Raw genomic sequence first — 72,089 nt, 5'->3', positions numbered from 1 at the left:
GGGCCCGGGACTGCCAAAATAGACAAGGGACACCCCCCCCCCCCCAATAAAAACAAAAGATTCTGCCATACTGCTCCACCCCTATGTGATGTCACACATCATGACGTTACGTATAGGTTGAGAAGTGCGGACCTGCAGGAATGATTCACAGAGCTGATGTTTTAAGTACTCCCTGTGCATCAGCCCACTGTTGTAGCATTGTCTGTGCAGCTCTCCAGGTATTGGTAGTATTGGCAGTCTTTCTCTAAGGGCCCTGGACTCCAGTCCCCACAGTCCCCCCCTGATGGCTGCCCTGATTATGAACCCACCAGATTGGTTGCCGTTTTTGGCCTCATACTTTTGGCCAAAGTATATGCTAAGTACCTCAATTTTACTCTAAGTTATATAGCAGAGTTTATTATAATTATTTTGATTAGCAGTGTTTAATACTTGGAATGTGCACCTGCATTTTCTCTTTTTTTTCTGTGTGGAACTACAAGTCTCAGCATGGTAGCACCTCTCATTATGTCTAGAATTAGGTTGAGCAGTCAAAGGTACCCCCCACCCATAGTTAATAAGGACTAATTCCCACCTGCTGTAAATGGTTTGCAGTCTGGATGTTGACAGCAGTTTAAAACATCAACATCATTACCGTCGACACCTGCATAATGTTGACACTTTCATGATGCTTAGTGTTAGGGTTAGCGTTAGGGTTTCCATCACGGTAAGAGTTAGCATTAGGATAAGCGTTAGGGTTAATGAGAGCAAATCAGGAAACAAAGTATGTTGACAGTGTAACAATGCCGACATAACTTCCACGTCCACGCGCCGAATGTCAGTATGTTCAATATCAACATTATATTTATGTTGACATTCTTGTATTGACCTAAGGAATCTCGCCATAGTGAATGTCTAACAAATATGCCAAACCCATGTAAATGATCACATAGATTATATCTTGGATTTGTGTATCCTGCATAAGTGAGCTTGTTTCTGCAGCCTTGTGGCTTTATACAGCCATGAAACGGCTTGTGACTTCAAATATCCATATCATTTATGGTAGTGGGGGCCTTACTAAAGTGTGCGGTTGAGGGTGAAGTGCAGGGGAGGTGTGTACATTACCTTTCACTCTATGAATAAGTCTTAGGCTAATTATTATAGCGAGCATTATACACCCAAGAAAAGCATACAGTACAAACTGCAATCTTCTGCATGAAGGGGGCTATTCAGGCCTGATAGCAGTTGACCAAAAATCACAAACGGGCGAGTTTCGGTCAACTGCGCATGCGCTGCGGCCGCAACGCGTGTGCGCGACCCTTCACTATGCAATCGCATCACGGAAGATAGAGATTGACAGGCGACAGGCGTCCAGGGATGGCAATGCAGCATTTGGGCAGGAAATGCAGATGTGTCATGGGACTTTTTCGAGGCAGCCCGATGACGTCGCCTGTGTTTCCTGCATGTGGCAGCGGTGCCCGTGAATTGCATAGGCAGGGTCGACCTCTATTTGAGGTTTTTGCAATGTGATCTCAATTGAATCGCGATTGCATTGCAGGGCAGCGGCACCCATGCGGGGTGACCGTGCTCTAGTTGAGGTTTCTGCAATGTGATTTTAATTGAATCGCGATTGCATTGCTGGGCAGCGGCACACACACGGGGTGACCTTGCCCTGTACTGGGCATCCCCTAGTATGTGATTTTAGTGGTCGCAGATTTTGCTAAGATTGAAAAATCTGCGGCCAACTCTCCAATAACAACTTCACGCTTATGGGTTACATTAAGAATCTTCAGGTCAGTGTAACCCTTTGCTAAAAAAGGGGTCTATTTACTAAGCCTTAGTTGGAGATAAAGTGTACGGAGATAAAGTACCAGCCAATCAGCTCCTAACTGCCATGTCACACGCTGTTTGAAAAATGACAGTTAGAAGCGGGTTGGCTTGTACTTTGGGGGTCATTCCGAGTTGTTCGCTCGCAAGCTGCTTTTAGCAGCATTACACACGCTAAGCCGCCGCCTACTGGGAGTGAATCTTAGCTTCTTAAAATTGCGAACGAAAGATTCGCAATATTGCGATAAGACTTCTCTGTGCAGTTTCTGAGTAACTCGAGACTTACTCGGCATCTGCGATCAGTTCAGTGCTTGTCGTTCCTGGTTTGACGTCACAAATACACCCAGCGTTCGCCCAGACACTCCTCCGTTTCTCCAGCCACTCCCGCGTTTTTCCCAGAAACGGTGGCGTTTTTTCACACACACCCATAAAACGGCCAGTTTCCGCCCAGAAACACCCACTTCCTGTCAATCACAGTACGATCACCAGAACGAAGAAAAAAACGTGAGTAAAATTCCTAACTGCATAGCAAATTTACTTGGCGCAGTCGCAGTGCGGACATTGCGCATGCGCACTAAGCGGAAAATCGCTGCGATGCGAAGAAATTTACCGAGCGAACAACTCGGAATGACCCCCTTTATCTCTATCCACTTTATCTCAATCCGAGGCTTAGTAAATAGATCCCAAAGTCAGTTATCGCTACTATTTCCAGAGCACAAATTCAGCATAGACGGAAGTCTCCTCCCAGTTACTATACTATACCCAGCAAAGCCACATAAAAAAAGTTTGCAAAATAATTATTAAATATATTGAATTTATTATGTCTCGTTAGCATCTTCAGTTTATTGTTTTATTTATAATTTTTTTATTATTATTTTTTGCTTTTATCACAACAGAGAAGTTTTGGCATATGTCTGAAGTTTTCCACGTACAATGCACTATAGCAGCTGACATAGGCCCTTCTTCATACCTGTCTCAGTGTACAGTTACAGATCACATCATGAACAATACTTCCATACATTACTACATTCCCTGTGGCAAAAACATCATTGAATGGAGCCTCTCACGAAATCCAGAGGTGCTATAAATTATTGCATATGTTGTTTTCTTTTAATTTTCCTTTTCATACCTGTGTTGTCTTTGGCATACTCTATAGCCTTGAAGTCACAACTACAAAAGGCTTAATCCCCTCTAGTGTTACTGGGTACATTGATCCACCCAGCGACAAATATGCATTTTATTAGAAGTCACATCCTTGCTCCTGTAAGACGTCCCGGCCTGGAATCTGATCCCAGACTGGCTGCGCTCGTCAAAGAGCTCAGCATTACAGACTAATTCAAGAGGGCTCTCTGACACAGTCACAACTGCTCAATAACGTGGCAACAAAGCTCTGCGTCTGGGGTCCTCATCACAAATTGAAGTTGACAGCTCCAAAGTGTTCACATAGATTTCATGTTTCTCCTTTAAGCTGTACATCTTGCTAAATCGGGTGATGTCTCAAGGCCATGTAGAACATGACATTCCAGTCTGGAGAAATCTGCCTGTCTGCCGAGATCTGAAGGGGCAGAGAGAGAGAAAGCAGCATTACAATGAGAGAACATTAATACTGAGCTATAGAGAAATAGCATGAATAAAAACTCCCTTGCCCACAACTAGTGCATCTGCCGAGGTCTGGTTCCCAATAACACTTCGCTTTGGCAGCTACTATCCCCTGTCGGCTGTGTTGACAGTCTGTTCTTGTGGCATAAGAGCCTGGAGAGGGCACAGTTGGCAGTGAACAGTTGGCATGAGCTGCTTCTCCTTCTGACCGACCAACACTAAGATGCCACCAACCTGCTAGCACCAGCAGTTATACCTTTAAGTTGCAATCCATCGTTCTGGTCTCCGCCACACCCTTGGCACTCTACCTTGACCCACTTTCTGGGAATTATTGTACTCTCCTGCTGGCTTCTTCCTGTTTAAAATAACTCTCTCTGCCTACAGCTCTTTATTTTACTTCCTGTATGCACTTCATGTTGCCACCCAGTTTACCTACTAAATATATTCCATCTGCTGTGACATCTCCTCTCTGCAGACCCCACTCCTCCCAAAGACTACTGACCTTGTCTAGCTCTCCCGCCTGTCTCTGGGGTTGGCGTCCATGCCCCTCTTTTCTCCCTCCAAAAACCCTTCTCAGCCCTACCCCTTCCTCCCTCTTCCTTCAACCATAACCTTGTAGACCCCGTTCTCAACAAAGCCTCCATTGACCTTTTAGCTACCTCTACCTACCGCCCCATTTTTCTCCTCCCATATGCCTTAAAACTCCTAGAGTGGGTTATCTACATCCAACTCAGCTCCTTTGTCTACTCCCATTCCCTCCTAGACCACTCCAGTCTGGCTTTTACTCTCTACATTTCACCAAAAATGACATATCAAAGTCACTGCCAACTTTATGTCTGCCAAATCAAAGAGTTTTCTAATAATTACCCCACAGAGCAATTCTTGTCTCCACACCTGTCTCAACCTCATCTCCCACTCCCCCTTCCAGTCAGTACCCCCCCCCTTCCCTATTTTCCTGGTCCCTTTGTCTCCTCCCTCTGCACCTCTTCCCTCTGTGAGTTTATCACCCTCAGCCTCCAGTATCACCAGTTTGCTGATTACACTCCAATTCATCTCTCTTCCCTTGACCTCTGCCCTTCTGTCCTCTCCTGTTTCATCAGCTGCCTGTCAACAGACTATTCTTGGATGACCCAGTGCTTCTTTAAACTCAACATCTCGAAAAGAGGAAGAATTGTAATTCCTCCTGCCAAGGCTCCCACTCCTTCCCCATTTACCACTCTGTTGACAATACCATTCTCTCCTCTTTTCCCCAAGTCCACATTCTGGATGTCATCCTTGATTCCGACCTTTTATGCTTCCCCCATATTCAGTTAATCTCTTTGTATTATCTCCAGACTAAGGTCATTTTCTCCCTGGAAGACACTAATACGGTCATCCATGTTCTTATCATCTCCTGTTTCGATTACAGTAATCTACTTCTTACTACCACCGAAACTCCCACCTTGTCCCTCTACAATCTAGAGTATCCTGAATCTACCCTAATTTTCCTCTCTCAGCACTCCACCTCTGCTGCTTCTCACTGACGGTCACTCCACTGGCTCTCTTTCCCTTACTGAATCAAGTTAAAAACCTCTTACTCACCTGCAAACCTATCAAACTCCTCTTCTCCCCCTACATCACTGACCTCATATACAAATACACCCCCTTCCACCCTGCCAACTACTACCTCACCTCCTCGCTGACCACCTCTACCCTTGCCCACTTCCAGGTCAAATCCCACACTGCTTTCTACCTCTGTAATGCATTTCTGTTCCCAATAAGACATTCATCCAACCTGAAAGCCTACCTCCTCTTCTTCTCTGCACCATGATCCCAGTGATCGTTCTACTGCGCAGGTCTTCAGAAAAATGTAGCAGCAACATTTCCCAGTAATTTCTATGGTGCCGATGAACAGGTAAGTATTGTCTATGGGTGCCAGGTGTGCATGGACCAAGGGGTTCCATGTGCATCGCACACCCTGCACCCGTTCTAGATAAGGCCATGGGCATCATGTAATGTGTATAATATTGTTGCCACTTCCAGGGCAGAAACTGCCAAAGGCCACAAGATCCATCTGCAAAATCAGCCCCTAAAAGCTCATGTCTGATTGGTTTGTATGATTTACCATAAATGTGCCCCTAAATAAAATGTAAGAATATTTAATTTCCATCACTTTTCCATATTCCTTTAATTTGTGTGACATCTCTTACTATTGTATCAGTTACATGGCCTATGTTATGCTTTTATGTAGATAATCTAAACCATTATTAGCACTTGCTTTGTGCCTTTATGTCTTGGACACCCTGGCTGTGATATATGGCATGTTCTAATACATTACAACATAATTGTAATGCATTGGAAAATACAGGAAAGCCACTGGGACAGTTTTAAAATATGCATTGCTCCACTTACATTATTTAACGTGGTTAATTCATGTTTTCTTTATGTGTAAATAACTATATGTACATACACATTAACAGTATTAATAATACAGCAAGTGCCTTCTATATACAGACTAATTGCAAGCAACAGGAACTTAAGATGTTGGAACAGCGTCTACTATGTCTACTAAGTCTTGTGTTCTAACAGCATTGGTGTGGCCTTAATGGGAGGTTTGCTGTTATCATTGTGACGGTTGTTGTTGTTGTTATTATTATTTTTTTTATTACTGTCATTTGTTTTATTATTATTATTACTACTACTGCCGGTTTTATTATTATTATTATTACTGTCATTTTTTATTATTATTATTATTATTATTATTATTATTATTATTATTATATTAATAATAATAATTTATTTTATTAGTATAATAATAATAATAATAATAATAATAATAATAATAATTATTATTATTATTATTATTACTGCCGTTTTTCTTCTTCTTCTTCTTCTTCTTATTTATTGTTATTATTATTATTATTGTTATTATTATTATTATTATTACTTAATTGCTATCATTACTTTATTTAACCACCCCCGAATTACATACTGTATGCAACATTGTAAAGAGAATTTTTGTCATACACTAGATCATAGGTTTAGAGCCTAATGGGCACTAAGGGGCCCAAATTACCTTAATCTGTTTTTATTTATTATTATTTTTAAAGATGGGGAAAGGGCCAATACTAGCATGTTGTCTAGTGCTCCATAGAGTCTAAATCCAGTTTTGCTCTAGAGTCTATTTTAGAAGCCAATGATCCTGTCACTACAGTAAGATTTTGGAGTGTGAGGTAATAGCACTCAATAAACTTCTCCCTATAATGTACAGTATCTAGCACAGTCTATACATTGCTGTTAAAAAAAGCGTTTGTGTTGGTGCACAATAAAAGTATAATTGTACTTTCAGTACGCTCTCACTGTTGCTGCCTGTTTTAAGGGTAACCATTATGTGGCCTGTTTGGTACCTCCAAGTGGTCCCGCCAGCGATGAGTGGTACTTATGGGCCATAACTAAACCCGGCAGCTTTGGCTAACCCAGTTCTTTGAGGAAATCATCTCTGTGATATAATACATGTATTATATTATACCCAGAACAAGTTATAATCATTTTAGTCTATTGTTCCTTAAGTTTTCAGTTCATATAATACAGTATGTGCGCCGTGAAATGCAACGTAGTACTAAAGCATACTTTCCGCTATGACGTCATACTTCTGCATTATTGCGCCAGGCACAGCAAGACCTGGCCTTTTCTTGCTGTTTCTGTAAGTACCAACAAACTTAATGACAAATGTGCTGTTTGGGTTTCATTTTTGCTTACACCAAAAACGGATTATTAGGAGGCCTTGTAAAAAGACAAGCTGGCATTTGATGTAACTGTTTTAAAATTATAATTACATTGATTTCATGGCACTAAACAAATGTTTTCTGTAATGCATTTTAAATCATTCTTTTGTTGCCTAAATAGAGTGGGGAGAATATATTTTGAGTTACAGTAAATGTCAATTTTAAATCTATTTTTTAATGGAATAGTGCTAATCGTTTTAAAGTAGAAGGTGGCTATTTTAATGCAACAAAGACAAGTGCATTAATGTCATTACTTTTGTCACCATTCACAATCGGTGATTGTCACAACATTAACACTATACCTTCTGGAGGACTCTTTTGTTACAGACGTATCTCTAATTAAATAGTCACCTTGGCCTGTCGGAGCTGAGGCCACGGAACAAGTGTAATCTCAGGGGGCAGCTGGTGGAAAGTATTTATTAATATGCAATTATGGGGCATGTTTATCAAAATGTGGCAAAAGACTGATTAATCGATGGTAAGTACATTTATTTTTCAGCATACTGCGCAGGCACCACAGAAAGACATTGGCGACTGCGCATGTGCGCCAGGTCTGGTGTATTGTATGCTCGGACAGAGGTCGCTAGTGCAAATGGACAAACCCATATGTGATGCACCGCCAACGCGTTTCGTAATTAAGATCTATTGATGTGTACATCTGGAACCCACAATGAGGAACTATTTAAATCCCCAACAAGGTTTTGGAACATATGGGCCTATGTATCAACAGTTTTTTGCGTTAAAAAATTTGATACTTTTCGTATTTTTTAAAATATCGGGGGTCATTCCGAGTTGTTCGCTCGCAAGCTGCTTTTAGCAGCTTTGCACACGCTAAGCCGCCGCCTACTGGGAGTGAATCTTAGCTTCTTAAAATTGAGAACGAAAGATTCACAATATTGCGATAAGACATCTCTGTGCAGTTTCTGAGTAACTCGAAACTTACTCGGCATCTGCGATCAGTTCAGTGCTTGTCGTTCCTGGTTTGACGTCACAAACACACCCAGCGTTTGGCCAGACACTCCTCCGTTTCTCCAGCCACTCCCGCATTTTTCCCAGAAACGGAAGCGTTTTTTCACACACACCCATAAAACGTCCAGTTTCCGCCCAGAAACACCCACTTCCTGTCAATCACATTACGATGACCAGAACGAGGAAAAAACCGTGAGTAAAATTCCTAACTGCATAGCAAATTTACTTGGCGCAGTCGCAGTGCGGACATTGCGCATGCGCACTAAGCGGAAAATCGCTGCGATGCGAAGAAATTTACCGAGCGAACAACTCGGAATGACCCCCATCGTCTGTGTGTATGTAAGTTTTTTGATTTTACTTATCGTGTTTTTCTCGCAAAATCTACTTTTCACATATTTTTTTCAAACTTTTCCAACCTCTATTGAAAATGAGTGGGAACCTTATGTATCATTGCATTATCGTGAAAATTGTCTGAAACTTTTACTGGCGAGTTTAGCAATAGGCCATGATTTTTTTTGTATTTCCATCTCTTAATTTACTTTTTTTACAAAAAGAATATGCTAAAAAATATCTCCATTTATCTAAATTATACTTATATATATTGAACTAGTCAAAAAATGTACTAATATCTTCTATATGTTGTTTGATTGAGATTTAGATTATATACATATAAAAATTCTCTCATATACATATATATACTGTGTATATATATACAGGTTGAGTATCCCTTATCCAAAATTCTTGGGACCAGAAGTATTTTGGATATCGGATTTTTCCGTATTTTGGAATAATTGCATACCATAATGAGATATCATGGTGATGGGACCTAAGTCTAAGCACAGAATGTATTTATGTTTCATATACACCTTATACACACAGCCTGAAGGTAATTTAATACAATATTTTGAATTACTTTGTGTATTAAACAAAGTTTGTGTACATTGAGCCATCAGAAAACAAAGGATTCACTATCCAGGGGCGTAGGGAGGGCGGTTCTGGTGGTGCGCAAGCTCCAGGCGCCGGAAACTTCAGAGGGTGCCTGGCAGCGCTACGGGCAGGCCCAGCGCTACCCACCAAGCACAGTCTGCAAAGTAGGGAGACGCAGTGACGGGCGCTCTCCCTGCTCTGCTGCCGCTACGCCTGTCATACTGCATGACAAGCAGCGGCGCCATCAGCAGAGGGATGAGAGGGGGAATTAGAGCTTATATGACTCACTGTGAGAGAGCAGCAGCGGGGGAGGTCCCTCCTACTCACTGCGGTGCCGAGCCTCAGTCTCCTCCTCCCTGATCTCAACAATGGGGTCAGAAGATCATGTGCCAAGCTGTGATTGGAGGAGCTCGGCACATGCTGATTAGAAGAGCCCCCGATTGGAGGAGCTGTCACATGCTCCTCTGACCCCTGCTGGAACACGGAGGACCTCACAGCAAGGTAGATGCTAGATCCAAGGGGCCTAAGGGACCTTTTCCGTCAGGGGGAGGAGCTAGGCCAGCGGGATAGTTGCTCTACTATCCACGCCACCAACTATTACCTTTAGTAATCAGGTGGTGAGCGAAGCGAGCCACCGAGCCCGAAGCGTGGCGAGCGAAGCGAGCCCGCGAGGGTACTTTTCGGGCACCCTGTTCGGCCGTAGCTCCTCCCCCTGATGACGTAGCTCCTCCCCTTGAAACGTCAGAAGGTCCCTTCTCCCACTCCGAAATAGAACCAACCCTCACAGCAAGGCCCCTGTCTGTGAGTATTTAGCCTGCCTCCTCTGTCTCCACAGTAACTGCTCCTGTCTCCATAGCTCCTGCCTAACTCTGCCACCTCTTTATGCAGCCTCTGTCTCTCTCACTGCTACTGTATATGCTTCATAGTGCACAGTATCTGCCCCCCCCCCCCCTCACTGCCCATCATCTGCCCCCTCTCTCCCCAACATCTGCTCCCCCTTGCTCTCTTTCCCCAGAATCCTTCCTCTCTCTGGCCAGCATCTGTCCCCCTCGCTCTGGCCAGCATCTGCCCCCCCCCCCCCCCACCTAGCATCTCTCTGCACATCATCTGCCCCTCTCTTCCCAGCATCTGCCCCCCTCTCTGCCAAGAATCTGCCTGCCTATTCTCTCTCCACAGCATCTGCCCCCTTCCTCTCTGCTTAGCATCACCCCCCTCCTCTCTCTGCCCAGCATCTGCCTCCCCTCTTCTCAGCATCTGCTCCACCTCTTTTTGCCCAGGGTGGGGGGGGGGGGGGTGCCGTGACGTGAGCTTGCTCTGGGAGCCATAGCTCCACGCTATGCCTCTGTCACTATCTCAGTCTCACTCAAAAAAATCCGTATTTTGGAATATTTGGATATGGGATACTCAACCTGTGTATATAGATATAGATATATCTATAGATATATATATGTGTATCTATCTATCTATCTATCTATCTATCTATCTATCTATCTATCTATCTCTCTCTCTCTGTATATATAGCTGTTTTGTTTGTGAGACTCTTAATAGTTCTGTTGGAAGTAAACATCACACACTACTAAAGGCCAGTGGAATTTCATCTTACCCCTTTCACATCGCACAAATAACCCGGTACCGACACGGCATATTGCCGTGTCGAACCGGGTCAGTGTGCGATGTGAAAGCACACTGGCCGATTTAGCGGGTCGCCTGACCCGGTAAATCAACCCGGTAAAAAAGAAGGGTTTTACCCGGTTTGATTACCGGGTCAGGTGCGGTGTGAATGGGAGCCGTGTCGATGCGACACGGTTCCCATTCACAAGATAGGGAGAGGCGGCGCTGGAGATGAGCTCATCTCCCGACGCCGCCTCCACCCCCGCCCCTGCTGCTGCTGCGCGCTCCGTTGTTATGGCAACCGACCCGGTATATTGCCGGGTCGGAAAGCCAGCAGCGGAGTGCAAATGCCGGATCCCACCCGGTAAGTACACGTTTGTCTTACCGGGTAGGATCCGGCATTTGCAGTCTGAATGCAGCATTAGTAACATGTTTATAACAGTCATTAGAATAACCAATCAAATTGTCTTTGTAAACGTTCCCTCCCCTTTCAGTTTTCTAATAGTAAACTAGCTACTGTATTCTTTCCTGCTGTAGGTCAGGTATGTACTGAGCGCCACCAAGGATCTCACTGTGCTTGTCCGGCTCTGAAACAGAGCATGTGCATGTCATTTCATTTTTTTTAATGCAATAAAACGACCGAAAAGTAGAGCGATAATGATCTCATTTTTAGCCTTTTATCGCAATCACATTTTTGATTAAAAAAAAATTATACATACTTCGAAGAAGTCACGAAAAACACATGATAAGTGACGAAAAAAAATGTCCAAACTTATCACATTTTTGATACATAGTTACGATCGCTGGTACTCCGACTCCTATTTCTGATCCATTCAGTAAAATTATATTCTTTGTTTCAGTTTTGAAAACATTGACATTTTTCTTCATCTCTCCCAAATGCAATTACACCGCTAAAAATATGACGACATACAGTACTTGTGACTTGCGCTGACTCAAATACAGTTGGAAAAATAATTCTCCACTGTCAAAACTTGTTACACTTGGCCTCCAAATAAAGCCATTATCCAGGGCTTTGGCCGTAGTTTAGTAAAGATGCATGCTTTGGATATTAGCAATCCAATTTTTTTTTCTAATATAGTGATCTGTTCTTCAAATGTAATTATTGGGGGGGTGGGGGTGGGGGGGGTGAAAGGTTGCCGGGCAGTGCTACAAGACAGTAGCCTACTAAAAATGTTTAAACACCATTACTTGTGCTGTCGGTTCATATCAATCCTCCCGCTAATGACAACCAATACCTTCATGTATGATTACCAACCAACTCCATCTCTTCATATACCGAGACTCCCTGGAATCACAGGTATTGATCTTCTTAATAGAAGCTTGGAAAAATGAAATTACGAGGGCGTCTTGTAGGGAAAAAACTATGATGAATGAAAACATACAAGTTGCAGAATTTTTTCAATGTTTTTTTCCTTTTTCCTAGAGACAACGATTTTAATCAGCAAAAATGATTGCTTTGGAAATATTTAGTGTCATTCCATTATGTGTCGGTATTATATTCAGTTATTATTACATATCTCTGGGAGTGCATAGCATTATCAAGATGCATTGTCTGATTAACAGATATATTAGTTTTCATTACGGCAGACTTGCAATAAGAACAAATTCTATTTAAAAAAAATAAAATAACTTGTATAAAATGCTGCTCAGTAATAGTTGGCCTGATTACGCGGTGGACGCAGTGCCGACGTTTGCGCAATTGAGACATTTTTTGCTACTTCAGGGAACCCCTATGGAGCATGCATTACACAGAATGTGTGGAGGTCACGGTAGAGTAAGGATTCAGTTTTAGTAGAGCTGGCAGCTCACAACTATGGTCGTTCCTGGGAGGTGGCCTGGAGTATCCACAAAAAATGGTGTCGATGGTACAATCAATGGTGCACCGCTGGTGGAGTGTTCAGAACCACTGACGCAGTTGCACTATCCATGGTGTCTCAGCACTTGTGCTCCCCATAGCACGCTGGTGCACAGGGCAAAGGCAGACATTTGTATTTGCAGGCCGGCCCAGTGTTCTCAACAGAGACATGTTGACTAAAGGGCCTATTTAGGATTGACTTGTAAGTTGTCATTGTCACAAGAGTCTGGTAAAATGAAACAACTTCTTATATAACATGCCGGAGATTCCACAGATAATTCCTGTATTTATTTTACTAAATTTTCACTCACTACCGCTGTCCCCATAGTTCTCTATGAGGATGGTGAAATTAGGCTGATTACAGTAAGTGTTTAAGTGTAGGTTTTTGGAGCTTGTCACATATCGGTACAGTTCATAGACCGAGCCAGAACATGGAACAAAGTGATATAGCTGTAGCTACCAATTTATTGTAGCCACGATGTATTATCTGTCGTTGCTGCAAATAATGGCTACAGAAGATAGTTAATGAACATTTTCTGAGAATAATTATTTAAACCAGGCTTTCTTCTGACAGCATGGCTGCAACTAGGGGGGGCCTAAGGGGGCAAGCGCCCTGGGCACTGGAATGAGGGGGACGCAAGAGAGCAGGGATGGCCTGACAATTGTGCTTGGAATGTGGGACTGCGCTGCCGCAGCCACTGCCGTCTCAGTCAGTCTGTGGCAGCCAGTGTGCTTCTGCCACTGCTGTCATCGCCAGTCCCCCGCCGCCAACCTACTTCTGCACCAGTCCCCGGCCGCCAGTCAGCTTCTGCTGCTGCCGTCACCGCCAGTACCCTGCCGCCGCCATTGAGCAGGTCACACGACAACAGAGTCTATTCAGCAAGTGACGGGAGCCTCCCAACTCCCCCTGCCCCCCTCCCCCACCGTGGGACACTGCGGGACAGTCCCAAAAACGGGACTGTCCTGCAAAAATCGGGACAGTTGGGAGGTATGATATACTAGAAATGCACTCATAAACTAACTTGTAGATCTTGTATTTGTGTTGAAACTTATTTTTTCTTTTCTTTTCCTTTTTTATATGTCTTTTTTTTTTTTCTTGAGGGGGGCGCTAAATTTCTGCTTTGCCCCGGGTGATACAAATCCTAATTTCGGCCCTGCTGACAGTCACTGAAGGTCATATATGAACTAGAAATAAAGGGCCCCGGCCATACAGCATATATTGGGGCCAATTCAGTTATTTACAAGCGGACACTGTAACTGCTTTCGGCAGCTTCGCGGGATGTGTATCTCCCTGATGTTCTGCTTGCAGCCCATGGGGACTTGAGCAGAAATCAGTTACGGTTACTGTGCTTTTGTGCGAGGCACAAGGTCCCAGCGGCAGCTCATATATAATGGGGAACCACAGGACAGTAGTCCTCATAGAATTCTATGGAGCTGCAATGTGCCCGTAAGCAGTAAGCTCTTCAAAGTGAAACTAACTTCCGCACGATAGTCAACCCCATCAATTTAGAGGCCAATGGGCTGATTTTCATAAGAAGCCCCCCGGAGAGGCATTCAAAGTATCCATCCCTATACCCCTAACAATTGGGCATGTGCAGGACGATTGCTGCGCATACAGTATGTGCGCAATAGGACTCCCAGGACACAAATGCGGAAGTTCTCTCATCACAAGGGACAGCTCTTATCAGGAGAACTGGCCAAGAAGGTAGACATTCATGCATTGGTGTGTGAGCCCCTAGCCAAGCAAGGTGTCAGTTATATAGCTAATTGAGGAGAAAAGTGACAGTTAAGTAGCAGCGTGAGCTACAGCACATAAGGAGGAGGAAAAGAACAGCACAGGGCTAGTCCGACCCGCATATCAGGCCCTGCCCCCCCCCCCCCGCACGGGTGCGAAAGGATCGCACTGCGGCGATGCTTTTGCAACCGCCAAGTAGGTCCCTACCTGCACAACCTAGCTGCGCTGGCAGGTGGCTACCCACCGCGTTCTGGGTTACAGTTGCTGCTTGTGATGTCATGCAGCCACCGCGGCCCGTCCCCATATACAATCCAGACACGCCTGCATTGTCCGGACCGCGCCCCACCAAAGGCGTTCTAATGCCGTTGGCAGGCCCCCTCCCACCCTGCAACCGCCTCTGCCTGTAAATCAGGCAGGGCGATCGCACCAGTGAGATGCTTTTACATCTTACTTGGTGCGTGAGCGCACTAGGCAAAGGGCTTCAGACTGCGATTGCTGCCGTTGCAGCGATCGGGTCTGAATTAGGTCCTTCGTTTTGTCTGGTGGCGCCAGATAGATAGCAGCGAATACAGCATTGTGATAAGAAGAATATCCAAGGAAACAGCACTCACATACACTAACTTGGATAAAATAGCCTGCTTATCCTTCTTGAACACTACAGCTAGTTCAAGGAGAAACAGTCCTCTTAAAATACTTGCCGCTACTCCACAGATTTAGGACAGATAGAGCAATACACAGGAACAGATTCTTACCCTAAAGTAACCGACTGATTGAAAGAGATAAAGCCTCCATTAGAATTGCTAAGAGGTAAATAGCCTTAACGAGCAAAAATACCAAGACTGTTATGTTGGAGGAAACTTAAAAAGCAAGCAGCAAAAGGGAGGTGCTAGTTGAACTCTGTAAAGTGAGGGCTATTGCTAAACAAAACGGTTCCATCATTTGAGAGACATAATTGCATAGAGCTCCGTTGCTACTTATTGACTCAATACTCGAAATCAGTAAGTTAGTCGCCATTAGTTGCTAGATTTTGCTTAAAACTTGGAAACAGCTGCATTCATTCAGCTAAGCTTTCACTACTTCTATGGGGGAAAATACTCCAGCGCTGTTATGAATTAATTAGGAAACAGTAGCTCTTACCATCTCAAACAGATCCAAGACTAGCTATACTATAGCCATCAGCCAATGAATGGCTCTGGAGACTCTACATATAAAGGAAACTGAGATGTGCACCAACGAGGTCATGACCATGGTAAATTCCATGAGAGATATATCGTTGTGATTTATGTTTCATCCTATAGTATAAAGTCTTGTTGGGATTACCAGGGAGTGCCCAAGTACACAGCAACAACACACATGTAGGAAGTTAAGGGAACTTGCTCCTCTGCCACAGGCTCGGATTGGCCCACAGGGGTACAGGGGAAACCACCGGTAGGCCCCACTGCCTGGGGGGCCCTCCTCCTCTAGGGATCAGGTTCTAGACTGTGCACTTGAATGATATATTATACATATGTTACCTTATACTGCACAGGATTATGATGTATTCTCTACAGTACATTGCTGTCATTAATCTGGCACATTATCATGCATGCACTAGCGTTAATTACTATATAAATTATCATGGAGTCCAGACCAGGTACTCTATAATGGTTAGCCAAACCTCTGTGGTGGCTTTGGAGGATGGCCACACCTCTAATCATGGGCCCCTACCACTGCATACCCCCGGTGGGCCCTTCATGCTCCAGTCCGACACTGCTCTGCCATACTGTACATAGAGGTTCGAGGAAGAGGTTAACTGGGAAGGTCAGATCTGTTACTTATCACCTCCAGGTTTAACCAACCTGAAAGTAACTGAATACTCTGTACAGTGGTGGTTTGCCACACTGACATCATTAAACCCCCGTATGCATGCGATAGTTGGAATATACAATGCGATACATAATACATCCCGTCCTGGACCTGTAAAATCGTTCAGTGGACCCTAATTAACAGGAAGTGAGATGCCCTCAGTGAAATGAAGACAGAGCAGGAGTCAGATTGGCTGGAAGGCATTTTGCGGCTGATTCCAAGTCTGACACATCTACGGACACTTTTGCTTTGGCCATGGCTGCCTTCTTACTAGGTTATGCTAATGCTAGTGGGTGTGGCATGGAAGGTAGATAGTAACTAGGTCGACGGTGTCTAGGTTGACCACTATTGGTCGACATGGTCTAGGTCGACAGGTCAAAAGGTCGACATGAGTTTTTTATGGGGGGGGGGTTGTGTCGTTTTCTTCATAGACTGACCGGTAACTCCAGTTAGTGCACCGTGTCCCCTCGCATGGCTCGAGGCTTCGGGCGGGCTACCGTTCCCAATTGTAGTCCATATGGATTGTTAAGTATGAAAAGGTTAATAAAAAAGAAAAAAATCGTGAAAAACTCATGTCGACATTTTGACCTGTCGACCTAGAGACCCTGTCGACCTAGAAACCCTGTCGACCAATAGTGGTCAACCTAGATGGTGTCGACCTAGTTACTGTCGACCTAGAGACCGGATCTCAATGCTAGTATCTGCTGGTCTATGCATGTATATGTGCGTATGTTTGTGTCGTGCTGCTCACTGATCTACTGCCGCAGCCACAGCTGTCGTTATTACTATGGGCAGCACTTGTACTCATATCTATCTGCAACAGCTGTCCCAGCATCTAACAAACGTTTAACAAGCACAGAAGTAGGCCTGCATGCCCGTGACAGTCCCTGAATCGCTGGTCCATGCATCTGTAATGTCGGAGCCCGGAGACTCCTATTTCATTTGAATATGTTTTTCATATTAGGCTTTATCCACTCAAGATGTGGATAGAGCTACTTTCTACTGTGGGTGCAAGGTGCAGCACATGCACAAACCGCATTCACAGTTTTCAACATACAGTATGCACAGACAGTCAGTACTTGGTCGCAAGTTGTGGCCTTTTCTGCGGAATCAGCCCCTTCGTATCTCCAGGCCAATGACATACATCGGGAAAGAGATTACTTGTTAATTCGTAACTGTCCAAAATAATACATTTTAATTGGACATATTTGGGGGCTGACATTCTCTTTGAATAAGCCATCAATAACTTTTATATTCTTTGGAATGATGTTATCCTTTATCAGGAAATATGTCTGCAAACAACCCATAGCTAGCGCTGTTCATCAGAAGCGGGAAAGTCTATATAGATGTAAGTCCCTGACCACAGTGTAACTTACAGTAGCCAATATGTCTTGTCGTTACACTGTCCTTGTGGTGTTTACATCAGAGGGATGGCCTGCATGTGTATCGTCTGCTAATCGCTGCTTGGTACCTTACGAAGACAACTCAATTATTTAAAAATATATATCTATATTTTATTTTTATATGGGATAATGTTTGGGGGTGTATTATTTATACGTTTGTATTGTGTAATAATGCAGATATAAGGATATTTACTGTTACAGATAAATTGTGTCACTAATATAAAATCATTCTATCTATCTGTCTGTCTGTCTATCTATCTATCTGTCTGTCTATCTATCTATCTACTGTATTTATCTATCTATCTATCTATCTATCTATCTATCTATCTGTCTGTCTGTCTGTCTGTCTGTCTGTCTGTCTGTCTGTCTGTCTGTCTGTCTGTCTACTGTATCTATCTATCTATCTATCTATCTATCTATCTATCTATCTATCTATCTATCTATCTATCTTTCTATCTATCTATCTATCTATCTATCTATCTATCTATCTATCTATCTGTCTGTCTACTGTATCTATCTATCTATCTATCTATCTATCTATCTATCTATCTATCTATCTATCTATCTATCTATCTATCTGTCTGTCTGTCTGTCTGTCTGTCTGTCTGTCTGTCTGTCTGTCTGTCTGTCTGTCTGTCTGTCCGTCTATCTACTGTGTCTGTCTATCTATCTATCTATCTATCTATCTATCTATCTATCTATCTATCTATCTATCTGTCTGTCTGTCTGTCTGTCTGTCTGTCTGTCTGTCTGTCTGTCTACTGTATCTATCTATCTATCTATCTATCTATCTATCTATCTATCTATCTATCTATCTATCTATCTATCTATCTATCTATCTGTCTGTCTGTCTGTCTGTCTGTCTGTCTGTCTGTCTGTCTGTCTACTGTATCTATCTATCTATCTATCTATCTATCTATCTATCTATCTATCTATCTATCTATCTGTCTGTCTGTCTGTCTGTCTGTCTGTCTGTCTGTCTGTCTGTCTGTCCGTCTATCTATCTACTGTGTCTGTCTATCTATCTATCTATCTATCTATCTATCTATCTATCTATCTATCTATCTATCTATCTATCTATCTGTCTGTCTGTCTGTCTGTCTGTCTGTCTGTCTGTCTGTCTGTCTGTCTGTCTGTCTACTCTATCTATCTATCTATCTATCTATCTATCTATCTATCTATCTATCTATCTATCTGTCTGTCTGTCTGTCTGTCTGTCTGTCTGTCTGTCTGTCTACTGTATTTATCTATCTATCTATCTATCTATCTATCTATCTATCTATCTGTCTGTCTGTCTGTCTGTCTGTCTGTATCTATCTATCTATCTATCTATCTGTCTGTCTGTCTGTCTGTCTGTCTATCTATCTATCTATCTGTCTGTCTGTCTGTCTGCCTGCCTGTCTGTCTGTCTGTCTACTGTATCTATCTATCTATCTATCTATCTATCTATCTATCTATCTATCTATCTATCTATCTATCTACATATCACCAAACTGTCCAGATTTTAATAGGACAGTCCCACTTTCTGGACACTGTCCTGCTGGCCCACTCGCTGGCTGCGGCGTCCCGTAGGGGGGAGGAAGGTTGGCGGGATACTCAGCCACCAGCGCTGCTCTGCATAGCACGGCATAGCACAGCAGCGGGTGAACTTAGTAGATACCATGTGAAAGCAGATGGCATTTATTCACAGCATAGGGAGAGCCTGGGGGCTGCCCAGTATCTCCGGAAGTGCTGAGCATGCCCTCAGAGTGATGAAATGGAGTTGTGCCATGAGGCCACGCCACCTTCTTCCTAAATCACTCCCTATTTGTGGCACATGAAGAGTTCCTACTTCTCGTTCATCATTGTTGGGAGCTATCTATCTTATACCTACATGCCTCCCAACATATGGCAGATGGGAAGAGGTTCATTGTGCGTGCGCAGAGGCATGGCCAGGCCTCGTGGCAAGGAGTCATGGCCTCATGTCCTATCCCAATATGTCTTTTCGGGCATTGTCCTGCTGGCCCAACCATGGACATCAGTGACCCCTGGGGGGGCGGCAGCAGTGGATGGTGAATAGAAGTGGGTGAATAAATGCCTTCACACATGCACACGGCATCTAAACAGTGTAGAGCAGAGCCTGGGGGCAGCACCTTGGGAAGCACTGAGATCCACCACAGAGTGATAAAAATGGGGATGGACATGAGGCCATGCCCCCTTACCACGAGGCCCGGCCATGCCTCTAGCACACGCACAGTGACCCTCTTCACAATGACCCTCGACCCTGGTGGCGGCACAGTGGTCATGACACATTGCCAAAAGGGGGTGTGGCCTTGTACAAATGGGTGTGGTCTTGCGGGAGTCCCCCACTGCCATCAGGGATAGGGCGTGATGACACCTGGGTGCTGCCCACACCCCTCCTTATGATGCCTGTGGGTTGGGAGGTATGTTTCTGACTATCTTATATCTTATATCTATCTGTTGTTAAGTTCGATTAACTTTCAGGGAAATGCAATACCTTATTACACTATGGTTCGGGCCGCTGCGGCCGCTGAATGCGAAAAAGTGACCCTGCGATGTGTATGCACATTGCGTATACACGCTGACACGCTATGCGCACGATATAGCAACACGTGTGGTTGAATACACCTCTTTACTCAAACAAGAATGTAATGCGACACCAGTAGTTATTTGTTATGTTGTGGTCCATCGCAGCAACAATATATTTACTCAAAAAGATATACACAGAAAATACAACAATATCACAGAGAAGAGCTACAACCAATACCTGTAGTACATACGTTTGTTCGCCAGCGCCTCCCGGATCCGGTCCTCAGTCAGTCTTAGCAAGATGACCTTCAGAGAATTAGACTGAGGCTGCCAGGAGGTCTTTCTTTTATACAATGGGTCCAAAACATAATACAAAAGAAACTGTAAGCTCTTCTTCCGTAGGTGAAGGGGCAGATCATTTCAGTACATGAGGGGTCATAGGTTGGTTTGAATAGGTGGGCGATGCTTGGTCCAGGTGTACTTGCAGAGGACCGCCACTGGGTTCCTGTTGAATATCACGAGTACAGTAATTACAGTAAGATATGAATATTGTATTCCTGCGCATATCTATGCGCAGGAGCATGCTATAATCTGCAAACTGCGATCGGAATGTAGCCCTAGAAATACTGTACATCTGGATACCAAACACTATGTCCTAACCTAGTTCTGTCCCCTCACATCCTGTAAAGCTGGATATCTCTGTTGTTCTATTTCCTAAGTAAATGTAACTCGCTGGTGTGGTGCATGTAGACTATGTGTAAATTATGCACTATGTGGATAAAATATTGAATATGTCTTTGTGGCTCTTCTATGCAAATGCGTATGCTACCGTATTTATTCATACCATGCGCTAATACGCAGGGCTTCACAAGCTAATGTACGCAGCGTGCGGTATGCGCACGCACGGCAGAGAACGTGCACGCACAGAGACCACTCTGTGAGGGGTTTGTACGTGTGTATGCGGTATGTAATATTTTTTACTTCGACACTGTTATAAAGGAGTTAGAAAAGAATCGATCAGAAACCATACAATCAAACAATAAAGCATTTTTTCTATGATATTCTGAGATGGAGATAACTGGCATCTGCAAATATCCCATGGAGTATATCAAATATCCGCTGCGTTACCCCCTTCTTACATGGCTCCTATACTCTAAAATGTGACAACTGCATTTTTGTATGTTATAAAGAGACCCCTAAGTGATGTTTTCTCTGCCCAGCACCAATATTTCCATACAAACTGACAAAACTACAGGACAATGCATTTGGGCCCCTATTTATCAAGCCTTGGAGAGTGCTGAATAGCACGGCGATAAAGTATCAACCAATCAGCTTCCAACTGTCATGTTATAGGCTGTGTTTGAAAACTGACAGGTAGGAGCTGATTGGTAGGTACTTTATCACCATGAAATATTTCACTCCACAATGCTTGATAAATATGGGCTTTACTTCTCAAACTGTAAAGGGACATGTTCCTTGTTAGGTATAAGATGCACAACTGCAAATGTGTGCAATGGGAAATATTATCAAGGTGGTAACTACACCAAATAAAATCAACTTCATATAAATAGTATATTTATTTTAAATGTGATGATTTAGAAGATGCTGTTATTTTTTATAACACGTGATAGATGTTTGGATTCTCACTTTCCTTGAAGTTACCAGTCTGGAGTAAAGAAAACTTAACAAATGTGAAAAAGGAAAGGTTGGCACCGAGTTGTTTTTCCTCATGAGATCTTAAAATAGCTGTAATAGTAAAGTGCTAACTTCCTCCCATGGCAGGTCCACCATTAATCACCTCCACAGCAGCTTATACTCCAGCCTCATATAAATCTAGCAGTGTAATCAGCCACTTTTGTGAGGAAATTGGTCAGATTTTAGCTGTTTGAAGTACCAGGATGAATCACTTCATTTCTCCTAAGACAAATCTCTTTTCAAGGGCCATTTTCGTAAAGCATTTTTTCATACACTAGTGAAGACAGCTTCATAGGAAACAATAATAGTTTAATTTCTCAAAAAAATTTCCTTCCTGAATCATAGCGGCCCTTTTTTTTTTTTAAGGCCGTTGGAGCGAGCCAAAGAAAATTAGCCATAGCCTTCGCCAAGAACAAGCTGTTATGTGGGATTTTTTTTAGCTCAATACCCTCATCACCTATTAAAGCAAGTCATATGAGACTGCTTATGTATCTTTATAGTGCTCGTAAAGTCTGTTTCCTGCTTTTGCTCTTCGTGTCCCTCCTGTAGGATGTCCTGTGAGAGATTCCTTGGCGGGACTAGTAGTCTGGTCCGGCCTCGCTGTGGATCCAGTAGGCCGCTTTCTAAGCCAGTATATGACAAGGAAGAATTAAAGGTTATTGTAATTCAGGTGAAGAAGCTCAGTGGATGGCTTGTAGACATTACATCACATCCTTTGTACAGTGGTGTCAGCCATTTTGTGAGCTGAGGTAAAAGTACAGGCCACCAATCACTAGGAATTATTGGTATCACCATGTGGGCAGGTCTCACTTGATATTTATCCTCGTGCTAAGTGACATCAATATGTGGACTGAACTGATATTTAGACTTGTGTCTTAGTGACGCAACTACTTCTTAGCGAATCGATAAGATGTATTATCTTCAGTAATGGTTCCTCACAAAATGGCTGCCTCCGCTTGATGTCAAATACAGTACAACGTGCAAACAGTCTTGTTCTGCATATGGCAAACAACATTCTACACTAATTTTTAGGGAATGAATGAAGACAAAGGCTAAATGCATTTCGGTTATATAAAAACATATTGGGGGTGTTTTGTCATGTGATGTAAAGTCAAAGTCCACCAAAGCTACAGTATGGTTGTCAACCCAACGCTTTGATAAGGGACACGTAAGACTTACAGAAGTTGGATGGCTCAACATCTCACCTGCTCCATTAGGCTAGCCACAGATCTTGTATAAATCATACAGTATATGTCCTTTAATAAAGGCACAATTACCAACCGTAACCTGAGTACACAGCTGACCAAAATGTTTTCTGTGTACAGGCTCAGATTTATTAAGCCTTGGAGAGTGATAAACTGCAAAGTGATAAAATACCAGCCAGTCAGCTCCCAACTGTCATGTTACAGGCTGCGTTTGAAAACATGACAATTAGGAGCTGATTGGTTGGTACTTTATCACTGTGCAATTTATCACTCTCCAAGGCTTGATAAATCTGGACCTAAGATAGCTATACTGTATATTGCTGTCTATAATGGTCAGTCTCTATAATGCACAGATTTGTCAGGTTATTCGCAGTTTGTACTACTCTTGTAATATCTCTGCTTAATGTGGAGTAAAATGACTCCCCTAAACTGTTGGTGGAAGTGAGTCTGTATTCTCCTTCATCTTCTCTATAAATCAACACTTGGTGGTAGATGTACTAAGAGATCATGGGGTCTATGTACTAAACTTCAGAGAGACATAAAGTGGACGGAGATAAAGTACCAGCCAATGAGATCCTAACTGTCATGTTACAGGCTTTACCAAAGCCATTGTGGCTGAGTTAATTACACTAGTCTCAGTTAAACTACTCTCAGAGGCTGGTCATAGAATTGGGTTGCTGCGGGAGCCTTTGGTCCTCAGTATCAAGTCCCAGTCCTGTTGGAACACTGCTTCTTCGTTATAGTTCAGAAAAATCCTTTGTTTGTCCCTGCAATCAGTCAATCGTTTATGTCCCTGATTTATATAAGGAGTCAGTCCCGTATCACCCTCAATCAGAGCACCAAGAGGAAGACAACCATATTTAGCACCCTGTCTACTGAGAAGTCATGTGAGCCGAAGCTGCTTGTCAACACACCATCCAATCACAGTAGTGGCGGGACTCCAGATGGTATTTGGATTTCATGGAAGCACCACCTTGAAAAAGACATCTTGGTCGAAACGCGTTGGTTTGGTGCCTTGCAGTATCATCCAGGAATTTCATTTGGGAACTTTCATCTCCTACACCTCTGGGTAAGACTATTTTTTCCCGGGACTTACTGTATAACATCAGCACCAGCGGTGCATGTAGAGATGAGGACATAACAACAGTGACTCCCTTAAATGAACTGGATGTCTGCCTTTTTATTGGAAAGTTTTATATTGGAATAAAAGTGTATATATTTTATCTACCTTGAATATTGAATATTATTGGACGAGGATCATATCAGGCGATAAAGATACCTTGATGTGTGGGAATTAAAGATAAAAGAAGTAAGCTTTCATGTGAGCACCCGATTTTTTAAAAAAGATACCTTTATATGTACCACCTCTTCTTTGTTCATGTAAGAAAAGTGAGAAGCCTCATTTGGATAGAATCACGCGTGGTGACCCTCTAAACCATTCCTCAGAAATCATCCCCCCATAAAGAATATTGATGCATGTTTAGGGAGTGGCAAATGTGTTTAGCTGCAAATCAGTAGAACGTTTTTACATTATATGTGATTTTTATCTCTTTGCATGTATTTCGTTGAGAAAATATCCCATGTTTGTGAGATGATTGCTTGAAGAACAGTATCATTTTCGCATATAACAAGAGTATCCGAACTCGTCTGAATAGGGGAGTATTATGATTTACAGATTGTGAATTAATTGTTTGTACCCTGCATTATATATCCATCTGTGGAGCGCAGATATATTATTCTTTTTACATACAGTCTCAGTACATGTTGGACTACATAAAGATGGCTGCTGCTTCTATAACTCAGTCAGTAATAGAGACACACTGTATAGTACAAGTGAACTGATGTACTGTACTTGCAAAATGTAATCCCCTCTCAGTAGAGCGAACAAAACTGTAGTCCTAGTGTGCCACAGACAGGTGCGTTACAGATTTTTGCATATTCAATGTTATTCTCAGAAACAATAGGGGGGTGGGGTGGGGCTCAACAAATCTTCCAGAAAGATAAAGTGGAGGTTTCCCATAGCGACCCCATCACTTTCTGCCATTTTACAGATGTTTTAGATAAATCATAGCTATAAGCTGATTGTTTAATATGGACCACTCCACCACTTAATCTCTATGCTGCGGCCTGGATATCACTAAATCCTGCACTGCTAGTAGTGGAGAATGCAGGATTTCTAAAGGGGGGGTTCCAAATGCGATCCACAATCTCCCATTCTGCGGAACATTGGAGCAAGTGCGGGAGTCTGGGGGAGCGGTGGAAGTACCTAGTAATTGTTGGTAGAGTATTGCGGTGCCTGGTGCAGGGACGTCAGTCCACACACTTAATGAGTTTAAACAGCAATGCAGGTTTATTCAGTAAACATACAGGTGACTTGGAAGTATTGTTATAATAGGCAATTGGCCCCTTATATCAGACAGAGTAACGTAGTGATGGTAGCGGTACTTATCGGTACGCTCATGTGGCTGCGGTATGTCAGCAGGGGATGCCTTCAGTGGTAAGGGATGGAGGACTGCGTGTCCGTGCAGTCTGACTCCCGCTGTGTAGGCAATGCACTGCCCAGCTCTATGATAGCTCCGGCAGCGCGGTACATGCAGGGACGCTGGAAGTCTCTCACTCTCCGTTCACACTGAGCTCCGCTCTCTGGTCTCAGCTCTCAGACTTAACATGCACTGTCACTAAGATGGAGGAACAGAACATGTGCTAGGCTCCGCCTCCCAAAGACACTGGCACTAGGGGATGAACACTAGAGGATGCGCCCATGAGATCCTATGTATGAGGAGACAGGCACAGAGTGCACCATTTACCAACAGTAATGAGCCTGGACATTAATATAAACATTGGTCTTTTTAATATTTAGCACTATAGACGATCTATAGTATAGCCTGCATCAAACATATACAAATAATATAAATAAGATAAGTAGTCAGGAAAAGGTGAAACATATCATAATAAATAAATACACAAACATAATCGAACCTGTACTGCACCTTCTAAGCATACATTCTCCCACCTCATGTTAAGGAACCTGTCTCTTCTTCCTGGTAGCTACTCTCTGGTCCATTGCACTGATTGAAGACTCAGATCAAGACAAACAGCAAACTTGGAAGAAGAAGTTGCTACCACTGGGCATGTGCAGCATTTCTGCTCTGTCCCTTAAACTGCATGGTGTGGCTGCAGCTCTAGTAATCATATTATATACCATTGCCATTGTTGTCATAATTTGAGCCACTTACCGGGCAACCGGAAACCCCCCTGCATTTGCCTGTAGCTAGTGTGCCTTGAGGAGCAGTGTTGGGAATACCTGATCTACAGTATACACTACAGTAAAACAATCATTCTTATAGGAAACATTTACAGGTCACAGACACATTATGGGCTCACACAGATTACTATACATTCCCATTTTTTCAGAATGATAAACCACTCCATGGTAACGCAGATCCAGTTTCCTGTCAGCCATTTTTTGAGCAGAGTAAACCTGCACACTTTCAGGACTGTTAGAAGTAAGAATGCGCTGAGCCTGCCAGTACAAATGCATTCTTGTGTGTATTGTATGTGTGGACAGAGACGGAGGAAATCTCATTTGTTCCATTCCTTGATCCAGGCTGCACAGACATAAACAATGTAAGTGAAATGTGAAGTGGGCACAATTGCCAGCTCATGTAGAAAGTAAGTAAGTTAGAGGCTTCCGAGTAACAGGCACGGAATGTACAGACGGGATTCTCACCTGCTTGATACAATGTTTCCTCTGCTATTGTGTTACACTACACATGAAAACTATGCTAAACCGCAATAAAACACATCTTGGCGGAGATCTGGGAAAAGTCTGGAAGTGAACAGCCTGCGTTGCGGATTGGACATGGCAGCTTTCCAATCTGCTGCTTTAACAACAGGTAATTGAACTGTAGCCTATGGGTGCTGATATCTTTTTGCACTGGTCATTTCAAAGAGCCATATAACACGGCAGTATGGGCTGGGCGGTATCCGTTCACATGGTCGACCATGTTATGGTCGACAGTCATTAGGTCGACCACTATTGGTCGACATTGACATGGACACATGGTCGACACATGAAAATGGTCGACGCATGAAAGGTCGACACATGAAAAGGTCGACATGTGTTTTTTTAACTTTTTTTTCTTTTGGGGAACTTTTCCATACTTTACGATCCAAGTGGACTACGATTGGAACGGTAATCTGTGCCGAGCGAAGCGAAGGCACCATGCCCGAAGCATGGCGAGCGAAGCGAGCCATGCGAGGGGACGCGGTGCACTAATTGGGGTTCCCAGTCACTTTACGCAAAAAACGACACCAAAAAAGTAAAAAAACTCATGTCGACCTTTTCATGTGTCGACCTTTCATGTGGCGACCATTTTCATGTGTCGACCATGTGTCCATGTCGACCATGTCAATGTCGACCAATAGTGGTCGACCTAATGACTGTCGACCATAACATGGTCGACCATTCATACCGGAACCGGGCTGGGCATAGACAGTGCACTGCATTAGGTGAGCTGAAGAGATTGATATTGGGTCTATGTGCTAAGAGATAAAGGGGTAAATGTATGAAGCAGTGATAAAAGTGGAGAAGTGAGCCAGTGAAGAAGCTGCCCACGGCAACCAATCAGCTGCTCTATATGCTTTTATAGTATGCAAATTATAAATGTTACATCACTGCTGATTGGTTGCCATGGGCAACTTCTACACTGGCTCACTTCTCCACTTTTATCACTGCTTAGTACATGTCCCCCAAAGTTCCAGCCAAACTGTCATTTTTCAAACACAGCCTGTGACATGGCAGTTAGGAGCTGATTGGCTAGTACTGGGGTTCCCAAACTTTTTTGAATCACGGCACCCTAGAATATCAGAATTTTTTTCAAGACACCCCTAGGGAAAAAGTTTCTCATTCAGAAATTTAGAAGAAAATATAGGTTCAAGCATGTGGTGAGGGACAAGATTTGCTTCTGTTTGTCCACATGTGGTTGGCAGCCACAAACACTGGTTTTGCCATACCTCCCAACTGTCCCGATTTTCACTGGACAGTCTCGTTTTTTGGGGACTGTCACACAGTCCCACCCATGGGTCACAGTGTCCCGCAGTGTGTGTGTGGGGGTGGGCTAGTTGGGAGGCTCCTGTCACTCGCTGCCCTACTCACAGATCGCTGGCCATGCCCCCATAGTGATGGAAATCGAGGGCGTGGCTGGCATCAGCGACATTCCCATGAAACCATGCGCTACGTGAAAGAGGGTCCCTCATTGTGATTAATAGAAGTTATGAGGTATGAATTTGTTTATTACATTAACAAGAAATAGTTTGAATTGGTCCTGGACCTCCAATCCAAGGTACCCCTGCAAGTGTCCCGCTGCACCCCTGCAAGTGTCACGCTGCACCCATGCAAGTGTCCCGCTGAACCCCTGCAAGTATCCTGCTGCACCCCTGCAAGTGTCCCGCAGCACCCCTGCAAGTGTCCCGCTGAACCCCTGCAAGTGTCCCGCTGCACCCCTGCAAGTGTCCCGCTGCACCCCTGCAAGTGTCCCGCTGCACCCCAGGGTGCCATGGCACATAGTTTAAGAACCACTGGGCTAGTACATTATTTCCGTCCACTTTATCTCATTACAAAGCTTAGTAAATAGACACCTAAGTGTCGCACACAAAGTGACCACAACAGTATTTTTTTTTTTCTGCATTGTACAGATTTGTTCACTGAGATGAACATACGACATGGATCTACGGGCTATAGGCAGTAGCTGGCTACTGAGCCACAGCCCCATTTGTGGTTAAATGGCTGTAACTGTGCGGCAATGGGGCATCTGCACATATTATAAGTGTGTTTTGCGTGTTGTAGATGCAATTTCATCTGATATGGCTGGTACATCTTTGTGTTGATAGCAGGCTTGGACTGGCCCACAGCAGTACAGGGGAAACCACCGGTAGGCCCCACTGCCTGGGGGGCCCTCCTCCTTTAGGGATCAGGTTCTAGACTGTGCACTTGAATTATATATTACACATATGTTACCTTATACTGCACAGGATTATGATGTATTCTCTACAGTACATTGCTGTCATTAATCTGGCACATTATCATGCACGCACTAGCATTAATAACTATATAAATTATCAAGGAGTCCACACCAGGTACTCTATAATGGTTAGCCAAACCTCTGTGGTGGCTGGCCACACCCCCATTGGAGGCTGACCACACCTCTAATCATGGGCCCCTACATCAGCATACCCCCTGGTGGGCCCTTCATGCTCCAGTCCGACACTGGCTGATAGTAATGACGCCTGTCTTCACCAGCAGATGTATAGATGTCCCCTTATTTAACTATCCCTCCAGACAGACATTTGCGTTGCTTTGGGTGATATGCTAGAGAAGCAGAGAACCTCATCACAACTTCTTACATATGTTTCAATGCCGCTCTGTGTAAGTATTGTCTGGCCTGAGGGATAGTGAAATGAAGATATATCTGTATAGGAGCGCTGTGACCTCGTAGACATGGTTGGCGAATATAATAATCTCTTTTCCAGGAGAAGCTCACTCAGGCGATGCTGGTGGGAGCCCATACGGATGAAGATGGTCTATTGGCTTCATTAGACCCCGCCCCCTTATGGTAAAAAGCCTGTAATAGCGACTCTGAAAAGGGGGTGTGGCCAAATGATACAATGATTATAGAATCACTTCATATTGGTGCTGCGCCCTCCCAGTATTATTCTCCACATCCTGCACCCTTCACTAGGGTGTGGCCATATTACATATATCAACCCCTTTGTTTCTCTTACGTCCTAGAGGATGCTGGGGACTCCATAAAGACCATGGTAACTGCGCGCCATTGCTCCCACACATACACACACAGCGGGCACTGTAAGGGTGCAGGGGGGGTGCCCTGGGCATCAATATTAACCTCAAGGGACACTGGCATATCGATTAGATACTGCGGAGGCGGTGTATTAAAAAAAAAACTGCCAGTATAAATAATTTGAGCGGGACCGAAGCCCGCCGCTGAGGGGGCGGAGCTTGATCCTCCAGCACTAACCAGCACCATTTTCTCCACAGCACACTGCAGAGAAGCTGGCTCTCCGGACTCTCCCCTGCTGAACACGGTTACAGAGGGCAAAACAAGGGGGGGGGGCACATTAATTGGCGCAGTGAGTGTATTTCTATATATTTATATAAAAGCGCTGTACTAACTGGGATTTTATTCCAGTGTCCGGTGGCGCTGGGTGTGTGCTGGCATACTCTCTCTCTGTCTCTCCAAAGGGCCTTATTGGGGGACTGTCTCCATACAGTGTGTGGGGGTGTCGGTACGTGTGTGTCGGCATGTCTGAAGCGGAAGGCTCATCTAAGGAGGAGGTGGAGCAGACGATTGTGGTGTCTCCGTCGGCAACGCCGACACCTGATTGGCTGGATATGTGGAATGTTTTAAATGCAAATGTGTCTTTATTACATAAGAGATTGGACACAGCAGAGTCCAGGGATCAAACAGGGAGTCAATCTATGGCTTTGACTGTCTCACAGGGCCCTTCAGGGTCTCAGAAACGTCCCCTGTCCCAAGTAGCAGACACTGATACGACACGGATTCTGATTCCAGTGTCGACTACGATGATGCGAGGTTACACCCAAGGGTGGCTAAAAGTATTCATTATATGATTATTGCAATAAAAGATGTTTTGCATATCACAGAGGACCCCTCTGTCCCTGACACGAGGGTATGCATGTTTAAGGAATAGAAACCTGAGGAAACCTTTCCCCCATCTCATGAGCTGAACCCGTTATTTGAAAAAGCTTGGGAAACTCCAGATAAAAAACTGCAGATTCCCAAGAGGATTCTTATGGCGTATCCTTTTCCTGCACGGGACAGGTTATGGTGGGAATCCTCACCCAGGGTGGACAAGGCTTTGACGCGCTTGTCCAAAAAGGTGGCGCTACTGTCTCCAGACACGGCCGCCCTCAAGGATCCTGCTGATCGCAGAGAGGAGACTACCTTAAAATCAATTTATGCACATACAGGAGCCTTGCTCAGACCGGCAATAGCGTCAGCTTGGGTTTGTAGCGCTGTTGCGGCTTGGACAGATACCTTGTCAGCTAACATTGATACCCTAGATAGGGATACCATTTTATTGACCTTAGGTCACATTAAAGACGCAGTCTTATATATGAGAGACGCTCAGAGAAGCGTTGGGCTGCTAGGTACGAGAGCCAACGCCAAGGCGATTTCTGCTAGGCGAGCCCTGTGGACCCGCCAATGGACGGGTGATGCCGACTCAAAGAGGCATATGGAAGTTTTGCCTTACAAGGGTGAGGTTTTATTTGGGGAAGGTCTCGCGGACCTGGTTTCCACAGCTACCGCGGGTAAATCTACTTTTTTACCTTATGTTCCCCCACAGCAAAAGAAAACACCACAATATCAGATGCAGTCCTTTCGGTCGCATAAGTCCTGAAGAGGTCGGGGCTCTTCCTTTCTCGCCAGAGGTAAGGGTAGAGGGAAAAGAATGCCTGCTACGGCTAGTTCCCAGGAGCAGAAGTCCTCACCGGCTTCTACTAAATCCACCGCATGACGCTGGGGCTCCACCGAGGGAGTCCGCGCCGGCAGAGCCGGCCCTAACCAATATGATGCCCTAGGCAAGATTTTGGATGGTGCCCCCTAGCACCGCCGCTAGTTCTGCAGGAGATGCCTGGCATGAGTCAGTGGCAGCTCTGCTAATGTCAGGCGCCTTTTGTTTATAAAAATGCATCTTATTTGCATTACTATGTGGCTAGGATGCACAAGCAGCTTCTGCTGATTAAAATGATATGCAGCATGCCTATATTCTGTGTGTGACTGCGTCTGTATCTGCATATGAAATGCTACATTACAGTGATTTCCAGGACTACACTGCAACATAGCATTTTGTATGCAGATACAGCCGCAGTCACACACAGAATATAGGCATGCCTCATATCATTTTAATCAGTAGAAGCTGCTGGTGCCCCTAAGCATACCAAATGCCCTAGGCAATTGCCTAGTTTGCCTATGCCTAAGGCCGGCTCTGCGCGCCGGTGGGGGCACGGCTTCGACTCTTCAGCCACGTCTGGGTTCAGTCAGACGTGGATCCTTGGGCAATGGAAATTGTATCCCAAGGCTACAAGCTGGAATTCGAAGACGTGCCTCAACGCCGGTTTTTCAAATCGGCTTTACCAGCTTCTTCCCCAGAGAGGGAGATAGTTTTAGCTGCAATTCAAAAACTGTGTCAACAACAAGTGGTTGTCGAGGTTCCCCTAGTTCAACAGGGGAAGGGGTACTATTCAACCCTATTTGTGGTCCCGAAACCGGATGGTTCGGTCAGACCCATTCTAAATTTAAAATCCCTAAACCTGTACTTGAAAAAGTTCAAACTCAAGATGGAATCGCTCAGGGCAGTTATCTCCAGCCTGGAAGGGGGGGGGGGGATTTTATGGTGTCACTAGACATAAAGGATGCATACCTTCATGTCCCCGTTTATCCCCCTCATCAGGCGTACCTGAGATTCGCTGTAAGGACTGTCATTACCAGTTTCAGACGTTGCCGTTTGGGCTTTCCACGGCCCCGAGGATTTTCACCAAAGTAATGGCGGAAATGATGGTGCTCCTGCGCAGACAGGGAGTCACAATTATCCCGTACTTGGACGATCTCGAGATCGAGAGACCAATTGCAGAAAAGCGTGTCGCTCTCCCTGAGAGTGCTGCAGCAGCATGGCTGGATTCTAAATCTACCACAGTCACAGTTGATTCCAATGACTCGGCTATCTTTCTTAGGCATGATTCTGGACACGGAACAAAAGAGGGTTTTTCTCCCCATAGAAAAAGCCCAGGAACTCCAGAACATTGTCAGAGACCTGTTAAAACCGAAAAAAGTGTCAGTCCATCAATGCACTCGAGTACTGGGTAAGATGGTGGTGACCTACGAGGCCATCCCCTTCGGCAGGTTCCATGCGAGGACTTTTCAGTGGGACCTGAAAGTGGTCGGGGTCCCATCTACACATTCATCAGAAAATAAGCCTGTCCCCCAGGGCCAGGGTGTCTCTCCTGTGGTGGCTGCAGAGTGCTCACCTTCTCGAGGGTCGCAGGTTCGGCATTCAAGACTGGGTTCTGGTGACTACGGACGAGAGCCTCCGAGGATGGGGAGCAGTCACACAAGGAAGAAATTTTCAGGGACTATGGTCAAGCCAGGAGGCTTGTCTACACATCAACGTACTGGAATTGAGGGCCATATACAACGGCCTACGACAAGCGGAGAATCTTCTTCGCGACCTACCGGTTCTGATTCAATCAGACAACGTCACGGCCGTGGCTCATGTAAACCGCCAAGGCGGGACAAGGAGCAGAGTGGCAATGGCGGAAGCCACCAGGATTCTTCGCTGGGCGGAAAATCATATAAGCGCTTTGTCAGCAGTCTTCATTCCGGGAGTGGACAACTGGGAAGCATACTTCCTCAGCAGTATGGTGGCCAATCCTGGGATCGGAATCGGCGGGATCCCGGGATTTAGGCCCAAAAATTGCCGGGATTCAATCCCGGGATTGGAAGCTCCAATCCCGGGGATTGAGGGATCAGCGTTGGGCGTCCACAGGACGCTCAAACGTTGCCCGGCTTCCTGCTTCCGGGTCCCCAGCGCAGCATGAGAGGTCACGCTGCGCTGTTAGCTGCTGCTGGGAGACACCAGCAGCATTCACACGATGTTTCCCACCCGCCCGCCCCCGGTATATGGTGATTTATATGTGCGGGGCGGGGTGGGGCGAGGGGGCAGCCACCTAGGTAAAAGCCAATCCCGGGTATCCCGGGAATCCCGGGATTGGCCATTTTTCAATCCCGATACCCAGGATTGAAAAAATGGCCCGGGATTGGCTTCCCTACTCAGCAGACACGATCTCCATCCAGGAGAGTGGGGACTTCATCAAGAAGTTTTTGAAAAGATAACAAGTCATTGGGGGCTTCCTCAAATAGACATGATGGCGTTACACCTCAACAAGAAGCTTCGGAGGTATTGTGCCAGGTCAAGGGACCCTCAGGCAGTGGCGGTGGATGCCCTGGTGACACCGTGGGTGTTTCAGTCGGTCTATGTGTTCCCTCCTCTTCCGCTCATCTCAAAGATATTGAGAATCATAAGACGAAAAAGAGTGCAGACAATACTCATTGTTCCAGATTGGCCTCGAAGGGCCTGGTATTCAGCTCTTCAGGAAATGCTCACAGAAGATCCGTGGCCTCTTCCTCTCAGGGAGGACCTGTTGCAGCAGGGGCCCTGCGTGTTCCAAGACTTACCGCGGTTACGTTTGACGGCATGGCGGTTGAACACCGAAACCTAGCTGGGAAAGGCATTCCGGAGGAAGTCATCCCTACTCTGATAAAGGCTAGGAAGGAGGTGACGGCGAAACATTATCACCGGACCTGGAGAAAGTATGTATCTTGGTGTGAAGCCAAGAATGCTCCTACGGAAGATTTCCATCTGGGCCGTTTTCTCCGCTTTCTACAGACAGGAGTGGATATGGGCCTACAATTAGGCTCCATTAAGGTACAGATTTCGGCCTTATCAATTTTCTTTCAGAAGGATTTGGCTTCTCTCCCAGAAGTCCAGACTTTTGTAAAGGGAGTGCTGCACATACAGCCTCCTTTTGTGCCCCCAGTGGCACCGTGGGACCTTAACGTGGTGTTACAGTTCCTAAAATCTCACCGGTTTGAACCTCTTCAAACGGTTGAATTAAAATTTCTCACTTGGAAGGTGGTCATGTTGTTGGCCTTGGCATCTGCAAGGCGAGTGTCCGAATTGGCGGCTTTGTCTCACAAAAGCCCCTATCTGATTTTCCATGTGGATAGAGCAGAATTGAGGACTCGTCCTCAATTTTTGCCTAAGGTGGTTTCATTGTTTCATATAAACCAACCTATTGTGGTGCCTGTGGCTACGGGTGACTTGGAGGATTCCAAGTCCCTTGATGTAGTCAGGGCCTTAAAAATTTATGTAGCCAGGACGGCTCGGGTTAGGAAAACAGGCACTGTTTGTCCTGTATGCAGCCAACAAGGTTGGCGCTCCTGCTTCTAAGCAGACTATTGCTCGCTGGATCTGTAACACGAGTCAGCAGGTACATTCTAAGGCTGGATTGCCGTTATCATATTCCGTAAAGGCCCATTCCACTAGGAAGGTGGGCTCTTCTTGGGCGGCTGCCCGAGGCGTCTCGGCATTCCAGCTTTCCCGAGCGGCGACTTTGTCGGGTTCAAACACTTTTGCAAAATTCTACAAGTTTGATACCCTGGCTTATGAGGACCTCTTGTTTGCTCAATCGGTGCTGCAGAGTCATCCGCACTCTCCTGCCCGGTCTGGAGCTTTGGTATAATCCCCATGGTCCTTACGGAGTCCCCAGCATCCTCTAGGACGTAAGAGAAAATAAGATTTTAAACCTACCGGTAAATCTTTTTCTCCTAGTCCGTAGAGGATGCTGGGCGCCCGTCCCAGTGCGGACGAAGTTCTGCAAGACTTGTATATAGTTATTGCTTACATAAGGGTTATGTTACAGTTTTGATCAGTCTCTGGCTGATGCTGTTTTCGTTTCATACTGTTAACTGGTTCGTAGGTTCCAAGTTGTATGGTGTGGATGGTGTGGGCTGGTATGTATCTTGCCCCTGGATTAACAAAAATCCTTTCCTCGTACTGTCCGTCTCCTCTGGGCACAGTTCTCTAACTGAGGTCTGGAGGAGGGGCATAGAGGGAGGAGCCAGTGCACACCCATTCTAAAGTCTTTAGAGTGCCCATGTCTCCTGCGGAGCCCGTCTATACCCCATGGTCCTTACGGAGTCCCCAGCATCCTCTACGGACTAGGAGAAAAAGATTTACCAGTAGGTTTAAAATCTTATTTTTTTATTTTATTTGCTGAGATATCTCACACACCAGCACCGAAGGGATCAGCAGGGCTGTTCTCTGGTCCTTCAAAAAGTTATTAGCAACCTGTGGAATTTTATCAGCGAGTTATCCCTCTGTTCTCTGCCTTAAAATTGTGGTACGTATGAACCTATTTCACCTATTGAAGGTGGAATGTTTGTTTTTTAGTATCACATCATCCATCATATTCATCACTACCCCCTTTTTTTTTCTTTTTTAAAGATTTTACCCCTGAAGAATTTCTGTGTAAGGAAGAAAACGCGTGGGATTTTGGTAATTTGGCCCTTCGACTAGCACTGGAACTACCCAACATAGAGCTCAGACCTGCTAGGGTGTTTTGTGTGGACCTATACCATCTGTTTCTGTTTAGCGGGGGTTCATGGTAACACCTTATGATGTAAGGAGTTATCATGTCTAGCCTTACGAGGAAAGGCTTGCAAGGCTAGGCATGTTTACACTGGAAAAGAGGAGACTGAGAGGGGACATGATCAACATCTACAAATATATAAGGGGACAATACACAGAGCTGGCGCGGGACCTGTTTTTGGTTAGATCAACACAGAAGACTCGGGAACACTTGCTTAGGTTAGAGGAGATTCCGCACATCATGGCGCAAAGGCTTTTTCACGGTAAGGACATTACGTGTTTGGAACTCACTGCCTGAGGTAGTTGTAATGGCGGACTCAGTCAACACCTTTAAGAATGGGTTAGATAAATTCCTAATGGGAAAGGATATCCAGGGTTATGGTGCATAGTCACGCACTATAGATACTACAAAAAGAGGGTACAATGCAACGGCTGACATCAGCATCAGTCAAAACTTTAGACCAAATAAAACTGCTCAGGACACCACAAATAGGTTGAACTCGATGGACAAAATGTCTTTTTTCATCCTCAGATACTATGTAACTATACTATGTAACTATCATGTTTATATGTTTTATTCTGATTAATTAAAATATCAGACAATTTATTAACAAGTGGCTATTGTGTTCTGTCTGGGTGTGTTCTCTGGTGTGAGGGTTTGTTTCAGATTACCCAGTTCACCAGTACTCGATCATCATTGGTGGCCTAAATTCCGTTGAAGTCCTTTCCCATTTGGATCTAAAATCAAGTTGGAAATTAACTGTTTACATTAATGGACACTGGATTTTAATCACCCAAATCTCGGACTTTGCAGTGGACAATATTTTCTAAAGGTCCCTCTGTTTTTTTGTTTTTTTTGTCTATTTGTTTAGTTACCGCTAACAGGGGTTCTACCGCGAGGTGCTACTCTCAAAACAACCATCGCGCAAGAAAGGTTTTTCTCTTGTGTTTACTGGTAAGTGTTTAAAATAATTGGAGATCAAAGACAAGACGACAAAACAAACAAACAACATTAAGGGCATAAATCTTCCATTGCCTGTAATGCTGTTTGTCTGTTTTGTCTTTGTCTTGTCTGTGATCTCCAATTATTTGAAACACTTACCATTAAATGTTAAGTTTTAAAAAAGTCACCAATTCAAAAACAGGGTAGGTGAGTGCCCCGCTAAGAGAGTACTATCTTCCTCATGCTTCAGTAACTCAGTAATTATCCCACCTGTTTCCACAGACAGAAATCCTGAAAACCTGACCTGCTGGTGCTGGGGATATTGAAGGTCTGGAGTTGAGAACCACTGATCTGTCACCGATTCAGGCCCTCATTCCGAGTTGTTCACTCGCTAGCTGCTTTTAGCAGCCGTGCAAACGCTCAGCCGCCACCCTCTGGGAGTGTATCTTAGCTTAGCAGAAGTGTGAATGGAAGGATCACAGCGCTGCTACAAAAAAAGATTGTGCAGTTTCTGAGCAGCTCCAGACCTACTCCTAGCCTGCGATCACTTCAGACTGTTTAGTTCCTGTTTTGACGTCACAAACATGCCCTACGCTCAGCCAGCCACGCCTGCATTTGTATCTGTCACGCCTGCGTTTTTGGGCACACTCCCTGAAAATGGTCACTTATCCCCCAGAAACACCCACTTCCTGTCAATCACTCTGCGGCCAGCAGTGCGACTGAAAAGCGTCGCTAGACCTTGTGTGAAATTGCATCGGCTGTTGTGAAAGTACGTTGCAGGTGCGCACTGCGCCGCATACGCATGTGCAGAAGGGCCGCTTTTTTACCTAATCGCTGCGCTGCGACCGAAAACAGCTAGCGATTAACTCGGAATGACCACCTCAGTGAGAAACATTTACTGGATATTTTATAAGGTTCTTCACTTTCAGAAAAACACACTCACGACAAAAAGTACAACTCCCAATTAGCAGTATCTCCATTGGAATCATAGCCATTGCTTTTAATGAGATTCTCGGGATACGGTTGTTAGGTCGACACAGCTTAGGTCGACAGTCATTAGGTCGACCGCTGAAGGTCAACATGGACAATAGGTCAACATGGTCATTAGGTCGACAGGCCAAAAGGTCGACATGAGTTTTTCACATTTTTTTTCTTTATTTTTTGGATTTTTTTCATACTTAATGATCCACGTGGACTACGTTTGGAATGGTAATCTGTGCTGAGCGAAGCACTAATTGGGGTTCCCCGTGACTTTACAAAGAAATCAACACCAAAAACGGTCCAAAACCTCATGTCGACCTTTTCACCTGTCGACCTAGAACATGTCGACCTATTGCTCATGCCAACCTAATAACTGTCGACCTAAGTTGGGTCGACCCAATGATCCATACCCAGATTCTATTAAATAAACTTTGTTGTAATTAACTTGGGAGAGGATTCAGATGAATAGGGCATTCTGTATATACTGTAGGACACACAATCATTGTGCAACTTCTCATTGGACAGTTACAAACCACTGTACAACTCTCCCATCCTCATATTACGCTCACTAGGGTTTCTATGTGCCCTTGCCATCCCTGCACAATCATAATGAAGATTGTTTCCCAGTATCATGATGTCCCTAAATTAACCCTGGCAAGATATTATATTACTTTATTTTGCACCTCTTAAAGACAACAGGTGACAGTGACAGATTGTGCGAACTTTGTGTAACATTCTGCAGAGGTCTTGTTTTTAGTCCTATTTTAAAACGAAAGTTCTCTATGCTTTACCTTTCATTAAGGACCAGTAACGTTACCAGTCATCATTGTACAAGTGCTTTATTTTATTTTACGCCAGATTACACGAAGCCGATGGTTTGCGTTGAGTGTCCGCATCGATATGTCAAATGAAAAAATTTAATGAATAAGAAGAAAAGACCAAATTCCTTTCTGTTCAGATTAAGCGTCCGAGCTCTTTACTCCATCTGCTGTATCTGCAGCATCTGTTGTTCTTCCCAGGCATTAACTAATAGAATGATAAATTCAACATGGCAGCTGGTGGCCTTCAAAGAGTCTTCAGTAGTTTGACAGGTACCTGACGTCTACACGGCCTTTACGTTACTGACATAATAAAACTATAAGTTATGTAGCCTGAGCATAGGAGACACCAGTATGCAATTATCCAAATACATTGACGTTCACTCAAAGACTATCTCCACAAATGTAAATATTCTGTTCCACCTAATATCCCCAGGTAGATCCAATAGAACAGGGCCAGTGATTCCTAAAATGTAACACTTCTACCGAACCTTGAAATACAGGTTGAGTCAACGTGAAACGAAATCTTGTAACATTTACAAACACGTATGTTTAAGTATCATACCAGGACATGAGATGTGTGACATTGTACCAATGAGCGAAAGTTAATTTATCATTCTCTATTAGAAATGGTTTCAGGCTTACTGCAGCGTCCTTCATCAGGTTACTGGTAGGCGAATTTCGCATTAGGCACATGAGGCACGTGCCTAGGGGCAGCACTTGTTGAGGGGAAGCACCTGGCTGCTTGTTTTAGTACAGTCAGGGCAGGATGTACTTAAGAAAAAAATGTGATAAAACCCCCGTTTTCAGGGGTTTTACCGCATTTTCAAATGTACTATCACCCGACCGCCGCGTTTTCGCCGATGAGGGTATTGCCATCTCTGGATGACGATACCCTATAGAATCCTATGGGCTTGTTTTCGCCGGACGCCGCAGACGCCGACGTCCCTCTTCCCCAGCATACCTTCCTCCAGGAAACCTGGAGCCGGAAGGTAATTGCCTTCTCCCCTAGCAACGCAGCTGGAGGTCCTTCCGGCTGCAGGGAGGGAGGAGGAGGCGCCGGGGACAGCCTGCTGCCTGCTTCCCAGCAGGGGAGCAGGTAAAGATCCCGGGGAGGTGACGGAGAGCCCCCGCACACCACCTCACAGGTAGCGCGGGGGGCCTCCGTCACCGCATTGCGATATTGATCGCTCACTGCGATGCGCGGCGAGGGGCGGCGATGTATCTTAATACATCCCCCCCTCAGACTGAAATTTGACAGTAACTGTAAAATATTTTCACGCTGCTGTTCTGTACCATACTATATGTTCAGTGGAGTGTACATGGGTAGGACTTGCACAGACTGCCCCTGTAAGTTGTCGTAATTAGTAAATATGCATACATAATTAAAAACTAGGTGCTTCATCGCGCCCTACGGGCGCTCTTCGCACCGTCGCAAGGGGCTACGCCCCCTTAACCCTTGCATGCCTTTCTGGGGTTCAATATTTGTGTTATATGGAGTATCACCTGCATTCCTTTGTTAGTGGTTAAATATTGCACAATGAAAGGGTGTGCGATGGTGAAGGAGGCGCAGCCCCTTGTGACGGCGTGAACAGCACCTGCAGGCCACAATGTACAGAATGTAGCGGGTGCGGGGGGTACTGCGGATGGTGTCTGTAGATGCTGCGGATGGAGGGGGGGCGGAAGTGGGGGTGGGGCCCGGATGGGGAAGGGTTGGGAGGTGCTGCGGGTGGGGGAGGGGTAGAGGAGTGGGGGATGCAGATGGGGGAGGTGTCCGGAGGCACTGCAGGTGGGGGAGGGGCAGGGGTGCCATGGGTGGGGGAGGGGCAGGTGTGGGGATGTTGCAGATGGGTGAAGGGTTCCAGAGGTGCTGTGGGATGGGAAGGGGCGGGAGTGCCACTGGTGGGGTAGGGGTCCGTAGGCGCCATGGGTAGGGGAGGGGCAGGTACGGGTGTTGCGGCAGATGGGGAAGGAGGTCCGGAGGTGCTGCAGGTGGTGGTGGGGCAGGTGCGGGGGTGCCATTGGTGGGGGAGGGGTGGGTGAGGGGGGGACCGCGGATGGAGGAGGGTGTCTGCAGATGCTGCGGGTGGAGGGGGGCAGGTGTGGGGGAGACATATAAGGGGGGTGAATGGTGGAGGGGGCCTGGAGATTGCTGGGGGTGGTGAAGGGGCGGAGGAGTGGGAGCCGCGGGTGGTGTAGGGGGTCTGGAGGTACAGCATGTGGGGGAGGGGTGGAGTGCCGCATGTGGTGGAGGGGAAGGTGCGGAGGTGTGGTGCATTGGGGAGAGGTCTGGAGGTGCTGCGGGTACTGTACCTGCCAAAAAGGTAGTTGGAGGGTATGCAGTAACAGGGCCAGGACAGGGGTGACAGGGTCAGAACAGGGTTGACTGGGCCAGGACAGGGGTGACAGGGTCAGAACAGGGGTGACAGGGTCAGAACAGGGGTGTCGGGGCCAGGACAGGGGTGACGGGGCCAGGACATGGGCGACGGGGCCAGAACAGAAATGACAGGGACAGGATAGGGGTGACAGGGTCAGTGTAGGGGCGGCAGGACCAGGACAGGGGTGACAGGGCCAGTATAGGGTTGACAGGGCAAGCACAGGGGTGACAGGGCCAGGATAGGGGTAGCAGGGCCAGCATAAGGGTGACAGGGCCAGGATAAGGGTGAAAGGGCCAGGATAAGGGTGAAAGGGCCAGGATAAGGGTGGCAGGTCAAGGCCAGGGGTGACAGGGACATGACAGAACACAGGGCACGGGAGAGATTGGTATTAGGGACAGAACAGTGGTGACAGACAGATGTGTCTTACCGGAGTCACTGCTGCTGGCTGCTGCTGTTCCACTCCAACCTGTTGGCATCTGCTGCTGGTGGAGACTTGGCATGGCTGACTCTCTTAGGCTGTATTCCTGCTTCCTCTGCCCGTCCGCATCACTCCCCCCCTCCTCAGTCACACACCGCAGACCTCGCGCAGCTGCCGGGCACTGTGGTAAGGGGAGACTGGGAGTGACTGGTTAGCCCCCAGGAGATGCTGCAGCTGGAGGGAGGAGGGGGTCATAGCATGCACGTGGCGTGGACCTCACGGCTGCTGGGCACTATGGTAAGGGGAGACTGGGAGTGACTGGTTAGCTCCCAGGAGACGCTGATGCTGGAGGGAGGAGGGGGTCAGAGCCTGCAAGCAGCGCGGACTTCTGCAGCGCTACCCGCCGGCTAAAGTGTGTGAAGGAGCTGGGCGCAACTCACTGCGGGTGGCAGCGCTGCAGCTAGCGGTGGGGTCGCAGGGGCTGGAGATAACAGAGGCAGTACGGAAAGTGCACAGCGGCTGGTGACCCACAAAACTACAGCTAAGAAGCGTGGAGTGTGCCAGAATGTGACGCTCCTCCCTGCCAGAGAGACCCTGCTGAGTATGCTGATGTGGGGTTCAAGTATGGCATACCCCCTCACACACCCCCATACCTCCCAAATGTCCCAATTTTTGCGGGACAGTCCCATTTTTGGGGGTCTGTCCCGCTGTCCCATCCGTAGGGGGTGGGGGGGAGCAGTTGGAAAGCTCCTGTACTCGCTGGTCTGCTTAGCAGAGCAGCGGAGAATAGTGGAGACAGAGGGAGAGGGGGCATCAGGGGGTACGGATTAAGGGGGGGTTCCAGCAGCAGAGCCGGATTAAGGGGGGGGGGGCAGGCGGTACGTACCGTTGGCCCCACAGTTTTAGGGGCCCCCCCGGCTCGAGTAGCTCTGTCCCAGCTCAGAAGCTCCCCCCGTCCTGCCAGCAACAGCGGCAGCATTGTGCTACAGTCAGCACACGCTGCTGCGTATTGGCAGGTCTGTGGTGTTGCAGGGAGGCAGCAGTCTCCCTGCTTTCTTCTGCCTGTGCGGGTGTGTAGGGGGGAGCGACCACCTCCTCTGGATTTACCTCTAGCTGAGGGGCCAAAATTCCATTTAAAAAAAAAAAATCCTGGAATTTGCATAATGGGGCGTGGCCTCGCGTCCCGCGATTAGGTCACGCCCCCAACCCACAGCAGGCACAGCAATGAGATAGGGCTCCCCTGTCTCAAGTACCCTGTGCCCCCCGGACTCATAATCAGCCCCTGGGGGCATGCCAGCAGCTCACAGAGCACTGGGCATGCCCCCTCACTGAAGAAAACGGGGCCCTCCCGTGAAGCCACGCCCCCTTTTCGCCGTGTGTGTGTGTCTGTGTGTGTGTGTGTGTGTGTGTGTATGTGAAAGCTGGGAGGTATGCTATGCACCCCTGCCTGTGCCATGTCCATACTATCTGCTTCTGCAGCTGCTCCTAGTGTCCTATAGATTTGGCCAGATCTGTGACTCATTTGACTAACTCCGCCCACTGTTGTGACTCCGCCCAGCGTTAGCAAATGAATCACAAGATCACAGATCTGGGCTATTATATAGGAGATAAAACAAAATGTCATAGGTCATGGCTTTTTTTATTATTAAATTAAATTGTCAATCGTCAAATGAGGGCAATGAAAATAATAAAATTAGGCAGAGGGGGGCAGCCATTACTGTTGAACCTAGGGGGCGCCATGACCCTTAAATCCGACCCCTGCCGGCAGGAGCGCCAGCCACACAGGATAGCAGTGTACGCAGGAAATCTGTTGTTGACGCAGCAATCACAATTTTTTTTTTTAGGCACATTTATTTCCATAAACTTGATTTTATTTGACAATATTACTAGTACATTGCCCTTTTAATAGCCACTGATGAAGTATGTTTAGCAGCCCCTTAATGCGGCTATCTTTATTCTGCTCCATTTGTCTCTGTACCAGTAAAATGCTTCTCTGCCACGACAGATTAAGTTGGTCATAGTCATTTCAGTGGCAAACGCAGGAATTCTAGAGGGGGGTTTCCAAATGCAATCTGCAAATATCCCACTCTGCGGAATATGGAATACAGTATAGATGATCTATAGTATAGGCTGAATCAAATATATTTCAATAAAATAAACAAGATAAGTGGTCAGAAAAAGGTTAAACATACTATAACAAATAAATGCACAAACATTATAGAACCAGTACTGCACTTTACTAAACACACATTCTCCCACATCACGGTAAGGCATCTGTCTCTTCTTACTGGTAGCTACTCTTTGGTCCAGTGCACTGAATGAGGGCTCAGAACCGCACACACAGCAAACTTAATAGAAAATACTGCTACTACTGGGCATAATGCGTCAGTAACTTTAATATTTGTATTATATACCATTGGTATTGTTGTCATAATTTGCCACTTGCCAAGAGGAGGGGGGTTTCTGGGCAACCGGAAACCCCCCCTGCGTTTGCCTATCCATTCTGATGCATTTTGTTTTCCAGGATGGAATATTTTAGGTTAAATCTCCATGTTTTCCCAGCCAGGCTGGAAAATCTTATAATATCCCCGAAGGGGTCTTAGAATTCAGATCTGGGGGTAGTTTATCAAGATTTGAAGAGATACAGAACCCCAATTAACTTTGGTGCTGCACTTCCCCCCGTTCTGGGGGGCATTCTGAGGTGATCGCACGCTGCCGATTTTCGCAGCGCAGCGATCAGGTAACTACCGCGCATGTGTATGCACCGCAATGCGCACGCACGTCGTACGGTTACAAACAGCATCATTGCTGTGCAATGCTTCTAGCGTTGAATCCATTCGCACGGGTGATCGCAAGGAGATTGACAGGAAGAGGGCGTTTATGGGTGTCAACTGACCGTTTTCTGGGAGTGGTAGGGAAAACGCAGGCGTGTCCAAGCGTTTGCAGGGCGGGTATCTGACGTCAATTCCAGGACTGGACAGACTGAAGTGATGACAAGGGCTGAGTAAGTTCTGAGCTACTCAGAAACTGCACAAAACTTTTTCGTCCCGCTCGGCTGCACATGCGATCGCACACTTGCAAAGTGAAAATACACTCCCCCGTGGGCGGCGACTATGCGTTCGCACGGCTGCAAAAAGTAGCAAACGAACGATCAACTCAGAATGAGGGCCTCTGTTAGATCACTCTGTAGATTGCGGATGTCCAGCAAAGTTCTTCTTCCTGCTACTATTGTAAGGACACACACAGCACACAAGGGATGGACTTGAAGTGGAAACTGAAAGAGACAGGCAGTAATAGGATAAAGGAAAGCCATTTGCATTATTGCATCCAGGGGCATAACCAGAACATTGTGGGCCCCACACCAACATACTGAAGGGGCCCCTGTGCCAAAGCTTCTTGAGAGACACCTCTCCCCTTTATGCCCCATAGTAGTGCCCTAGTTAATTTTCTGACACATAGTAGTGCTTTAGTTAATGTTATGCCCCATAGTAGTGCCCTAGTTAATGTTATGCCCCATAGTAGTGCCCTAGTTAATGTTATGCCCCATAGTAGTGCCCTAGTTAATGTTATGCCCCATAGTAGTGCCCTAGTTAATGTTATGCCCCATAGTAGTGCCCTAGTTAATGTTATGCCCCATAGTAGTGCCCTAGTTAATGTTATGCCCCACAGTAGTTCCTAGTTAATATTATGCCCCATAGTAGTGCCCTAGTTAACGTTATGCCCCATAGTAGTGCCCTAGTTAATGTTATGCCCCATAGTAGTGCCCTAGTTAACACCCATAGTAGTGCCCTAGTTAATGTTATGCCCCATAGTAGTGCCCTAGTTAATGTTATGCCCCACAGTAGTGCCCTAGTTAATGTTATGCCCCACAGTAGTGCCCTAGTTAATGTTATGCCCCATAGTAGTGCCCTAGTTAATGTTATGCTCCATAGTAGTGCCCTAGTTAATGTTATGCCCCATAGTAGTGCCCTAGTTAATGTTATGCCCCATAGTAGTGCCCTAGTTAATGTTATGCTCCATAGTAGTGCCCTAGTTAATGTTATGTCCCATAGTAGTGCCCTAGTTAATATTATGCCCCATAGTAGTGCCCTAGTTAATGTTATGCCCCACAGTAGTTCCTAGTTAATATTATGCCCCATAGTAGTGCCCTAGTTAACGTTATGCCCCATAGTAGTGCCCTAGTTAATGTTATGCCCCATAGTAGTGCCCTAGTTAATGTTATGCCCCATAGTAGTGCCTTAATTAATGTTATGCCCCACAGTAGTGCCTTAGTTAATGTTATGCCCCATAGTAGTGCCCTAGTTAATGTTATGCCCCATAGTAGTGCCCTAGTTAATGTTATGCCCCACAGTAGTTCCTAGTTAATATTATGCCCCATAGTAGTGCCCTAGTTAACGTTATGCCCCATAGTAGTGCCCTAGTTAATGTTATGCCCCATAGTAGTGCCCTAGTTAACACTCATAGTAGTGCCCTAGTTAATGTTATGCCCCACAGTAGTGCCCTAGTTAATGTTATGCCCCATAGTAGTGCCCTAGTTAATGTTATGCCCCATAGTAGTGCCCTAGTTAATGTTATGCCCCATAGTAGTGCCCTAGTTAACACCCATAGTAGTGCCATAGTTAATGTTATGCCCCATAGTAGTGCCCTAGTTAATGTTATGCCCCATAGTAGTGCCTTAGTTAATGTTATGCCCCACAGTAGTGCCTTAGTTAATGTTATGCCCCATAGTAGTGCCCTAGTTAATGTTATGCCCCACAGTAGTGCCCTAGTTAATGTTATGCCCCATAGTAGTGCCCTAGTTAATGTTATGCCCCACAGTAGTGCCCTAGTTAATGTTATGCCCCATAGTAGTTCCTAGTTAATGTTATGCCCCATAGTAGTGCCCTAGTTAATGTTATGCCCCATAGTAGTGCCCTAGTTAATGTTATGCCCCACAGTAGTGCCCTAGTTAATGTTATGCTCCATAGTAGTGCCCTAGTTAATGTTATGCCCCATAGTAGTGCCCTAGTTAATGTTATGCCCCATAGTAGTGCCCTAGTTAATGTTATGCCCCATAGTAGTGCCCTAGTTAATGTTATGCCCCATAGTAGTGCCCTAGTTAATGTTATGCTCCATAGTAGTGCCCTAGTTAATGTTATGCCCCATAGTAGTGCCCTAGTTAATGTTATGCTCCATAGTAGTGCCCTAGTTAATGTTATGCCCCATAGTAGTGCCCTAGTTAATGTTATGCCCCATAGTAGTGCCCTAGTTAATGTTATGCTCCATAGTAGTGCCCTAGTTAATGTTATGCCCCATAGTAGTGCCCTAGTTAATGTTATGCTCCATAGTAGTGCCCTAGTTAATGTTATGCCCCATAGTAGTGCCCTAGTTAATTATATGCCCCCATAGTAGTGCCCTAGTTTATTTGATGAACCATCATAGTTCCTCGTTCACATTATGTCACACTGTAGGGCTGCCAGTAGACATTATTCCACGCAGTGGGGGTTATTCGGATGTGGTAGGATGTGCACTGTGCATCTCAAATGACCAATTATCGGTACTTGTGCATGTGCAGGACCTGTTTTGCGCGTACATGAATTGGTCCTGACTCTGTGGCACAGGACGCAGAGCAGCAGCAGTCAGTGATTGACAGTCTGCTCCATTTGTGGGTGGGGAAAGGGCACAGACTGCCTCTGTTTGGGAAATTGTAGGCGTGTCAGTGCCATTTAGGGGGCGAGAAGACGTCAGGGAACTCTGTCGTTGCATGAAGATTTTCTGGGCTCTGCGATGGGCGGCTTGCGCGTCACCATTGGTGCCACATGCTGCCCGATGGTGAGTGAGTGAGTCCTAGGATGCAGCATCGGATCACTACTGCAGCAGGAGGTGTGTACTTGTAACAGACACCTCCTGCTGCATTTACATACAGTGCTGTCACTGCTGCTTCCAGGGAACTGATAGCAACTCCAACCACATCTGAATCAGGCACAGTATCCCCCATTCACATTATGACAGTGTCCCCAGTTCACTTTATGCCACATTACAGTGCCCCCTGTTTCATACTGTGCCACATAATAGTGCCCTCTGAAACTATGCAATGTTACAGTGCCCCCTGTTTCATACTGTGCCACATTATAGTGCCCTCTGAAACTATGCAATGTTACAGTGCCCCAGTTCATTTTATGCCACACTATAGTGCCTCCATTTCACATTGTGCCACATTACAGTGCCCCCTGCTCACATTGTGCCACATTATAGTGCCCCAGTTCTCATTATGTAGCATTATAGTGCCCTCCACATTACAATGAGAGGATCAGATTATGGCCCTCATTCCGAGTTGATCGCTCGCTAGCTACTTTTAGCAGCCGTGCAAACGCATAGTCGCCGCTCACGGGGGAGTGTATTTTCGCTTTTCAGGAGTGCGAACGCCTGTGCAGCTGAGCGGCTGCAAACACATTTTGTGCAGAACAAGACTAGCCCTGTAGTTACTTATTCTTTGCGATGATTGCTGCGACGAGTGACACGGTAATGATGTCAGACACCCGCCCAGCAAACGCCCGGCCACGGCTGCGTTTTTCCAAACATTCCCAGAAAACGGTCAGTTGCCACCCAGAAACTCCCACTTCATGTCAATCTCCTTGCGTACGCCAGTGCGACTGAAAGCGTCGCTAGAACCTGTGCAAAACCACGATGCACTTTGCACCCGTACACCGCGTGTGCGCATTGCGGTGCATACGCATGTGCAGGTTTGCCGTTTTTTAAAATGATCGCTACGCAGCAAACAACGGCAGCTAGCGATCGACTCGGAATGAGGGCCTATGGCACGATACAGATCCCTCCAGTTCATATTGTGCCACATTACAGTGCCCTCCAGACTGTGAAATGGGTGTTTGCTGGGTGTCAACTTTTGGCATATGCAGGGATCAGAACTGCATCGTGGGAGTTTCATGACAGTGTCTCAGATATGTGTGGCCAGAGGTGCATCTTATTCCGACTCACTCGTTTGTCGAGGGGAGTCTTATTTCTGACTGATCTCTTACACCCAGCCTAGCGTAGGTGTAAGTGCCAATACTAGCAATGGTGGCTGCACTACCAGACAGAAATCAGTTTTGGCGGCTCAAGTGTAGACATGATGGCATGTGTAATTCATATCAGTCCCCGATAAGGGGACTGATATGAATACGTATTAGGCACTGATACGTATTAGGCACTGAGGAAACTCATCCAGGCCTGAATATATTATCTGCATCTTTCCCTACTTGCAGTTATTGCAAAATATAATTGAAAAGGTTAAAACATTTTTTTTTTAAGTCCTACAAGAAAATGATGTCCTGCTGTAAGTGAGGTGGACATCGTCCCATTACAGAGATAGATGCCTGTAACCTCCGTCCAAGTCATGACATCACTAGCAGCGATAATGAAGTTCTCAAATCCACTCTTTAAATGAACGATAAGGAGGGGGCTGATGGTTACATGCGTGATAATAGGGAGGATGACCTTAAATTAGATTTGAAGGTGCTTCTATCACTGGAATATTTCATTGGCGGAACTCCAGTACTAGGTTGGAGTCGCCCTCGTGGATTGCATATAGCAATGCTCCTGACTACCGGCAGGAGAGAAACAGTCGGAAGAACACAAAAAGAGCAAGTTGCTGAGGAACAGTTAAAAAGGACAAAACATAAAACCCAAGATACTGTCTATATAGCAAAGCCTCGGAGTGTAAAATCTATTGTTATCTATGGGGGTCATTCCGAGTTGATCGTAGCTGTGCTAAATTTAGCACAGCTACGATCATGAACTCAGACATGCGGGGGGACGCCCAGCACAGAGCTAGTCTGCCCCGCATGTCAGTGCCCCCCTTCCCCCGCAGAAGTGCAAAGGCATCGCACAGCGGTGATGACTTCGCACTTCACGAGTAGCTCCCGGCCAGCGCAGCTATAGCGTGCTGGCCGGGAGCTACTCTTCGCTCCCCGGCCCGCAGTGCTGCATGTGACATCACACAGCCGCTGCGGGCCACTCCCTGCATGGCCTGGCCACGCCTGCGTTGGCTGGACCTCGCCCACGAAACGGCGGGCAAACGCGTCCGTTTCGCCCCCTCTTGCCCATCGACTGCCTCTGCCTGTCAATCAGGCAGAGGCAATCGTAGCGCAGTGACGGGCGGCCATGCGCCGGCGCACTGCAGCACCGGCACATGCGCAGTTCTGACCTGATCGCTATGCTGCAAAAAACTGCAGCGTGCGATCGGGTCAGAATGACCCCCTATATCTCTTGACGTAAAAATGTATTGTAAAAAAGCAGGAATTGTATCAGATATCCTGGGCACACAGAATGACCTCTAAGGGATATTGTGGCTCCAGCCAATCAGCTCCTGTCACGTGTTCAGCTTCTGTCATGTGTTTTAAAAATGACAGTTGGGAGCTGATTGTCTGGAGCATCATATGCAACAAGTTTTATCATTCACAACGGGTCTTATCACTCAGTGATAAATGGGCCCCTAAGTTACTAGCGCGTTACCTGGTTCGACAGACCACCATACAGTAGCTGCTTCTCCAGCTTGGATAAGTAGTGTCAGAACAATAGCGCTACAGTGCACCGTCATGCACCGTAGCGAAATGTTAGCCTGGGGCCCTTTGAAGTCTCCTCCAGTAGGTCCCTTGCTCTGCTCTGAGGATGTGGGGCCTCTGGCAGTGCCCAGGTGCTTCAAGGGGATGAAGGGGCTTGACCTCTGGGCCCCATATTGGCCACAGCTACCCATGGTAGTTCCAAAACTGTCTCAGAGTATCCAGTATTTATCGTGAAACCTGACTGAAAGATGTACCTGGTTTTTGGTGGTAATTCAGAGGCAAATGAGTATTAGCAGGATATTTTATGAGAATAGGTGAAGTTAATTCCCGGGGTCAGTGCAAGATCTCTCTACACCCTAGGCAAACCTTCAGCCTAGTGCCCCATAACCTGCAACCCCCTCCCCCCTCACACACACCTTCAGGAGGGGAGATGCAGGTGGCCACTAAGTGGGCTGAGGTGAATTGCATCATTATACATACATACATACACACACGGTCAGAATACTGACAGTGGCATCCCGAGCATCATAATAACATCATTTTAAATTAAATGAATTATCCTTACCCTATTCCTCCCTCCCCGCAGCTTGGGTTTCTGGCGTCATCATTCTGACAGGTGTCAGGCTTCTGGAGCCAGTATTCTAAACACCAGTATCTGGTTCAACGGGATGCCATCTACATCTCGTAAAATTGTATGTGTACCATGTGTATACTCACAGACACACTATATTTGCATGCTCCTTATTGTGTTCCATCCCCCCAGCTTTAAGTTCATTACTGACCTGCATACAGAGACAACCTTCATTTTTTTGCACGATGAATTCAATAATACCCTCCAGTGGATGGCACCCCTAGGCAGCCGCCTAAAGCTGCCTAATGGTAGAGCCGGCCCTGTTAATTCCAGTCTGTATATGACTTATCTAAAAATACATGTTTTGTTACATAGTTTCCATATGTGCTTGGCTATTAATTACCCTTAGTGACAAGGATTCCCTTGGTTGCATAATAATCACAAGGTCGAATCCTTGTTACTGTGGGAAACAAACAGAAAGGTGGAGGATAATTCACAACTCAGGACAAGAGGAAGAGCCCACAGTATAGCAATATAAACACAGTAATATATCCGAATGATAACAATAACTAATAATAATAATAATAATAATAATAATATTACAAATGCATTGTAAAATGTGCAAAACTAGAAGTAAAAGTAATAAACAGATATCAACAAATAATAGCAAAACATAATTTAAGCCAGATAAGTATTTTGAAGAGTGAATCAATATTCATGACACTAAGGGGCCCATTTATCAACAGGTGATAAAACTCGCTGTGAATGATAAAACTCATTGAGTATGATAAATGATGCTCCAGCCAATCAGCTGCCTAACTGTCAAACACATGACAGTTAGGATCTGAACACATGACCGTTGGGAGCTGAACACATGACAGTTAGGATCTGAACACATGACAGTTGGGAGCTGAACACATGACCGTTGGGAGCTGAACACATGACAGTTAGGATCTGAACACATGACAGTTGGGAGCTGAACACATGACCGTTGGGAGCTGAACGCATGACAGTTAAGATCTGAACACATGACAGTTGGGAGCTGAACACATGACAGTTGGGATCTAAACACATGACAGTTGGGAGCTGAACACATGACAGGATCTGAAGACATGACAGTTGGGAGCTGAACACATGACAGTTAGGATCTGAACACATGATAGTTGGGAGCTGAACACATGACAGGATCTGAAGACATGACAGTTGGGAGCTGAACACATGACAGTTAGGATCTGAACACATGATAGTTGGGAGCTGAACACATGACAGTTAGGATCTGAACACATGACAGTTGGGAGCTGAACACATGACAGTTAGGATCTGAACACATGACAGTTGGGAGCTGAACACATGACAGTTGGGAGCTGAGTGGTTGGAGCACCATTTATCATTCACAACGAGTTTTATCACTCGTTGATAAATGTGCCCCTTAATGACTATGCAGCTGCGAATTGTCAGGCTACGGAACTGCTGAACATCGCAAGTGAAGCAGCCGCCCAAAAAAGAAGATAGGCGGCCACCGATGCCATCAAAATTTCCTCAGTGACTGCGTACCCATACGTGGCACCAACGCAACAACGAGGAACATCTACTCCTAGGGTTAACCTATGGCTACGCAGACTGGCCGCGGCAGTAGCGACACTGGCGCCATGTTTCAAATTCAAATTTTAAAGTATTGCTAGTACAGTATGTTACAAGAAGTTTGTGATACCTAAATGTAATCTGTATTAGAATTGGCCACCTTTTGCATTTCACACGATTAGATAGATGTGGAGTGTCCAGACTGAAATCTAAATTGCAGTGTAAAAATAAAGCCTTCTAACACTTGTGGCTACATGCAAAAGCAGCCAGTATTTACCCTGCACAGAAAAATTTAAATGTATTTGCTCCCCTTGCATGGCAGCATAGTATGTTCCAGGCACAAAGTTACTTGCTTTTTTGCTTTACTTACAAACATGAATCAGGCCTACAGTGTGCAGACACAATGACGCTTCTGGGATTGAGGCGCTTGGTATCAGAGATATTTGGGAAGAGTGCTGTCCATTCCAGGACAGTGCCTGGGTGGTGGCTAAACAAACGCACAATGGCCCTCATTCCGAGTTGTTCGCTCGCTAGCTGCTTTTAGCAGCTTTGCACACGCTGAGCCGCCGCCTACTGGGAGTGAATCTTAGCTTTGCAGAATTGCGTACGAAAGATTCGCATAATTGCGAATAGAAATTTCTTTGCAGTTTCTGAGTAGCTTGGGACTTACTCTGCCAGTGCGATCAGTTCAGTCAGTTTCGTTCCTGGTTTGACGTCACAAACACACCCAGCGTTCGCCCAGACACTCCCCCGTTTCTCCAGCCACTCCCGCGTTTTTCCCTGAAACGGCAGCGTTTTTCCGCACACACCCATAAAACGGCCAGTTTTCGCCCAGAAACACCCACTTCCTGCCAATCACACTCCGATCACCAGAACGAAGAAATTTCTTCGTTAAGCCGTGAGTAAAATACCTAACTTTTTGGCAAATTTACTTGGCGCAGACGCACTGCGAACATTGCGCATGCGCAGTTTGCGACAAATCGCTCTGTTGCGAAAACCACTAACGAGCGAACAACTCGGAATGAGGGCCAATATGTTTTGTGTTTTGGGCATGTTATGGGAGTGTCACTAATGTGTTCGCATGCACAGAGGTTTCATTGCCCACATTGGAGGCCGTACTCTGGTGTTAAATCTGCACCTACCATAGGACTGGCACGACTGATAAAGAAGTACAGTACCGTGTGTTGTTACTGTCTCCAGACTCAAAATGGACATTGCAGCCCTTCCACATTCAGAAATACGGATGTACTACAGTATATACCAGGAAGGACATTAAAGTGCAGTCGCCGACGGGGGATCGCCAATACAAACGGCTGCATCCGTTTCTACCTCACACTCAGACCATTGTGCGAAGGGCGGAAAATAGAAAATAGCTCAAGTTTTCCTTTAGAAAGTAAAATACTGTCTCCATAAAGAAAACATGTCATCTTTCACAAACCTTCAGGGAGTATCCCAGTGTGAGAAACGCATGTGAAGATTATCTGGAGAATAAGGAAGAGAAACCATTGTAGTAATGATTTCTTTAAAAGCTGCTATGGGAAATTTCTGCACTGTTTACAAGGTTTATTGTTATTATCCTTTATGTAAGTGGCGTCACAAGGGATCCGCAGCGCCTAACAAAGCACATAAACAAATGAGCTAAAGAAGAATGGAGGGAGCAACACGGGCAAAAGCTTGGAGGCGGGAGTGGGAGGAAGTAATCAGTTGGTGGGAGAGGTGGCGTGTATTTGTGGAGCGAAGAGACTGGGTGGGAGTCTGAAGGGAGAAATGTAAATATAAAATGTAAAGAAAGAAATGTAAAGAGAAAAGGGTCAGAAATGTAAATGGGAGAGGAGTGGGTGAGGGCTTTGAAAGTGAGTGTAAGTAGTTTGAATTGTACTCGGAAGGGGAGCCAGTAAAGGACTAGTAAGAGAGACGTGTTACGTTTGGAGAGGAAGATGAGCTGAGCAGAAGCACGGAGGAAGGATTGGAGTGGAGAGAGGTAGTAGTCAGGGAGGCCAGTTAGGAGGAGGTTACAGTAGTCCAATCTGAAGATGACCAATTAGTGGATGAGGGTCTTAGTAGCAAAGGGGGTCTTAGTGAAAAAGGCGGCCAATAATGTGTCTAGGGGCAGTCTGACCCCTAAATCCGCCCCTGGTGGTAGGTAAGTAAATAGCTCATGGCACTGTGGTCGGTGCAGACGTTAAGAGGCCTGTTATTGAACAAGAGGCCTGAAGTGGTATGGATTTGCTAGAAAGAGCGCAACTAAGCATACTCCAATATGGCTCCTCCAGGGATGCTTCATTCCTTAACCAAAATGGCTGCCAGAGTTAGCGCTGCACATGCGTGGCACCATCTTGTTACTATGCAGAATAACATACAGTAGTGGGAGACTCCGGGTGACCTGCCTGATTTTTCCTTCATTAGCGCAGTTCCAGTATCCTGCACCTCTACCCGCATCTTGTGTACAGGCACCGGCCGGTGAGCTGCTACAACCCCGCTCCACTTTACGCCTTAGCCAGTGTGACCACAGTGAGCACGGCTGTACCTACAACTCTCAATAAAGCACACTGATGGTAAAGCCTCTGGACTGCTCTTTGGTTTCCGCTGGTGTGTACACTACTTATTTCCATCAGGGATAACTTACTGTTTGCCAGTCCAGTCTCGGGGGATCTGTGTACACATGAGCTGGCTAATCAGATTGCTTCTAATAAAAATACATAAAATAACATGTTAATAAAAATTGGTCAAACATTGTATTTAAAAAAATAAAAAAAATAAAAAAATAAAAATAAATAAATATATATATATATATATATATATATTCCATTAAAAACTACTTCTTAGGTGCTCTGGATTGATAAATAATTGATAACCTCGGAAAATACCAGTTTTACCGGGGTACCCACAAATTCCCTGCTTGTAGAGTCATTTACGGTCTCAAAAACAGCTCCCATAGGTTTATGTGGGGGCTGTTTAAATGCCAAATTAACCAAGTGCCTCTTGAGACTGGCCCCTATTAGTCATTTTAACTTATGGGAAACATAAGCTACAAACGTTATTGGGAGAGTGACCGGTAGGATCCCTCACTACACGTGTGCAGTCACAGGGAGGTATTAAGAGAGGAGGCGGCCTATGTGCCATCTCCGTCAGGGCCCCCTTCCTACCTAGCAGGCAGCGCCAATGACTGTAAGCTCTAGGTGGTGTGCAGGTCTCCGATAAAATGGTATGGCGGCCATTTTCTCTGCTGCGCATGCATTACATGCCGGGAAAATGGTGTGGTATTAAAAAAAAAATGGGTGTGGTATGGGCCCCACTAGACCCAGGGGCCCATGTGCATCGCATACATTGCACCCATTAGAGTGCAGTAATCAGACCCAGCATGCGTAGCAGCACGGCTGGACACCGAAACTGAAAGCAAAGTGATCGCACTTGCAGTGATAAGAAATTATAATGATCAGGTCTAAAACCCAATAAATAATAAATAGGCCCCAAAATGCATTCTGTATCTCTGCGCGATATAGTGACACAGAACGCAGCTGCTAATATTAATGGTACGTATTCCCCCCCGCCCCATGTTTCTAGCTAATTTTATCTGTGCTACCTGTTGCACCACGGCAGACACTGGCATGCTGAACCACCACAGCACAATGCACATACAGTAGCCACCAAAATGGGTGCATTCACGCAAAAACATGGGACATCATATAACATAACTTGGTATTACTGCATGTTTAGCAATTAGATTTGCTGTGTGTTTTTTTTATTCAGCTTTGGCAGATAACATGAAGTTGCTAATACCTTTACTTGTGCATCAGCAACTCCACAAGATAAATATAATACTTGTGTTATTAAATCATTTTTTACAAACTATTCATGATCATGTATCAATTTTATAGATTTATTACAGGAGGGGAAAACATTTTTCAAAAATGTAGTCAAACGATCATTTCACAACTCATTTCTGTATTCTATAAATATACAGTAAGAAGAACCCCTTCAAGAGTGTAATAATGAGTAACAAATAATCTATTTCTGTAGATTTGTAAAGGAATAATAGTTAAAAACGATCTATCCAGTATCTATATTTAATACCGCTTTGTGTTATTCACGTACACCACAGTCGTACCTTGTTACACAAGCGGAATGAGGTGCAGTCCCACTGTTAGATGGCTTTTCTCCGACAGCAAATTCTGGGTCCAGTACCTCAGCGTCTCTTGCGATCCTTTAAGTCACAAAGTCCTACAGCATCACCTGACTCCTACTTTCACCCACAGCGTTCCTTCCCTCCACCTATAGGATTCTGAGTAGCGGTTTGGAAAACATGAAGCGCTTTGGCCGAAGAGAAAAAAAAAACCTTGAGAAAAAAAGGTTTCACCTCAGCTGTTAACTAGTCCTGACCTTTGGTCACATTTCTTGGTGAAAGTAGCTTATAGCACCAATTAACATCAATTATTAACTCCCGGATTAATAATTTATTAACGGGCCAAATGCAATATTAGAAACATATTATTACAAGAGCAAATGAACAAAACAACACAGACCTAATTATACAGCTTTTACTGAGAAAGCTTGGAATTGGTCGGTTGATTTTAGTCACTCTAAATGCTTTCTGTTTCCTCTTTAAAACCACACAATGGGAAGATTGCAGTCGTTAAATCCAGATGATATTGTTTTTTTAATGCACGATTTAAGCCGAAGAAGTGAGAGAAGGAAAGGCTTACTTAAAGGCTAACTTCAATTGCAAATATCAGGCCTATGCTATTATAATCACTTTCTATATACGCTGCTTGGTAGAGTGTAATGCTGGGTACACATTTTAATAATGGACTCGCAAACTGACGGACCCACCGACCAAGTGGCCGATTCTGGTAAGCATATACACTTGCCGATCCGCCACATGGTATGTCTGGCCAGACATTACGGTGTGATGCCATTGTTGGTTGTTCCTGCGGTCGGCATATGGGTGGGTTGACCATATGTTCTTGCAAGATTTATCTGCAGCTGCCATTCTTCACGGCCGACATGATATATCTTTAGACGACGTGGTTTGTGAATATATTGTCGGCACACACCGACCAATGGCCGACTGGTCGGCTGTACGAAAGATATATTGGCAAGTGCGTACTCAGTCTAAGCAACACTTGTCTTTTCTACAGTTCCTGACATCTTTGAGAGCAAACCATACATGGGACGGACTATCCCCACCAAAAAAACGTCCAGGACATGTAAATGCTCTATACATTAGTGTATATAGAAAACAGGGGTACATTTATCAACAACATTTCAAAGCAAATTCCACCCAAACCATTCATTATTGGGGGACAACTGCAAAATAAACTATCCGAGACTGTAAGAAAGATCAGAGATATCTGCTGCAGTTCCCGTCTTTTTCGTTCACAAAAAGCAGCATAGGATTTCTATGGTGGCTTGTAAAATATGAAATGTACTAAGCTCTTTATATGGCGTCTGCCACTGTAGCATATGAGCTACGTTTCACAGAATGTTTTGGGATAGGGATTAGACAGACAGCAGGTACAATATAAATCACAGGATGGGGGGGATTTTTTCCCGGGGGGGTTCCCCCTTAGTTGTGTGACCACGGAGTATGGTTGCCCATTGGGAAGGGTGGTTAGTTGCTCATTAATGTTGCCATGGGGTGTGGGGGGAGTGGGGGTTTGTTGTTTGCCCACAGCGTAACAGCTTAGAAATGTGGCTGTGGTCGGAGGCAAGGGGTTTTACTTATTTTTTTTAATTTGTTTTGAGAGGGGGTGGTGGCCTGGCTCCTACATGTTCATCCTGGCTCCTAGATTTGTAAAACATTTGTCAAAGCCTGGTATAAGCGGTACTACTGTGTGGCATAACATGTATATGGGGCTCTGCTCTGTGGTTTTAAGTGTATAATGGGCTCTGCTGTGTGGCATAATATGTATAATGAGCTCTGTTGTGTGGTATAACATGTATAAGGGGCACTACTGTGTGGTGTAACATGTACTGTATAGGTGTCTTAAAAAGTGTCTAAGGGGCTCTGCTGTGTGGTATAATGTGTAAAAGGGGCTCTGCTGTGGTATAATGTGTATAAGGGGCTCTGCTATGTGGTATAATGTGTCTAAGGGGCTCTGCTGTGTGGTGTAATGTGTATAAGGTGCTCTGCTGTGTGGTGTAATGTGTATAAGGAGCGCTGCTGTGTGGTGTAATGTGTATAAGGAGCTCTGCTGTGTGGTGTAATGTGTATAAGGACCTCTGCTGTGTGGTGTAATGTGAATAATGGACACTACTGTGCGGTGTAATGTAAATTGGTACTATTATGTGGTCACGCCCCTTCCCTGGAATGCCACACCCCCTTCGGCACACACTATCCCTATTTTAAATATACTGTAAGAGGGAGAGGGGCACCAATTCTCTGTCTGGCACAGGGCACCAAAATGTCTAGTTACAGCTTTGATCAACAGAGCGCATCCCGACGACTGCCGCTAAGTACATTCAGTTGAAGTAAAGATTCCTAATTGACACAATATGTGGAGATATGCAATCTTTTCGGGGACAGACAGCATTTCATAATAAATATAAAAAGATATGTCTTGTGAAAAATGGGTCAGGCGCAAACCATACCCATAGCCACCAATTGCACATTACCTTTTCTTAGCCTAACTGGTACCAGATTGTCAGTGTTTATATCTGATTGCTGGCTGTGGGTGTTGTTTGTGATAGTTTCCCCATGTTAGGATAACTTTCATGGCTTTTTCTTTAGGGATTATGGTGGGTCATTCAGACCTGCCCACAAATGCGCGGGTCCACACATTGCAGTCACATCCCTGATGGATACGACTGCAATGTGATTGACAGTCCATTGGGGAGGGGGGGGGGGCTCATTGCAGCATTGTGGGGGAGGGCCAAACAGGGGTGTGCCTGGACCGTTTTAAGGGCGGCTGCATGATGTCACACACAGCCGCTCCAATTTAAAAATTGGCAGCGGCCCACCTGACAGCGCAGGCAGGATGCACTGCCAGGGGTCAACCTTAGTTCCTATGCGTCTGTAATCTAATTGTGTAAGCATTGGAAAGCGGCCCGACACATGCTGGGCGGCCTTGCCTTGTACTGGGCAGTCCTCAGCAAGTGCAGAGGTGAACGCAGATCTGGCTGCGCAAGCAGTGATCTGCGTCCATCTTTGAATAAAGCCCTATATGATCAGAATAGACACTAGAGGGAGATGTATCAAGTGCGCTGTCCTGGCGTAATCCTTGACTCCTCCCTCTCCTTCAAACCACACATTCAGCACCTCTCACAAACCTGTCATTTCTGCTGCGGGGTACACTATGCTCCACAAGGAATAGACAATGGGGTGTAGAGTAGGATCTTGATCCGAGGCACCAACAGGCTCAAAGCTTTGACTGTTCCCAGAATGCATAGTGCCGCCTCCTATATCACCCCGCCTCCCTGCACAGGATCTCAGTTTTGTAGTTGGTGCTGCAGTAAGCAGGCACTTAACAGAAGGGTTGCCCCAGGCAGCCCTAAGAAGAGCTTTTTTTCTGAGGAAAAAAGTGAAGACTTCAAGGGCAGCAACGGTGGTAAATGTCAGAAGACATTCACTGCTGCAGCTCCAGCTCTCCCCAGCGGCGCTGTACAGTCCCGACCCCTTGTTGCCGGGTAACTACAGCAGGAGGCTCCGGTTTTCTTCTATGGTCAGGCACACACGACGGGGGCTCTCCGGGATCGCGTGGCCCTGCTTCGGGAGGTGGTAAGTGGGTCCCGCTTGCGGGACCCGGTCTTTATCGCGATCCGGCACGGTCAGTGGGAGGCGGGCCGCGCGCGCTGGCGGTGGACACTGTGGCAGTACAGGCGATCCCACTAGATCACCAGGGCATGGGACAGGTCAGGTTTTCTCTATAAACCATTTTATTAGCGCCCGCAGTACCCGGTGGTTTTGCCAGCAGGGGTATAGAGCTTGGACTTGAAGCCCCTCCCCCAGCCCCAGGGCGCCATTTTCTGCAAATGTTCCCGCCCTGGAGCTGCATATCTGTCTCTTCCTCATTCCCCGGCAGTGTCTGCGGCGCCATTATCCCTCAGCTCACTGTTCCTGGTAATGCTTGGGCAAATCCTCCTATGTAAAGCCGCCTGTTTGTCAGTGCTGTGACTTTACAAGACACTTAAGTATTGTACCTGCCTTTTTTAGTCAGTGTTAGTTAAGAAAGAGTGCACTTATTCAGGGTTTCCTAGTACAATTACCCTGTGATATACATCCAGTTCTTACTGTGTACTGTTATATCTATTGTTATATAGCTGTGTAAGCTAGTCCAGTGCAGTATTATTGTTAGTAATAACCTCTGCATTGTACAGACTGTGACTATTTGTGTGTGCATTTGATAGCTGAGTGGTGTCCATTTCGTGTCTTTCACTCAACCTGCTATCCCTATATTCTATAACCTGAGGGGGCTTGGTGCGTCAGGTTTTATCTAATATAGGATTTTCACAAAGATATACTGTATTACGTATTTTTCTCTGTGATTTAGTCACCATATCTCTCCTTTATCTCTGCTGGTGCTGACTACACTACGCAAGGGTTTGGGCTAGAGGTATTGTGCTGCTGCCAAATTGTACTGTGTTACCTGATACTGCAAGTTATATCATGTCTGCTTCTGAGGGTAACGGTTCTGGGGCTGAACACACTGCTGGTGAGGAGAATATAGCAGCTTTGGGCTCTGGTTCTGGGGGCTCCTTGCCCCCCAGTGGGACGGTGGCAACGGGGGAAAATAATGACCCGCCGTGGGCCGCTTTTTCCACGCTTCTGCATACGCTAGTTCATAAACTAACACCCCCTATGGGACCCCCAATGCCGGTGCAACCATTTGTGGTCCCTGCAGCTAACCCGCCGTGGGTGGACGATTTATCTGCTCAAATAAAGAAGTTGAACCAGTCCCTGACTACTAAAAAGTCTGACTGTCGCTCGCCTAAGTCCAAGGGGTCCTCTAAGCGAGCGCTTGTCTCCTCACAATCCACTGCTGTCACTGACACCGCGTCGGATGAAGACGGCACTTACACTGACCCCACAGGTTCTGACTCAGACACGGCTGATGGGGAGGGTGGTTAACATGTGGATGTTCCTGATCTTTTGACGGCTATTAAGTTAATTTTACGCATTACGGATGATCCCGAGCCATCCGTTCCTCCTAAGAAACCAGATAGGTTCAAGCGTCAGAAGGTGATTAAACAAGTTTTACCTCACTCTGACCACCTAATTGATATACGTCAGGAACCCTGGGAAAACCCGGGTACGAAGTTTGTGCCTCAAAAGAAGATGCTGGCTCGCTATCCCCTCGCGCTGGAGCTGTCTAAGAATTGGGAAACGCCTCCTCCGGTGGACTCACATGTGGCTAGGATGGTGGTTTCCTCAGCTCTACCGGTCACCACCGTCACGTCTCTAAAAGAGCCTACGGATAAACGTGTGGAGGGTTTTCTGAAAGCGATTTACACCCTCACGGGTGCTGCACAAAGGCCCAATATTGCAGCTACTTGGGCTGCAGAGGCCATTGAAGCATGGGCCTTGGAGTTAGATGCTGAAATCTCCTCTGACCATGCTAGACAATGCTTGTCTTATATTGTCACAGCTTCTCGTTATATTAAAGAGGCGGCTTCTGATGCCGGTATCCTGGCAGCCAAGGCCTCTACTACGTCAGTCCTGGCTCGCCGGATATTGTGGCTGAGATCCTGGTCTGTGGATCTGGACTCTAGAAAAACCCTGGAGGTACTCCCTTTTAAAGGGAGATATTCTGTTTGGGGAGGATTTAAATAAGATTGAGGCTGACTTGGCTACTGCCAAAACTGCCTGTCTGCCAAGTACTGCTCCTTCTGTATCGAAGGCTAAAAGTACTTCCTTTCGCCCCTTTCGTCCTTCAGGTAAAGTAAAGGTCAGGCGTACAACAAGCAGGCCCGCACTTCCAAACCTGGTAAGCCTAAGCCCAAAAGAGCCTGGGCGGCCCGTCAGCCAGCTTCAAGACAGATAAGCCTGCCGCATGACGGGGCGGGCCTCCCTCTGGGGGATCCCAGGGTGGGGGGCCGGCTTCTAGGGTATACCCAGGAATGGTTGCCTGGGTACGGGAAGTCGTCACTCGAGGTTACGCCATAGCCTTCAAAAACCGACCCCATCATCGATTTTTCCAGACAGATGTCCCGTTGGACAAGACAAAGGCAAACACTCTACATTCGGTGGTACAGACCCTCCTGGATACAGGAGTCGTAGTACAGGTGCCTCTTGCGCAGAGGGGCCGGGGGTACTATTCTCCACTGTTTCTAGTCCCGAAACCGAATGGGTCCTCCCGGCTCATTCTCAACCTCAAGGCATTGAACACGTTTGTGAAGGTTTCCAAGTTCCGGATGGAAACCCTTCGCTCTATAGTTCTGGCTTTGGAACCTGGGGACTTCATGGTCTCCCTGGATATACAGGGTGCTTACCTGCATATTCCTATAGCAGTGTCTCATCAGCAATACCTGAGATTTGCGATTGGCAACTGCCATTACCAGTTTCGGGCGTTACCTTTTGGTTTAACAACGGCTCCGTGAGTCTTTACAAAAGTCATGGCGGTGATGACGGTGGTACTCCGCCGTCAAGGGGTCAGGATACTGCCGTATTTGGACGACTTGTTAATCCTGGCAAATTCCCCAGAACTTCTCCTGCGTCATCTAGATGTGACGGTCCGGTTTCTGCAAGCCCACGGGTGGCTCATCAACTGGAAGAAGTCATCCCTGATCCCTGCTCAGAGCATGATGCATCTGGGAGCACTATTGGACACTCACAACCAGCGGTTGTTCCTGTCTCAGGAGAAAGTCCTGAAACTTCAGGACAGGATTCGTTGCTTCCTATCTCGTCCGCAAGTGTCGATACATTCGGCAATGCAGGTGCTGGGCCTCATGGTGTCAGCATTCGACATGGTGGAGTACGCTCAATTTCACTCTCGCCCTCTCCAGAGGCCGATTCTAGCCAAATGGGATGGCCTGCCTCACTGGATCAGGTCTCAAATGATCTCATTGACTCCGGAGGTCTGTCTGTCGCTGCTCTGGTGGCTCCGGGACCAACAACTTTGCAGGGGCCGTCCGTTCTGGATATCTGACTGGGTCCTGTTGACGACAGATGCCAGTCTAAGAGGTTGAGGCGCGGTGCTGGAGCAACACTCCCTTCAGGGGCGGTGGACCAAGGAGGAGTCCCTCCTCTCGATCAATATTCTGGAGTTGCGGGCGGTCTTCAATGCCTTGAACCTAGCCCAGCATTTAATTCAGAACCGTCCTGTTCAAGTACAGTCGGACAACGCCACCACAGTGGCTTACATAAATTATCAATGCGGCACTCGAAGTCGTCTGGCAATGAAGGAAGTCTCACGGATTCTACAGTGGGCAGAACGCCATCTACCGGCCATATCGGCAATATTCATTCCGGGAATCCTCAATTGGGAAGCGGACTTTCTCAGCCGTCATGACGTGCATGCCGGCGAGTGGGGCCTCCATCCAGAAGTGTGTCAACTCCTAGTGGAAAGGTGGGGCCTTCCAGACGTAGATCTGATGGCGTCTCGACACAATAACAAGGTTCCGGTCTTCGGATGCAAGGACAAGGGATCCTCAAGCAGCATTCGTGGATGCGCTGGCGGTACCGTGGAGGTTTCGGCTGCCGTACGTGTTCCCTCCGGTGTCACTCCTGACCAGGGTAATACGGAAGTTCAAGCAAGAAAAAGGAATTCTGCTTCTCATAGCTCCAGCGTGGCCCAGACGGCACTGGTTCTCAGACCTGCAAGGCCTATCGTCAGAGCGTCCAATTCTACTTCCACAACGCCCAGACCTCCTCGTTCAGGGCCCCTGTGTCTACCAGGACCTAGCCCGGCTGTCTTTGACGGCGTGGAAGCTTCCGTCTTAAGGGCTAAAGGGTTTTCTGAGGCGGTCATTCAAACTATGTTGCGGGCCCGGAAACCGGCTTCGGCTCGGATTTACTATAGGGTCTGGCATTCTTACTTTGTTTGGTGCGCATCTAACGATTATGACGCTTCCAAGTTTAGTCTAGCCAAGTTGTTGGCTTTTCTTCAGCAGGGCCTGGACTTAGGCCTGCGTCTGGCCTCCCTCAAGGTTCAAATATCTGCCTTGTCGGTGTGGTTTCAGAGAAAAATTGCGACCTTACCTGATGTACATACCTTTACTCAGGGCGTGTTGCGTATCCAACCTCCCTATGTCCCGCCTGTGGCTCCTTGGGACTTGTCGGTGGTTTTGGAGGCGTTACAAGAGTCTCCGTTTGAACCTTTTGGTTCAGCTGACCTTAAGTGGCTTTCCCTTAAGGTGGTGTTTCTGCTGGCTATTGCTTCAGCTAGAAGAGTGTCGGATTTGGGTGCCTTGTCATGTAGTTCCCCATATCTGATATTTCACCGTGACCGGGCGGTTCTAAGGACTCGTCCCGGCTATCTACCTAAGGTGGTTTCTTCGTTCCACCTTAATCAGGAGATTGTAGTTCCGGCACTTGTTTCTCCTGGTCTGTCTCCCAAAGAGCGGTCTTTGGATGTGGTACGGGCTCTACGTATCTATGTGAAGAGAACTGCTCCTATTAGGAAATCTGATTCTCTTTTTGTTGTGTTTGGGTTTCACAAACGTGGCTGGCCTGCTCACAAGCAAACTCTGGCCAGGTGGATTAGAATGGTGATTGCACATGCTTATGTGAAGGCTGGTCTCTCTGCTCCTGATCACATTAAGGCCCATTCTACTCGGTCTGTTGGACCTTCTTGGGCGGCCCAACGTGGTGCGACCCTTTAACAATTGTGCAAGGCGGCTACGTGGTTCTCTGTGAACATGTTCATAAGGTTCTATGCCTTCGATACTGCCGCTTCCCAGGATGCTTCCTTTGGACGCCGGGTTCTTGTGCCCGCTACAGTGCATCCCCTCCCATAAGGAACTGCTTTAGGACATCCCCATTGTCCATTCCTTGTGGAGCCCAGTGTACCCCGCAGCAGAAAACGAGTTTTATGGTAAGAACTTACCGTTGTTAAAACTCTTTCTGCGAGGTACACTGGGCTCCACAAGGCGCCCACCCTGGCGCACTTAGCTTCTTTGGGTTGGTATGGCATTAGCCGCTGACACGTCTCCTGTCGTGAGAATGCGGTGTTGTGGCTACTAACTGTTGTCGTCTCTTTTCCTGCTACTGCATTGGGCTGGTTAACTAAAAACTGAGATCCTGTGCAGGGAGGCGGGGTGATATAGGAGGCGGCGCTATGCATTCTGGGAACAGTCAAAGCTTTGAGCCTGTTGGTGCCTCGGATCAAGATCCTACTCTACACCCCATTGTCCATTACTTGTGGAGCCCAGTGTACCTCGCAGAAAGAGTTTTAACAAAGGTAAGTTCTTACCATAAAACTCGTGTTTCATCTCAAATATATATCCAGGATCACACCCTTTCTCACCCAGGATGCCATCAAGACCATTATCAACTCACTGATCATTTCCAGACTGGATTACGGCAATCTCCTCCTAACTGGCATTCCTGACAATTACCTCTGTCCACTTGAATCTATCCTCAATGCTGCAGCCCGGACCATCTTCCTCACCAAACGCACTACATCCACCTCCCCTCTCCTACAGGCCCTCCACTGGCTTCCCTTCCCTTTCAGAATCCAATTCAAACTTCTCACACTCACAAAGCCCTCACCCACTCCTCTCCCATCTACATCTCTGACCTTATCTCCCTTTACTCTCCCACCCGTCCTCTTCACTCTGCTAATGCACGCCTCTCCTGTCTTCTGATTACTTCCTCCCACTCCTATCTCCATGATTTTTCACGTGCTGCTCCCTTACTCTGGAATTTTCTACTTCTCCCCCTCAGGGGTATATTCAATTGAAGTCGGATCCATTCCGCTATTAATTTGTCGGAATGGATCCGACCTGGGCTATTCAATGCAATCTCAATTCAACTTTAATAAAAGTCAAATTGAGAAGCAGGAGCTGAGACGGAGCTGAGACGGAGGAGAGGCGCGGGCAGATGGGGGAGAGCAGCGCTACAGCAGTGGCTATAGCAGCATAGCCGGAGGATGTCACAGCCGCCGCTCGCAGCAGCTCGCTGCTGTGTGTGGCGGCTGTGACATCCTCCGGCTACGCTGGCCGCTTCTGTAGCGCTGCTCTCCCCCGTCTGGCCGTGGCTCACCCCCGTCTCCCACCCCCCATGTCCTCCTCTCCCCTGTCTCTGCTCCCGCATCACAGCCGCCGCTCACGGTAGCGTCTACCCGGCTCCAGCAAGCGAGGTCTTGCTTGCTGCAGCCGGGTGGACGCTGCTGTGAGCGGCGGCTGTGACACATCCTCTGGCGCTGCTCTCCCCCGTCTGCCCGCGGCTCTACTCGTCTCTGCTCCTGCATCTGACTTCGGCTATTCCGCCGATCCACGTGCTTTTCGACAAGTCGAATTCCTCGACTTGTCGAATAATTTGGGGTTAGATTGAATAGGTCGGAACCCCTTCCAACCTAAAAAAGTCGAAAACTGCCGTCTTTTCGACAGACGGCAGCTTTCGACTACAATTGAATATGCCCCTCAGACTCTCCACCTCTCTACAGAACTTCAAACGAGCTCTTAAGACCCACTTCTTTACCAAACCCATCCAAATCTCATCCTAACCCTCTGTTCCACGCTCTCTATGTACCCCGTCTGTGTCACTCCTGTCTGTCTCCCCCTCCCCTTTAGAATGTAAGCTCTCACGAGCAGGGCCCTCTTCCCTCATGTGCTTATCCTTTTCTCACTTTAATAATCCTCAACTGCCCAAATCCTGCGGTTTTCTGCTACCTTGATACTTATCTCAGTGTCATCTGCCGATGTAGCGATGTTTAGTTACCCTGTACTTGTCCTATATTGTCTTCAACTGTAAGTCACTGCTTTCCTGTTTTGATTATGTGCTTATGTACTCTGTAATTGGGCGCTGCGGAACCCTTGTGGTGCCACATAAATAAAGGATAATAATAAATAATAATATCAACCCATCTATAGAAGACAAGGGGAGAAGTTGCTCATAGCAACCAATCAGGTTCTGGCTATCATTTATTAAGTACCCTCTATAAAGAAGACAGCCTCGTGCTGATTGGTTAACTCTCTATCTGGCTCTAAGGGTCTATTTTGGCAAGATAACACCTATACTGCACCGTGTCTACTTTGTACCAATGAAGTTTTGGAATATTTCTTTTCACCAAATTCAGACCCCTGATGATTAATTAATATAGGTGTAAAGAAACTAGATGCTTTAACCGTTTTATTGCATCTGGTTTTCAAAAATAGGTATATTTAACTCTCACATAGGGCGGGATGTATTAACATACATCGCCGCCCCTCGCCGGTAACCGCAGCGATGTTGATCACATATGTACTAACATATGCAATCAACATCGCGATGCGGTGACGGAGGCCCCCCGCGATACCTGTTAGGTGGTCTGAGGGGGGTCTCCGTTACCTCCCAGGGGTCCCCACACTGGCTAGACGCCGGGAAGCAGCAGCAGGCTGCCCCCGGCGCCTCCTCCTCCCCCCTGCAGCCGGAAGGACCTCCGGCTGCGTTGCTGGGGGGAGGAGGAGACTACCTTCCGGGTCCAGGGCAGCCTGGAGAAAGGTAAGCCGGGGGGGAGGAGGATCGGCGTCTGCGGCGGTCGGCGAAAAGAAGCCCATAGGCCGAAAACGCGGCGGTAGGGTGTTAGTAAATATGAAAATGCAGTAAACCCCCCGTTTTCGGGGGTTTTACCGCATTTTTGCTTTAGTACATCCCGCCCATAGGAGCAGATTTACTAAGTGGAGAGAGATAAAGTACCAGCCAATCAGCTCCTAACTGCCATGCTGTAGGGTTCTTGGATTTCAGTTTTAAAGGTATGTTTTGTTGCAGATTGATTAGATGACGTCTTGCAGTGATGGACTCTGAACGGTGTCGAGTTGGAAATGCGTCTTTCCACATCAACCATACAGAACTCTGATATGACAAGAGAGATAGTGATATCACTTTCCAACTCATATACACATACACATGCAGGACGAGGCCAGCTCAGATAGGGAATAGAATAACAATGCAGGAGGCAAACACATACTACTGTACATAGGGCCTAATTCAGACCTGATCACACGCTAGCTTTTTGTGCAGCGCTGTGATCAGGTAAAAACTGCACATGCGTATGCGCCGCAATGCGCACGCGCATTGTACACGTACAAAGCGGATCGTTGCTGTGCGATGGGTTTTACGAAAAATCCATGCACACAGTCGAATGCAAGGAGATTGACAGGAAGAAGGCGTTTGTGGGTGGCAACTGACCGTTTTCAGGGAGTGGTTGGAAAAACGCAGGCAAGTCCAAGCGTTTGCAGGGCGGGAGTCTGACGTCAATTCCGGGCCCGGACAGGCTGAAGTGATCGCAGCGGCAGAGTAAGTTCTGGGCAACTCAGAAACTGCACAAAATAGGATTTTAATTACCTACCGGTAAATCCTTTTCTCGTAGTCAGTAGAGGATGCTGGGGTCCATTTAGTACCATGGGGTATAGACGGGTCATTTGGGAGCCACTGGCACTTTAAGAGTTTAATAGTGTGGGCTGGCTCCTCCCTCTATGCCCCTCCTACCAGACTCAGTCTAGAAACTGTGCCCGAGGAGACGGACATACTTCGAGAGAAGGAAATACAGATAGTGGTGAGATTCATACCAGCTCACACATAACAAAAAGTAAAGCCAAGCTAACCAACTTGGAACAATTCAGCAACGGCTGAAACAACAATACTGAACCAAGTAACAATGCAGGAATCTGAAGCACTGGGCGGGCACCCAGCATCCTCTACGGACTACGAGAAAAGGTTTTACCGGTAGGTAATTAAAATCCTATTTTCTCTTACGTCCTAGAGGATGCTGGAGTCCATTTAGTACCATGGGGATGTACCAAAGCTCCCAGTACGGGAGGGAGAGTGCTGAGGCAGTGGCGGATCCAGCAGGGGGCGATGAGGGCGATCGCCCCCTGTAACTCAGCGACCTAGACCCGCCCACTTGTTCCTGCGGGCAGCAGAGATGGGGGAAGTTGAGTGTGACGGCTGGGATCTGGCCGCATTGACAGGGCAACTGACACGGCGCTGGGCTGGACCACCCAGTGTGCCCCAGCTACCAGTGGCAGCAGCAGTACAACTCCCCGCACCGCAGCCTAGTTCGCTCCTTCAGCTGCGGAGGAGCTGCCGCCGCCATGTCTGGCAGATCAGGAACCGCAAGGACGCACAACAGGTGAGGGGCGGGGAGAGGAGGGGGAGGCGATTGGCTGGTGTGGAGAGAGCGGCCGGAGTTCTGTCCTGCGGAGAGACAGGGCAGCAGAGACAGGCGGCCTGTCCCGGCAGATGGAGGAGCGCCGGGTGGACGGGACTCTACTGTATCCTATTGTGTCTGTGTATGTACTGTATGGTACATCACTAGTGTCTATGTGCATGGAGTGTTACTAGGGGTTGTGTATGCCGTGTATCACTAGTGTGTGTGTGTGTGTGTGTGTGTGTGTGTGTGTGTGTGTTAGTAGTGTATGTATGGTGTATCACTAGTGTCTGTGTGTTAGTAGTGTATGTATGGTGTATCAATAGTGTGTGTGTGTGTGTGTGTGTGTGTGTGTATAGTAGTGTATGTAGTGTATCACTAGTGTGTGTGTGTGTGTGTGTGTGTGTGTGTGTGTGTGTGTGGTGTATCACTAGTGTGTGTGTGTGTGTGTTAGTAGTGTATGTATGGTGTGTCACTAGTGTCTGTGCGTGTGTGTGTGTTAGTAGTGTATGTATTGTGTATCACTACGGCCTAGCGGACTGGAAGGGGGAGGAGTCCAGATTAATTTTAAAACCACCCCCCCTATAGGAGAAGTCTAGATCCGCCCCTGTGCTGAGGTTCCTGCAGAATAGATTGACCAAACTTTAGGTCCTCAGAGGCCAAAATACCGAACTTGTAGAACTTAGCAAATGTGTTTGACCCAGACCAGGTAGCTGCTCGGCAAAGCTGTAAAGCCGAGACACCCCGGGCAGCAGCCCAGGATGAACCCACTTTACAAGTAGAGTGGGCCTTAACAGATTTTGGACACGGCAAGCCTGCCGTCAAATAAGCATGCTGGATAGTAAATCTGATCCAGCAAGAAATTGTCTGCTTAGAAGCAGGACACCCAACCTTGTTGGGATCATAAAGGACAAATAAAGCATCCGACTTCCTGTGATGAGAAGTTCTCTTCACATAAATATTCAAAGCACTCACCACATCCAAGGACTTTGAGGTAGTTGAGGAGTCAGTAGTCACTGGCACCACATGAAAAGCTGACACAACCTTCGGAAGAAATTGCTGACGCGTTCTGAGCTCAGCCCTATCTTCATGGAAAATCAAGTAGGGGCTCTTGCATGACAATGCCCCCAATTCTGACACACGTCTAGCAGATGCCAATGCCAACAGTGTGACCGCCTTCCACGTAAGAAACTTGACGTCCACCTCCTGCAAATGTTCGAACCAATCCGATTGCAGGAACTGCAGCACCACATTAAGATCCCAAGGTGCCGTAGGAGGCACAAAAGGTGGATGGATGTGCAGAACCCCTTTCAACAATGTCTGAACCTCCGGGAGGGCAGCCAATTTTTTCTGGAAGAAAATGGACAAGGCCGAAATCTGAACCTTTATGGAGCTCAAGCGGAGGCCCACGTCCACACCTGTTTGAAGAAAGAGGAGAAACCGTCCCAGTTGAAACTCCACCGTTGGAAACTTCTTGGATTCACACCAAGACATATACTTTTTCCAAATCCGATGGTAAAGTTTAGACGTAATTCCCTTCCTAGCTTGAATCAGGGTAGGAATGATCTTCTTCAGGATGCTCTTCCGAGCTAAGATCTGGCGTTCAACCTCCATGCCATCAAACGTAGCCGCTGTAAGTCTTGATAGGCGAACGGCCCCTGTTGCAGAAGGTCCTCGCAAAGAGGAAGAGGCCTCGGATCCTCCAGCAGTAATTCCAGAAGATCCGCGTACCAAGCCCTTCTTGGCCAGTCCGGAGCAATGAGGATCGCCTGAACTCTTGTTCTTTTTATTAGTTTGAGAATCCTTGGGATGAGTGGAAGTGGAGGGAACACATACACTGAATGGAACACCCACGGAGTTACCAGTGCGTCCACCATCACTGCCTGTGGGTCTCTCAACCTGGAACAGTACCTCAGAAGCATCTTGCTGAGGTGAGAGGCCATCATATCTACCTGAGGCACACCCCATCGACTTGTCACCTCTGCGAACACCTTCGGGTGGAGGCCCCATTCTCCTGGATGGACATCGTGTCTGCTGAGGAAGTCCGCTTCCCAGTTGTCCACTCCCGGAATGAAGATTGATGATAGCGCTACCGTGTGCTTTTCCGCCCAGAGGAGGATTCTTGTTACCTCTGACATTACCGCTCTGCTCTTCGTTCTGCCCTGTCGGTTTATGTAGGACACTGCCGTTACATTGTCCGACTGAACCTGAATGGCCCGATCTTGCAGAAGATGCGCTACTTGAAGAAGGCTGTTGTATATGGCCCTTAGCTCCAGAATGTTTATCGGAAGGATGGATTCCAGACTTGACCACCTTCCTTGGAAGTTTTCCCCTTGGGTGACCGCTCCCCAACCTCTGAGACTTGCATCCGTGGTTAGATGAATCCAATTCTGAATACCGAACCTGCGTGCCTCGAGTA

The 72,089-nt window shown here is 46.5% G+C and overlaps 1 long non-coding RNA gene across 1 annotated transcript; it reads right to left on the bottom strand.

Annotated features, from left to right (window-relative positions):
* Positions 1–43,599: 43,599 nt before the first annotated feature.
* LOC134987703 (uncharacterized) lies at positions 43,600–56,812 on the bottom strand. The gene is made up of 3 exons (XR_010193294.1): positions 56,551–56,812; positions 55,069–55,128; positions 43,600–43,838 (listed from the first exon to the last, which is right to left on the bottom strand). It is a non-coding gene; the product is annotated as an uncharacterized LOC134987703 (long non-coding RNA).
* Between the last annotated feature and the right edge of the window lie 15,277 nt (positions 56,813–72,089).

Source organism: Pseudophryne corroboree, chromosome 2 (genome assembly GCF_028390025.1).
Source record: "Pseudophryne corroboree isolate aPseCor3 chromosome 2, aPseCor3.hap2, whole genome shotgun sequence".
In the NCBI taxonomy this organism is placed as follows: domain Eukaryota; kingdom Metazoa; phylum Chordata; class Amphibia; order Anura; family Myobatrachidae; genus Pseudophryne; species Pseudophryne corroboree.
This window is presented reverse-complemented; position numbering and strand designations above follow the sequence as displayed.